We start from the raw sequence: 72,089 nt of genomic DNA, 5'->3' as shown, positions 1-72,089 counted from the left end.
TGACTGTCACTGTGTGGAGGTAGTGGAGGTAGAGCATGCTGACTGTCACTGTGTGGAGGTAGAGCATGCTGACTGTCACTGTGTGGAGGTAGTGGAGGTAGAGCATGCTGACTGTCACTGAGTGGAGGTAGAGCATGCTGACTGTCACTGTGTGGAGGTAGAGCATGCTGACTGTCACTGTGTGGAGGTAGAGCATGCTGACTGTCACTGTGTGTTTGTGCAGAGGGGAGCCCCGGGGTGAGGTGCCTGCTGTGTGGCAACTTGTTTGCCAGCGTGAAGAACATGATGAAACACCAGGAGAAGGCTCATGCCGACGAACTGCAGCACCACAAGAAGAGAGCAAGGCCTGGTGAGCTGTGTCCGTCTGTCTGTCTGTCTAGTCAAGTTTATTTGTATAGCTCTAATTCACAAGCATGTCTCAGAGGGCTTTACAGAGAATAAATGGCCAGTCACACAGGGACGGGTATTCATGTTACAACTCCCATGTTACACCCGGGAGTTGTAATAAAAATAGAATCCGCACACTGGCAGCTGCTCCCAAATATTTATTTGACCACAAAAAAAGTGACGTTTCGGGGAAGTTGGACAATCTGATAAGTTCAGAAAAAAATTATTTTGCGTTATTCCAGCTAACGTTATTATCGGTTATTAGTATTACCGTAAACATTATGCCGACTGTGAAAGGCTAGCACTTGTGCAATCTAACACAGCCTGTTTTACTGCGTTGCTATGAACAGGCTTGCACCCGTTAAAACCGATAACGTTAGCTGGAGTAATAAAACACATTTTCTGAACTTACCACTTCAGTCCCCAACCAACGTTATTTCCTCGCCCACCTTTCTTCAAACCATGTCCTTTTTATTGCAGTCCCATGATCACACATCAAGCAGCGTCTGGTCTATGAGGGGACCAGCAGTGACGGCTTGAGACTGGCTGCCACAGCTGTCAATCACTCCTTTTTATATCCTAAAATAACTACTTAAAAACAAACTGATCAGAAGAATTAGCACTTGGACATACATTAGCATGCCAAGAACTACGAAAAATTATAGAAACCACATTTGGAAAAAAAAGATCTGACGTGTACTTTGATTGTTTAGTTTGGCTCATTTCCCCATCCACTAACATCCATCCTCCTGTGATTGTCTCCTCGGCCCTGGGTCCTGCTGCACCGGCCCAACCAGCTACCCTGGTGGAGCAGACCCACCAGGACCCCTCGCCCCGATCTGCTGGCCCGTCAAGGACTCTCTGCTTCCAGGGGGCTCGTGTTGAGGCTCTACAGCGCATGCTCCCCACCATCATGGCTAAGCACCCCAACCTTCAAAACCTCATTCTTAACATCAGCACCAACGACGTTATGAAACGTGAGTCTGAGGTTTTAAAAAACAAATGTCTTAATCTGTTTGCTTCTTTGCTGGACTCAGGTGTTAAAGCCCCACTCCAGTCAGTTTTCTGCCTGTGTACATCCTGGTGTACAGTGGAAACCCAAAGCGCTACGTCACCAGTCTAATCATTTGCGCCAAAGTTCGTCTATTGGTAAGAAGAAGGCTTATACCTCGTTCCACTACAACATCATGGCTGGAGCACTGTTGTCCAAAAAGGATAAGAGCCTCGCTCCTACCTTCAATACGATCTTTGCCTCCCTGCCAGCCGGTAGACCGGAAACAGTATGGCTGCCTCTATCGCCGCAAAATGCTCGTCCAAAAGGCACAATATTGTTATAAATATCAGCAACCAGCCAAGCCAACAGATATCAAAGCTGGTGGGGTTATATGGAAAAGATATGGAAAGAGCGTAACTCGAACTGGTTAAAAGTGACTATTGCTGCATTTTGAGCTAGAACGAATGGCCAGAACACTTAGTTAGCAAACGTATCGGTCAAGCTAATGGCAGATTGTATTCACTTCACTGTAATATTAAATATTGTATTTGTCTATGACACGTCACTCATTAGACAACATAATGTCTGACGACGTAAACAGCTGTAATAAGTACTTAAATGCAAACTTTTCCATGGATTAGATAAAAAATGCAATAGTTAAATGCAAATTGAAAAAAGCTACAGGAATTGATGAAATCACGAATGAGGTGTTTGTTAAATGTTCTATTGAGCTATTTCACCTTTGTTTTGATAATGGCACCATTCCGGCCCAGTGGCACAAAAGCGTTATTCTCCCCATTCCGAAATCTTCAAAAAATTATCCCAAATTACCTCTTAGCTATAGGGGCACACGTCTTCTTAGTTGTGTGTATAAATTGTACTCCTCATTGTTAACCCATTGATACCTGATGCAGCATTTGTGTGTGTATCCCTTTAAGGGATACACACACAAATGAGGGATATACACGCAAATGCTGCATCAGGTATCAATGGGTTAAATTGTAGACTTACTGAGCATCTTGAAAGGACCTTCCAAAAGATACACTGGATAAATAGGGATCTTCTTCAATATAGGCTGTTAAACGCGGGGGTCAATGGGAAATTCTGCTATGCCATTAAGTCTCTTTATCAAGCACCTGTACTGTAGCTCATGTGTGACTTTGTGTTATTTTAAATGTACCACTCTTGTGATGCTTTATTGTTGTATGTGTCTTGTAAACCCATGGGGGTTGTGAATGACACTTGAATAAATCAATCAAATCAACTCTAAAGATTGCTCAAAGACTTGAATTGTTTTGGTGAAGGCTACAGAGTTGTGCTGGAAAGCTCTGGGACTGTTTTTTGGGCTAACAAACTTCCCTGGTTTAACTCGCATGTGAGTGAGTAGATAATGCCTGGATTTTCATTTTTGGGTGAACTATTCCTTTAATGTGTATATAATTGTATTTCAGCCATACCTCCAGACCTCCAGCAGCTGTTGGTCGGTAAAGAAGAGGTTCCCCCTGAGCAGCAGGAGTGGAGCTCCAGTCTGGACCAAGAGGACCCAGAGCCTCCGCACATTAAAGAGGAACAGGAGGAACTCTGCACCAATCAGGAGGACCCAGAGCCCCCGCACATTAAAGAGGAACAGGAGGTACTCTGCACCAATCAGGAGGACCCAGAGCCGCCGCACATTAAAGAGGAACAGGAGGAACTCTGCACCAATCAGGAGGACCCAGAGCCTCCGCACATTAAAGAGGAACAGGAGGAACTCTGCACCAATCAGGAGGACCCAGAGCCTCCACACATTAAAGAGGAACAGGAGGACCTCTGGATCAGTCAGGAGGGAGAGCAGCTTCAAGGGCCAGAGGAGGCTGATGTCCCTGTGAAGAGTGAAGATGATGAAGAGAAACCTCAGTCCTCACAGCTTCATCAAAGGCAAACTGAGGAGATCAGTGAGGCGAAGCCTTTATTTTTATTAGGTCGTCCTCGGACGAGCCCAAATCGATTATCCATTGTTAGGCTTTACAATGCCAGCAGCTCACCTGAACAGATGCAAACAGAAGCTGATGGAGATGACTGTGGAGTATCAGAACCAGCCAAGAACTTAGATCCAGCTAGTGATTTACAACCAACTAGTGATCATGGCAAGACTTCACACTCTTCTCAACCTAAGACTGAAACCAACTGGTGCGCCACACCCCTTGATGAGAGGGAGATGGAGATGGAGAATGCGATGATTGAAGTCAAGAGTGGAAGATCCGTCAGATCAGTGGCAAGCGACAGGAATATTGACCGGTCAACCCTGCAGAGATACCTAAAACGGAGGTAAATACAGTAGGATCAACTTACCCCTACCCCGGGGCAAGTTGAGCCACAGGAACACTTTTTTAGAAGTCATATTTTCAGGGTCCTTTGTCATAGATGTATTCTGAAAACGTCAATTGATAGGAAACATCCTGAAATAATCGTAGGTGTCTTCATTGTACTTCAGTCTAATTTTTCCTTGCCTTGAGGACAGCATAAGTAAATGTTGGCTCATCTTACCCCACTCTCCCCTACTTAGATCCAGCTAGTGATTTACAACTAAGTAGTGATGTCAAGACTTCAGACTCTTCTGAACCTGAGACTGAAGACAGTGATGATGATTGGATGGAAGCTAGTGAACCTCAAGGTTTAGACTCACAACACTTTAGTTGCTCAGTTTGTGGTAAAACATTTGTTAAAAAAAAGACTGGAAGAAGCTCATGAGAGTCCACACAGATGAGAAACCATTTAATTGCTCAGTCTGTGGTAAAAGTTTTGTGGCTCTATCTTCATTTAATGCCCAGCCACCCACATTGGGTCAAATAGCAAATGTACTTGCGCCCATGGATGTGTTGCTCTTAAAAGGAGGTGTGATCAGGCGGATTGCTGGCACAGTGCCATCTTGAGGCTTTGGAAAGCGTTTGCATTTTGAACAACAACAAACTGGTGTAAACTTTAGTATATTCCTGGTATTTTTAGAGGACACAAATCATAACATGCGCCTACAGAGGCAGGTGCACAACGTACATTCACTCTGCTTGTTACACACACAGTGACAGCGCCCCTTTCGCGACTCTATCGGGTATAATAATTAATCATTACTCCCCTCCGGAGTCCCTTATCCACCCATAGATGTTTGGGAATTTGGCCAGGGCACCGGGGTTACACCCCCCAGGGCACCGGGGTTACACCCCATCTCTTGTGAAGAGTGCCGATCTTTTAATGAACACAGAGAGTCAGGACCTCGGTTTAACGTCTCATCCGAAGGACGGTGCTCACTCACAGGACAGAGTCCCTGTCTCTGCCCTGGGGCATTGGGGAGATTATTCATCAAATCAGATTATTCATCAGACCATGCGGACCAGAGGGGAAGAGCACCTCCTACTGGTCCTCAAACATGACTTCCAGCATCAGTCTCCCATTCAAGGAGGATCCTAGGCCAGACCTGCTTAGCTTCCCAAGGAAAGCCAGTAATGTAATGCAGTAATGCAGATGACTGAGGAAGAACAATCAGTAAAGACAACACGCTGAACTTCAGTATCGTTTCCGTTCGTTTATTGTGTAGTAGAAGTTGTAGTTATTGTCAGGATACAGAACAGGGGTACTGGTACATCACCCAAATCACATTAATGTTGCAGTTACAATGCGTTAGCTCAAATGCTAACCGTTTCATGGAGTATGCTAACGCCATTAGCGCCAAGTTCCAGGATGCATAGTCAAATAAAAACACTGATTTGCGTGCTCTAACCTAGTTTGTTAGTCTATCATTCATGCTTTCTAGTCAAGTACGGCCCATTTGATAGTTTGCCTTCGTCCAAAAACCCACACTTTTTTTGTTTTGCTCCTGGCGGCCCACCTGCAGTACCTCCACGGCCCACAGTTTGGGAATCACTGTATTAGATGTTGAGAAAAAAACCTTATGATTATCGTGATATTGATTTCAACCATATCGCCCAGCCCTAACTTGCTAATATATTTTTGATTTGCAGTGAAACGGAGTCGACTGGACAGAGACTTGAGAGGCAGCGGAGGCAGAGGATCTACCGGCCAGTAACAACATACCTGTCGCTGAGCGAAGACGAGTGCCGCAGCAAACTCCACTTAAACCGGCAGGCTGTCACAGACATCTGTCATCTGGTGGCTCGGGATCTGAAAGCTAATGACCACAGTCCCTACGCTATTCCCCTTGCTTTGAAAGTCACTTCTGTGCTGCAGTTTTTAGCGAGTGGTACGACCCGTTCCATTGGAGGCATGTCACAAAACGCCCTAAGTTCAGCCATACATGCAGTTACATCATGCCTAGTCCAACATGCCAATGATTACATTAAATTCCCCATGACACCTGCCAGCCAAGATAGGGTTAAGCTGGAGTTCATGGCGAAATATGGGTTGTCTGGGGTCTTGGGTGTCATAGATTGCACTCACGTGCCACTACGTTCCCCGCAAATAAAAGTAAACAACGCATTCATGTATATGAACCGTAAGGGAAGCCATTCCATCAACGTCCAGGTCATTTGCGATGCAACGTTCAATGTTACACATGTATTCGCGAATTATCCAGGATCAGTCCATGACTCTGTTATACTAGCCAACTCTACCATTCCTGCACTCTTCCAGAGGGATCCTCCCCCGGAGGGGTGGCTGTTAGGGGACAGTGTCTATCCGTTAAAGACATGGCTGATGACGCCGTATAGCGCGCCAAGGAAAGCGTGTAATATTTTGTTCAATCAGAAACACGCGAGAGCATGCGCTGTAATGGAGAGAACGATTGGAAATCTGAAAATGCGCTTCAGATGTTTGGCTACGTCGGGTGTTTCATTATTACATTACAGCCCTCAGAAGGTGGGAGAGTTCTTTGTGGCGTGCTGTGTCGTGCATAACATTGCCATCCGTCATGGATGTCTCATGGACATTGATGAGGGCACATTACAGGACTTAACAAGGCGTGATGCTGAACTGAAGGTGTTGATGCCAATCGACCTAAATAGCCTAACATCAGCAGCACGGACGAGGAGGGATCGACTGGCAGAAGGGCTAACTCCCTCTGCAGCATGCTGAAGCCGGCCTTGCTGGGTCTCCAGGAGTGAGGCGGGTGGTCCTCTGGATGGACTATGCTGCTGCAGGACCGGCCGGGGCGACTGGCCATCTCTTCTCCCTCCACCACCTGCACAGACTCCTGCCGGCGGGGTCCGGGGTCTTCGTGTTCTGTGGGAGAAATAAGCGGTCACCACATTGATCTCTCAAACATTTGTGTTTTGTTTTTTCCATTTTCGTTACAATCATTACTATGTGCTCAGGGGGCTCCAGAGCGCCACCGTTTTGGAGACAGACACCAATGCGACTTGCAAATATGGGCCGACTCCACCCCCTCCCCCCCGCGCGCACTTTTCCGTTAATTTCATTGTATATTGTGTGAAACAGAGGAGGGAGCGAGTTGCGTATTTCTTCCAACTAACTGACATGTGACACAGCAAATAAACTCATGGCTCCAGCACCCTGTACATGAGGTGTTTAGGTGTAAACTGTAGCGTAGCATCTACCACCGTCCATGGGGCGTCTACCCTTCTGACATCTGTCATTTGTATCTACAGAAGATATACTGTGTTACACTTAACGTTATTGTTTGTTACTGGACATGTAACTCACTTTGCAGTCTGAACCATCTTACATAGCAGTAGTTTCTATTTTTACAACTGACTTTGTTGTGTCCGTCCGTTATGACACAGACAGTCCATCTGCCACTTATAGAAGCAGCGCAAACGGATTAGTAAACAAACGCAATCCATCAACTGAGCATTCAAACGCCCCTGACTGATGATGTCATAACCACTGCCACTGATGATGTCATGCCCCATAATCATTGAGTGGACGGACGGACAGACATGCAAAGTCAGTCAGAACTGGCTTCACCGTTCTGATGATGTTATATTAGTAAACAAACACAATCCATCAACTGACCATGCAAACGCCCCCGACTGATGATGTCATACCGACTGATGATGATGTCATGCCTCACAATCATCGAGTGGAAGGACAGAAGGACGGACACGCAAAGTCAGTTATAGAAGCGGCTTCACAGTTCTGTTGTCATCATTGGTAAACAAACACAATCCAACAACTGAGCATGTAAACGTGTCATGGGCATTGTGACATCATCAGTGATGTCCCTTCAACAATTGTGATGTCATCAGTGATTTATGACGGACACTGATAGGTTGATGATGCCTGCACCACTTCTCACCTGTGTGATTTCTCTATTATTTTTCTAATTTCTATGTTTGAGACAGGTCCTTTATCACAGGATATTATGAAGAGTGCAATCAATGTCTACTTGAAACTGAAAGTGAGGAATATGCTGCATTCTTTTCTTAAAATGTTTTATATTTTTGAACGATTATTTTGTTTCAAATTTCTATTACAAAGCGTTATTTCTCTAAGTTCTCTCTTTATTACCAAAGATTGTATCAGTAATACAAGTTAAGATAGAAAAAATATGAATGTGTTGTGTTGTATGTCGATTTAAGTGGTGCTCCTACTGTACATTTTGTACTGGTGCTAAACAAGGGCATCTTCGGTCCAGGACCACGTGCGTCATGTAAGCAACCAGGCGACCTCATGCAACTCAAGGCTATTAAAAACCACATCTTTCAACAGCCCAAGTTTGGCACTGATGACATCACTGATGACATGATCACGGTTATCCATTCCTGACTGACAGAATGAATGGATGAATGCCTGACTCACCCCAAAACGCCTTCTCTTGACCACGCACTGCACATAAAAAAAGGATGAACTAAAAGAACGACTAACCTATCCAGTGACTGCGCGCACACATGCATGCAATTTCCCTATTCATTTGATAATCAGGCTACTTAATATGCATCATGTGGTAATTGGCATTGACCATTTATGGTTGGATTGTGGTGGATCCACGTGCGGAATGTCCCAGTTAGACTTATCGATAACAGGGTAATTGCTAGCCTGGGTAAACCCAGCCTTCAACGTGACGTCACAGGCTATGCCTGTAGCGTAAGTTTTGTGACTGGGTTTACCCAGGCTAGGTAATTGCCTCCAGCAGGTGTGGGTAGGCTACTTTGCTCCCAAAATGTGCTTAAGTAAGGGTCTGCCCTGAAGGTCTGAATAGCTTTATACAATCTAGCCGCAAAACGCGACTATTTCACTCGAGTACCTCTCCTTGATGGGAGAGGTACTCGAGTGAAATAGTCGCGTTTTGCGGCTATATACAATCTACCATCCACCCCTGCTTTCAGAAGTTTAAAGGCCAGCAAGTCTCTGTTTATCCAGTCAAACGCCTTTTGAAAGTTGACAAAACATGCAAAAGTGGGTTTACCTATAGCGATTCTACTTCTAGAGACTGATCAATACAAGCTCGTTTCCTTCTAAAACAATTCTGTTCGACAAGATGCTGCCCCAGTTCTAGATATTATGAGAGCCTGTTAATTAGAATAGCCTGTTATTTACTACTGTACTAGGCTAATGCCCCTATAATTATAAAGGGCTACTCTGGGGTCATTCTTTGATGACTTTGGGACAGGTTTAATAGCCGAATGGACTTGTAGCCTACCATACTGATGAGATTATGCCTGTTCAAAGCATGTCTTGAAAAGACGAAAGAGGACCTCTAAAAGATTGCAAGATTGCAATATCTTCATTCGGGATGCCTTCTATTCCAGATGCCTTATTCAATTTTGCTTTGACTTTTGCCCTTTTTACTTCTTCTATGGCAATCTGGGAACCCATAGGTTAAACCATTTTTTTGTTTTTTTTTGTTCTCTATTCTCTGGGGGCAGCCCCGTTTCAATGTGGTGCAACAGGAACTCAAGAGGCACGGTCGGCAGCGGAAGAAAATCCCTTTCCGCTCCCTGCAAGCTCTGCCATTGGCTCCAACCGACCGGCTCTGTCCATTAATGGAATTATTTTCCGCTCCCTGCGTGTCGCTCTCAAATCCGTCCTTTGCTATGAAACAACAATAACAACTCTAGCTCGTTGCTAGTAGCAACCTAGTCTCTTAGAACAGACGAGTTGGCTTCCGCAATTTTCAAATGCTTCCGCCATACAGTCTGTAATTCGTGGGGGAGAAGCATGCGCCAACCGGAATGGGAAGCAGAAAGGCGGGTCTTCCGCTCATTAGTCCAATCAGATTTTTTTTAATGCGGGTCTTCCGCTCATTAGTCCAATCAGATTTTTTTTTCGTGGACACACGTGTCGTGATTGGTCGGATTTTGTCGAACTTCCTTCCAGTCTGAAGGTTTTTTTCCCCAACTTCCTTGTGCATGTTCTGGGGGTGCAGGTTCTGTCTGTAACGCAATTGATACCTAATTAATAAAGTATCTAGTTAGGTAGCTAGGTGATAGGAAGCTCACTTGCGTTACAGACAGACCCGCAATGTACAGACTGTTTAGCTGCATTCGCCGGATGTAGATGAGACAGTCTGTTTTAAGAGACTAGTAGCAACCACATTTGTCCATGGTTCAGACGCGGGGGAGCCAAATTCTTCCGGGTCGTGTTAACAGTTCCGGCGGTCATGGCGCCAAATAGAGACAGTCGGCATGTGTGGGAACGCCCACAAAATGTTATACGGCTGGCGCGCGAGCAAGCAAGCGGAGTATCCACTGTTTAGCCAGGTTAGATAACGTTATCGTCGACAATGTCGAGCACGACATGTTCCGTCAAAGGGTGCTACAATAATTTGAGCAAGCGAAAACGGTTTTTAGAGCAAGAATGCGTTGAACATCGCCCGCAGCTGCGGTCTGAGTGCTGTGGAGCCCCATACCACCTGCATCCACCTCCAAAGAGGGAGGAAGCTCTACAGCTCTGGGTGAAGGCTTTAAACAGAAAAAACCCACCTAAACGTCCTTTTGTTTGTTCCTTCCACTTTGTGGATAATAAGCCAACGTCAGAGCACCCCTACCCAGAAAAATGGCTAGGCTACACAGTTCCGAGCCCGGTTAAGAAACCACATCGGGTGCTAGCCAGCGTCTCAGGTAGTATGTAGCTACAATTACCAAGCTCATGGTTGTTTGTGAATTGCACCATCCTTTGCGTTAATTTGATATAAAGTCATTTGAATGACTTCTGAAATGCTTTGCATGTCTAACTATCTGTAGGGCCAAACATAAGATAATCACTACATAATCTGTTAATGATCTACATGATATAATCTGTTTTATTCATAGTTCACCACGATATTTCATATTTTCACCAGATGAAAATGCAAGAGCCAGCATGGAGCATGAGGACCTGCATGTACCACACTTCATGAGCAGGGTTCGTACAAAGTCTACTCTACAGTAACAATTTAGATGTGATGATAAACGCTTTGAGAGTCTGGACATTTTTGGTTTTGGTAGCTTGAAAGTGCTTGAATTTGATTCTTAAAAAGCTGTATGAATCTTGCCAGAGAGATGTCGGGACCCAGTGGGAGGACTGCACACTGAGTGCAGCTTAGTGAACAACTACTAAAACATGGTGTAGCTATGTAGTCTTTGTGCGAGTCCTTTTTTACCTGATGTGCCTTATGAAACTCTTCTTCCACCTGCAACAAAATGATTAACAACATTATTAAGATTAGTATGTTTTTTGACATAGAGAAGATTTGACTCATCTCACTTACCTTGACTCCATATTACTTACCTTCTTCCTCTGCCAACACGAGATTTGACTGCAATATACTTACAGATTCTCCATGATTCTCATTCTTGCAGTTCTGTGATACACAAATAGCATAGCACTCCTATTGACATTGCAAGTTAAGTTGTATTCTTTTTTTCTAATATGATATGAACATGTTTTTGATACTAATGTGGCATCGATTATCACACACAGTTTCAGTTTTGTGATATGCAAATTGAAGTAGCTGCAAACAATATTATGCTCCATCACATGGGCAAATCATCCTCCTGTAATATTATATTAGTTAGACCAGACCAAAACAAAAACAGTCAGCATAGCCAGTTAGCCACACAATTTTTTATTATAGTAAGACAGTAGACTATCAATTGAGCTTTGACTTTCAAATGTGGTAGGATATGATTTAGGGCTGCACGATATTGGAAAAAACAGATATTGCAATATATTTGGTTTCTGCGATATATATTGCGATATGGAAAAATACAGGAATTTTCACCAAATGACTTTATTAACTCATCAAGCCTTGTACCTTTAAGAAGGTAGTGGGTAACCTGTGTGGGTGACGTAGTAGCAAGTGTTTTTAGCTGCAGCCAGAGTGATTGGCAGGATGCTAGTGTGCTAAGTGCTGAGTATATCAAGCAGCAATAAAGTTATAGCCTGACGTGTTTGAGTTAATTTGCCTTGTTCTTTGACATTGCACGTCCTGCGATGTGACTATTGCGCATGCGCACATTGCGATGACGATGCTGAAACGATATATTGTGCAGCTCTAATATGATTGACAACAGGAGATGTAACGCTAACTGATTAGCAGTAGCGTCTCGTGCATTTTTGTCCAGGGAGGGCTATATATAGGCCTGGACGATGGGGTTGAAATCAATATAATCATAAGGATTCTTCTCAATATCAATATCATATGTTTCACGTATGTAAAATCAGTGTTCATCTCATTGAACTGAATGGTGATGTCAAACAAACCTTATATTTTCAAATAATATTCCTGCCATACCTCATTTGATCAGTTTTTAAGTAACATTTGCTTGTCATCATCAATTTAGACAGCAAAAATGTCACTATTAAAATAACTTCATAGCATCACGATGATTCCACTGAAAGACAACAATAATAGGCTATTGAATTATCGTCCACTCCAGCCCTAAATCAAGCAAGTAGTAACGGACATTAGCCTACTAGCTACTAGAAACGTCTGAAAAAGACCCGAGTGTATTTTTCTTTTCTTTCTGGACTGGCTGGGCTGAACATCAGCCTTCAGAAATATCAGGTTGTTTACTTGGTGGAGTAATATGCAGCCCACTTTACCACTGTGAAGGTACAGTGTACTGGTAGGCTTCAGTGCTCTTGGTAGTTCTTCATAGTGGCACCATCTACTCCAAGGGACAGCACAAAATAATTGAAGATATCCCCGTACGTTATTTGTGATGTCATCGTCCCAGTCGCCAATGCTAATAGTTGACAGGTGTGGTACGCTAACTCCATCCGACTGTAGCAGTGTTGAAGACGTATGCGCCCATATATTGACCACGTTATCCATTTTAAAATGTACACAACGTTTACCGTTACTGCTAATACTAGCTACTGCCACTACTACTAGCTACTGCCAGCCGTAAGCTTCTTCTTCTTATTATTGCATTCGCATCCTCACTTCGCCAAGCGGCGCTGCTGAGTTAGATGATATTGGAGCAGCCAGCGTTGTTTTTTTTTGTTTGTTTTTTTGCCGGAAGTCGTGGCACAACCACACAACCGGGTCAAATGGGTGTGGCTACATAAGGTGAATACGCTGAAAATGGTAAATTTTGTCTGTTTTAACTACACACTGTAGTCCACTTCATTTTTGATCGAGTAAAGCGCAGCGTGAGTGCGAGCGCTGTTGCACCCCTTTTGACGGAGCCTGCCGACAGATTTGCGATGTAAGTCGAAAGTCTGTCACTTTTATAGTGATGTCATGGTTCAGGAATGTGTACCCTGTAACCTGGCATAGGTATTCATCATAGCCAGTAGTTGCACATTATGGATGATGTAGGGTAGCTACCATAATGACCCACTAGGCTACTTGCTTTAAAAGTTTTGGTAAGAAAACAGCAGCCACGAGAAAACAACTGTAGGCTTCAGAAATGGCACGGCTTCACTATTATACGAGGGATCAGCCGAGCAGCATTTTGGTAAACAAACCGCGTCACTGGGTGGCAACGGCAATGGAACCCTATGGAGCCCAAGTGGCGAGAGGCTTGTGTTTCTAACTCTAGCCAAGTAACTGTTTACATTTTAAAAACTGCCACAGTTCACACAACTTTAACACGACATGCATATATTATACATCAAACTCTTGAGCTACTTCTGCTCTCACTCAGAATGTCAAAATATAAGCAATGTGATGTATCGTTTTTGAGATATTAATGTTTGTTTGGCACAACTCGTACTATTAACTGCCGCGGGGTTGCGCATTTTCCATTTCTGAAGCCTACACAACCTTACTTGTTTGTTTTTGTTTTGCTCTTAACAGTCATAAGGTGTGGATTACACAGAGAGGGGTAATTTAATTCTTAGTTACATAGTTGTTTAATAGATTTTTTTTTTTGTTAAAATTCTTAATTTCTTGTAGCCTAAGTAAATTTGATCCTGGATCCACACTCCATGCCAGTTGGTGGCGGTAATGCACCAATTCGTTGTTTGCCAACCACCAATAAACCTGGAAGAAGAAGAAGAAATTTGATCCTGTATTGCATACTCCGGTACAGTAGGTGGCGCGATGCACCTTAATAGTTGGATTGCAATCTGCCAAAAATCGCGAAGAAGAAGACTACGGAGCGAGAGAGCCATGTCGAGGTGCATTGTACCTGGCTGTACTCCGTCGCCAAACAGATCACTGCACCACATTCCACAAGAGAAACATCTTTCGGATAAATGGATGGACTTTATTTTCGGGGACATAGTGCCTCGACCTATCCCGTATCCGACGTTTAAGGTTTGTTCGGCACATTTTAAACCTGAGTGCATACTACTGAATCGGGGACTATTCAACGCTGGACTAGTATCTAAATTAATGCTGGAGAAAGGATCCATTCCAACGATCCGGGACCCTTCTCCCCACAGCCTTGAAACGGTGAGTAAAAAACGCACACAAACTTTAGACTAGCTAGCTAGCTAGCTGTGTGCGTATGCATGGCTAGCTAGCCCTTTCTCCTCACATGTTGCACAAAATGCTAAAGTTTAACCAGTTCCTCAAGTTCCTGTTGAGGAACTGGTTAGCATTAGCAACCAGTGAGGAGACAGTGCGGAAAGGGGGCTAGTGCATGGCATGTTCTAACTGTAATGCAGCTCCAAAAGCAAACTTTTGGTGGTGTCGTACGTACTAGTAGTACTAACTTTATAATATTGTTAGTCTCGGGCGACTTGCAGCAGCTGGGCTGTCTGTGGGGGAGAGTAGGTCCATAATGTGCTGTTTTTTGTTTGTTTAATGTTGGGCTGTTTATTTCTGTTCTGGGGCGCGTGACGTAAGCGCGGCTGAGCGTCGTTTGCCAGCGCAATGCATTGTGGTCTATTACGACAAATCGCGGAGGCTAGCAGCCACACCAAACTCCATTCATCTGCCAACTAAATGTGGCCCTGTTTATCGGTAAATTGAGTACTACCAGAACATCATTTACAAACCTTTTTGTTAGATGCCACTCTCCAATTCGGCATACATATTATTTAATACATATTATTTCCCAAGAAGCACTCTGTGAATGTAAACTATATGATGTTTAGAAGTGGTTCGCTCTGCTGCTGTACTCTCGCCCTCCACTGTGTATTTTGCATGGACATAATTTGTAATATGGACTGAGGATTGGTCCCGTTTAGTGAAGGCGCTGCATGTTACTTCCTGCATTTTTTAGACAAACTGGGTGAATTGGGTGGAAACACTTATCTGTGCTCTTTTACTAAAGCTGTACAAACCTTAATAAATGTTAAACTGAACAGTCTTCTGAACTGAATGTCATTCTTTTTTTCCAATATTTTATTTCAATTTTATTTTCAATATACAAACAGGACAGATGGACAGGCTCAGACACAGGAAAATAAAAGAAACAAAAAAAATACATATATTCAAATTACACCATGGTGTTACTAGCCACATAAGCCGTATGGCTTATCACAAATCAGAATCAGGGGGTCCCCGGTATATTTTCTATCTTGTAAGGGGTCCCGTCCGTGTCTGAAAAACATTTGAGAACCTCTGTCATTAGGTGTTTATCTGCTTGTAAGAAATAAAAATAGAGTCCGCACACTGGCAGCTGCTCCCAAATATTTATTCGACCACAAAAAAGTGTGACGTTTCGGGCAAAGCCCTTCCTCAGACATAAATGAAGTGTAGGGACACACCCCTTAAGTACCCTCGCAGGGGTCACCTGACACATCATGTGATACATAAAATTAAACATACAGTGCACTTGTTCATATAATCAAATGGCAACTGGCAATATCAAAACATAATTGTCTCAAAGGACAATAATGGAAGTATTCAGAACAACTTGAATATCACATAAACTGGGGCTATCAGGCATAAACCGTCATAATGAAATGTAATATTTAAGAAGAAAGTGTGATGTAAACTAATACAAGGTGGTCTCTACTACTATAAAATTGTGGTAGTAGTAAAAAAGTATATGAAGATACCACAGCTGTGAAGAAAATGACACAGGACAGAGATACTAGACATGAGCAATATTCACTACAATGTGGACATAATGAGCTTAGCACACACAAAAGCACAAAAGCACACCTACAAGAACACCTGCAAAGGGACTACAAATGACTACAGAAAATGACTACAAAAATGGCCGCAAGTCAAAGTCTTCGTTCAGCCCTCTTGGGGCTCGAGTGTCCAGGGTGAAAATCCAAAAGGCCTCTCTTTTAAGTAGTAGAGAGTTGATGTCACCTCCACGTACAGGATGTTTAACAAGTTCAATGCCTGAGTATCTGAGAGAAGAAACATTGTGAGAAGCTTGTGTGAAGTGGACAGCCACTGGGCTTCTGATGTCATTGTTACGGATGTTGGATCTGTGTTCTGAGATTCTGGTCTTAAGTGGTCTAGTGGTTTTGCCTATGTAGGCGAGGCCACATGGACATTTGACACTTTTTTACTACTACCACAATTTTATAGTAGTAGAGACCACCTTGTATTAGTTTACATCACACTTTCTTCTTAAATATTACATTTCATTATGACGGTTTATGCCTGATAGCCCCAGTTTATGTGATATTCAAGTTGTTCTGAATACTTCCATTATTGTCCTTTGAGACAATTATGTTTTGATATTGCCAGTTGCCATTTGATTATATGAACAAGTGCACTGTATGTTTAATTTTATGTATCACATGATGTGTCAGGTGACCCCTGCGAGGGTACTTAAGGGGTGTGTCCCTACACTTCATTTATGTCTGAGGAAGGGCTTTGCCCGAAACGTCACACTTTTTTGTGGTCGAATAAATATTTGGGAGCAGCTGCCAGTGTGCGGACTCTATTTTTATTACTTATCTGTACTTCAGTCCTGCACCTGACTTTAAATCCCTCACTGGATGTGCGTGCCTTTTTGTACTTTTTATCTGCTTGTAAGAGACATGGGGATCCCACCACGCAAGGGGTCCATGAGAAACCAGACAGGAGAGTCACATGTCGCCCCTAACCTCATCGAGGTAGGCTAGAAACGGATCCCAGACAGCCGAAAACATGCTTTAGATTTTTTTAAATGAATGAAATAGAAAAATAATTTGGGTTATGCGGTTACGCTATTTAATGCAGACGTGCAAATTCCACTGGGTCCGGCTGCGCTCCGGTACGGCTTTCGGAGCCGATACGTTTCCACTCTAAAAATGTGTCAACTTCCACCAACTCTGCTGCGTTGCGTGTCTACTCCGTCCCAGCTCTCCGAAGCAGATTCGGAGAGCCGCAGCAAGTTGGGCGGAGCCAGGCCTGGAGTCAACAGGTCAGAGGTGCTTACAGCATTCAAGATCAAGCCAGAGGACAGACATGGATGAGGAAAAGTTCATCATTGAAGTGGAAAACCACAAAATAATATATGACACGACACATCCTTTTTACAAGGACAACACCAAGCAAGTCCACCCCTCCTCTGCTTCTCCAGTTGGGAACAATGATCTTCTGCCTGTTTGTTGTTGTATTTAGCCCACATACAAATTGTCTCGCGCGAATGCGCGCGATTTCACAGCGTGGACTTGTCGGTCTCGTCACTCCAGCTGTCTGGCGGAGCGGAGCCGTGACGTGCTCTGCACGCAGCCGGTTAGTGTTGGCGCAGCATGGAGCAAAACCGGAGCACAGCTGCAACGCAAATGCAAATGCACTCGGTGGAATCCCGGCGAGAGCCTGCTGAGTGTGAAGGGGGCCATGAGCAAAAACGTAAAAAAATAATTTATCCACTTCATCTTTTGTAAAAATCTGCCTTAACTCATTGAGTGCCAGCCACTTTTGGAGAACGGACGCTCCCAGTGCCAGAGTTTCAGAGCGTTTTCAGTGATTTCTCGAGGCCCACAGAATATTGTGTGATATTACTATGTAAACACCGAACACGCACAAAGAAGGAGGAGACTCTATTGTATCATCAGCAAAAAAAGTTTATTCATACCATTTTCCGTTCTTTAGTTATGAGCCGGAGAAGATAGGTTGTTTTGAGCAAAAACAGGCGTTTCAAATTAGAAGCTGAGATATTCCGCCTTTTGTGAAATGAAGCATTTCAAGCACATTCACTAAGTCTGAAGCTAATATTTTCTGATGTAGTGACGTGGTGTAGTTGTGTGGTGCCCTGCGTGCCCCACCCCCCTCTCCCCCCCTCAGCTGCAAACTCCTCCCCACACTAACACACAGCCTCACGCACCCAGCGTCTATTTTCGGAGTGCTCCGTTTTTCTGTGCCGGCTCCCAGCGCGACACAGAAAAGCCAAACTGGACTGCTGAGAATGGTTTGGCCCTTTGGCGTCGGGTGCTGCTTTTCTGGTGGAGAAACTATACAGCAGAGGCAGAGACAGAGAGGCTCAGTTGTGGGCGCGGATTGACTGCTGTTCGCAGCCAACGTCAGCTCCAGCCAGAGCCATCTACAGTATATGGCTCTGGCTGCAGCATGAGCGGTTTCTCTTTCATCACGCGGCTTTTTCCTGCTGCTTTCCTGACCTTTCTCTAATCTGGAGAGCACTGTCGCCACCTAATGGGTCTGTAAAATAGGTTATACACCTTCAATAGCTACAATATTTGTACAGGAGATGCAGGAGGCTTTGATCCACGTCCCACCGTCAAAAAACGCATTTGACGTCGATCGACGTCATTGGCACTCTACGTCACTATTTACTTTGACGTCGATCGACGTCATTGGCACTCAATGAGTTAATAATCGGCCTTGTGAGCGCAGGTAGCGGCCGATGCCGATTAATAAAAAATGCCAATAATCGGCGCCAATTAATCAGTTTACCTCTATACCAGAGTGTGGGTAAGAGGAGCCACACTCTCCTGTGCTGGTACAGCGCAAAATTGAGGTAATCTGGCAAGCGAGACTACAGCTCTATTGGAAAGCTTTTTGTAATTTCTCTGTTTTGTCTATTCTTGTCTTTGTCCTTTCATTTCCTTTCATTTATTCTTGTCCAGGACTCTCAGCAGCTGGACCTGACAACAACCAAACCAGCTGTGCCTGAACTAAAGCATTCTGACCTCCCCTTGCAAGTTGTCAGCATCCAAGCATCCTCAGGCACCAACACCGTCCCCACAGACTCCTCAGTGGTGATGACAGGAGGAGACACAGGCAAGAACAGACAGATGCTGTCACCAACAGCAGCTGCTGCAGGCAGTCAGGGACAGCAGCAGCCTCAACAGTTTGTAGTAGTCCAGGCTCCATCATGGCAGGGTCAGCAGGTGCTCTCCACCTTATCAGGTGTGAAGCCCAACATTCAGACAGTAGATGGTCAGCAGCTGCAGTTCATCCAGCTGTACCCAACTGTAGGTCCCAACAGCCCGGTGAGCTGGCAGACGGTCCAGCTCCAGAGCCCGGCAGGACCACAGATTGCACTGCTCCCAATGCCGTCTCTTCCCCAGCTGGGCCAGGCTCAGGGAGCTACCACAGCTGGAGGGGTGGCTGTCAACACAGTGCAGATTCCAGGCCTCCAGACCATCAATCTCAACACACTCGGCAGCTCAGGACTGCAGATGCACCCGTTGCAAGGGGTTCCCACCACCATCACCAACCCTGCAGGTCAGTCTTTTGCTTTTTGAAGGGGTTTCTTTAATACAAACGGCAGCATGGCCATCTTGGTGGAGCATACTGTGTTTGTGTAGAGGGGAAGCCCGGGGTGCAGTCAGGGCTAATCGACAGTGAGCATTTCACATACAGGTAATTGTGACTAAAAAATAGATGTGTGCCAAATGTAAAATGTAATTAAAGGGGGACTGACCCCCCCAGATTTCTTGCAAAAAGGTATTCTACTTGATTTGAAAACGCTGCAGGCAAGAGGTATACTCCCTTCTTTACCCTGGCAGAATTCCTAGGCCATAACAAACATAACTTGGGCAATAAGTACGTAAAATACCAAATAAAACAAACGGTAATGTCTTCATTTGATGTAGAATGCAGAGGACATGTAACTGTTTAGTTAAACTCGCATTCCAGGTAGAGCTGTGCATCTTCACTGATCTCACGATTCGATTATACAAGTCTACGATTCGATTCGATTATACGATGCATCTCGATGCATCTTAAATCGATGCATCACTTTTTCCGCAATACATGATTTATTTTTTCTCACTTTCTTTTTTCTCACTGTGTGGCTACTTTTAAAATAAAAGTGCATTTGGAATTGCATTGTATTATGATCCATAATTAAAATAAACAACTGCATGTACTTACATTCTATTTTATTTGATTATAATTTTTTTTATTTTTTTATAAATAATCGATTTTTGATATTTGTTAATCGATTCAGAATCGTCCTATTAAGCATCGCGATGCATCTCTGAATCGATTATTTTCGGCAGCTCTAATTCCAGGAATATTGTATTTACTGCGCTGCTCCAGATAACGTAGTTGGCTCGAGCCTATTTCGTCCTGGAACCTATGCCTGGAACCCACTCGTTTTGCGCCAGAACACAATCGATTTGGGCATGGAACATGCCAGGATTTGCCAACGCCAGTGCCCAGAACTGTCAAATCAAATCATCGACAGAGGCGCTATGGCCCGCCTCCCAGTATTTTCAGTGTATCAGTCAGAGATACAGTAGATAGATAGAGAATGTTAGAAATATAGCCAGCCACGTTATAAACAACAAACTAAAAAGCTGGTGATCCGTATGGAAACAGTGTTACTCAAAATCGTTAAAAGTTATATCAATTTGGTCATTCAGTGGCGTTTTACTGCCATGTAACATAACTAGCTAGCCGCTAACATTAGCCACAGTAGGCGATTACACATGATGCATTGCTCATAAAGGGCTCGCGCCACGTGAACTACAGTAATAATAGAAAAAAAAAACATGAGTGGGGCACGCGCAAATACCACCGTGACGTCACGATGTACCAAATCTCCCATTCATTTGAGGGCACAAAAAAGCAGGGTTGAACCCATAGAAGGAACTTATGCTGTTGAAATGATAGGGGTTTGTAAAATTGTAACAGATTGGTCTCAAATGTGGAGATTTTGACCAGAATCCTTCACATACCGATACCACCCCAAAAGCTATTAAAAAAAATATATATATATATATATACCGTAAATTTCGGACTATAAGCCGTGGCTTTTTCCCCGTTTTTTGGCCCTGCGGCTTATATAACGGTGCGGCTTATCTATGGATTTTTTCAAAAAAAAAAAAAAAAAATCTCTCTTTTTTAGCACTCTTTCTAACTATAAATCCACTTCTGTTTTAATTTCCTCTCTTGCCCTCTTTTCACCACACCGCGGACACTGTGTGCACTGTAAAAAAAAACACAGGTGGTGTTGTGTTATGTTGTTTTGTTGAAATGTTAATAAATGGGAGCTTCCTCAAACAGCCATCTCTTTCCCGACAATCCCCTCTGTGCATGAACCCTTACATATGGTAATTAAACATTAAAACACAATAAAAAAAAAAAAAATTAAAACACCTGCGGCTTATAGTCCGGTGCGGCTTATATATGTAACAAACAGGCAATTTTGCTGCTGCGGCTTATACTCCGGTGCGGCTTATAGTGCGGAATTTACGGTATATATATATATATATATATATATATAGTTCTGTATTGAGTTTTCATTGTGCCCCTAAAATTCTTTGTGTGCTGTTTCAACTTAGGAGCACATATCAAGCCCTGGGTGCAGTGCCTGCTGTGTGGGAACAGGTTTCCTGGTGTGAAGAACATGATGAAACACCAGGAGGAGGATCACGCCGATGAACTGCAGCACCACAACATGAGACCGTGGCCTGGTGAGCTGTAGGACTGTGTGTGTGTGTGTGTGTGTGTGTGTGAGAGAGAGAGAGTGTGTGTGTGTATGTGAGTGTGAGAGAGAGTGTGTGTGTGAATGTGAGTGTGTGTGTGTGTGTGTGAGAGAGAGAGAGTGTGTGTGTGTGTGTGTGAGAGAGAGAGTGTGTGTGTATGTGAGTGACAGTGTTCATGTTTCATGTTGTTTTGCGTTTTGAAAATCTCTGATTCATCGAATCAGATCATATACAAGTAGCACAAAACAAAGCAGCTAGGCTGGTCCTGGGTCTAGCGTAGCCGATAATGCATGTACGTCTCACATGGCTTAGTTTTGAGGAGAGACTATCGGCCAATTTTCATAGTTATTCAAACTCAGACTCCTACGTTTCTTTTCAATGACATAATTCACAGTTCAAATATTCATACACACTCACTCCACTAGAGGGTCAAATGACTTTACCCCGACCTAGAACCAACTATTTGAGACAAGCTGTCATATATAGGGCATGGAACTGTCTTCCAAGTAACATTCTTTCCATCAATGGAAAGGCATGTTTTAAAAGGAAACTCAGAACATAACATACCTACACTCGCATACACGATCCTGATACTTATATCTCTTTCTCCGCTTTTTATGTTTGTTCTGTAGAGTACAAAGAAATGTACTGAATCATATTTCGGTCCATTGAGCGTATGTTTTTTTCTTTTATTCTTTTTCTGATCTTTTTTTTTAGTATACTGTTTTTGCATTTTGTTTTATTCTTGGTCATGTAATGTGTATTGTTGTCTTGGACCCCAGGAAGACTAGCTGTCATCTAGGCGTCAGCTAATGGGGATCCTTTTAAATAAACAAATAACTGCTATATATTGTTCTGGATTGAATTTTCATTCTGCCCCTAAAATTCCTTCTGTGTTCCTAACTTTTTCAACGTAGAAGTACATGTGCTGCCTGGGAAAAGAATATTTCTCAAGAAGATAATGAAACACCCTGACGAACTGCAGCACCAGAAGAAGAGGGCGAGGCCCGGTGAGCTGTGTGTGCGTGTCTGTGTTTGTGTGTGTGTGTGTGTGTGTGTTTGTCAAATAGTGCTGGGTTCCTGGACTTCTGTAATCGGTTCCTCTGCAAGCTGAATCCACTTGATCATTTTGGACGTTTATATAGTTATAGTGGGACCACAGCCATTCTATTTAGCAATCACATTTGAAATCCTTATAATTATTGTTCTAGATATGAACTGGCCAGTTATCTTTATATTATTAGGAACTCAAACGCTTATTCTGTAATTGAGATTCAGGGGCAAGAGATCTTGTCATTCATATTTAGGGGCAGCAATCAGCAGCAAGCTACAGCCGAGTCTTTGGTACCCTCATACTTTTCCCATTAACATTATGATGTTATGGTAACATGAAACACGTTAAGGTAGTTTTCCTCAATGTAAATATGTCTTTATTTCAGATGTCCCTGCAGACCTCCAGCAGCTGTTGGTCATTAAAGAAGAGGTTCCCCCTGAGCAGCAGGAGTGGACCTCCAGTCTGGACCAGGAGGACCCAGAGCCCCCACACATCAAAGAGGAACAGGAGGAACTCTGCACCAGTCAGGAGGACCCAGAGCCCCCACACATCAAAGAGGAACAGGAGGAACTCTGCACCAGTCAGGAGGACCCAGAGCCTCCACACATTAAAGAGGAACAGGAGGAACTCTGGACCAGTCAGGAGGGAGAGCAGCTTCAGGAGGACCCACAGCCTCCGCACATTAAAGAGGAACAGGAGGAACCCTGCACCAGTCAGGAGGACCCAGAGCCCCCACACATTAAAGAGGAAGAGGAGGAACTCTGGATCAGTGAGGAGGGCGAGCAGCTTCAAGCGCTGGAGGAGGCTGATATCACCAAGTTCCCATCCACCTCTGTTCCTGTCAAGAGTAAAGATGATGAAGAGAAACGGCGAATCCGAAGAGCTCCTCTGATTCTGACCGGTATGTTATGTTGCTTTTCAACGTTCTCATAGAGGCGCTGGCTTTTGTTAAATAGTGCCGGTGTGAGTACCGGATCTGCCGGCCCTACCGGATGTGCTCGGCTCGTGGTCCACGACTACGGATGAAGTTAAAATCTCACAACATTTATTTTCAAAAAGTAAGGCTCATGTTTAAGCGAAATGGTCCTGTAACACTTGAATCCTGATCATTAAATGTTTGTATGATTCATATTTTAATGATAACATCAGTAGCTTAGCTTGTTAGCTAATGTAAAGCTGTTGGACATTTTGCCCACGTTAATCCCACATGCCCGACGTACAGCCAATCACAATGCGTGCGCGAGCCGATGTGGTAGGCGAGCTGAAATTGCACCGACACCGGGTTCCTGGACTTCTGTCATCAGTTCCTCTCCAAGCTTAATTTACCCGCTCTTCCTTTTTAGAAGTACGTTGATTGGTTGAAAATATTTAGTTGTCTCTACATCCAACATTTTCTCCGGGTTTGAACCAAAATATACTGTAGGTATAGACCTTATTCGATTGACGTCACTCACGTACTGGCAAGCCCACCGCCGCCATATTGTTGACATAGCGCTGCAGCTGTGAGGTGACAGCCTATGTGGAGCAGCGTTTATAGGAAGCTAGCCGCTGTTGGCGTTGCCTGTATCGTTCCAATTGTGTTCGGATGGTGACCTGCGTTAGGCATGGCTGTAGTAATGACAGCAATAAAGTCCCCGTGGTTTGTTTCTATCTCTACCGTCCACAGACGTGAAGGGAGCGAGACTGGGGATACGTCAGCAGCACAGGAGATGTGTGGATAGTTGGGAGAGAGACAGGTGAAACTTTCTGACAGCTCCTCACAGCAAAGTCTGGTCACCTCGTTCTTTTGTTTATTTATTACAGGCATTAACGGCTGCCGTTGGCAGCATACAAATAACAACTGTGGGGTTTTTATTGCTGTCATCACTATCGCTATTTTGTAATGGAACAGAAACGACAATAAGGCTGTTACTAGTTGTCAGCTGCAGCGCTGTGTGCGTGCAGGACAGTATGTCAACATACATTATGGTGCCGTCCAGGGTTAGCGAATAAGGTCTATAGTGACCCTTTTGGATGTTTATTTCATTATAGTGGGACCACAGCTATTCTATCTACCAATACCATTTTAAATCCTTATATTTAAAGTTCTAGATATGAATGAGCCAGTTATCTTTATATTTTTAAGACCTCAGTGCCACTTCGAGCTGTAACCGGTTACATCAGCGACGCACCTTTAACTAACACTATACATCTGGGGCCGGTTGCACCAACTCGTCTTAACTATGCCTGGTCGTAACTCCTACGTCGGTCTTAGTTAAGACCATGGACTTACGCCTGTTGCACCAACACGGCTTATGTCTGGTCTTAACTATGCTGGTCGTAGCAATGCGCATCCATGTGAATTGCCAGGGAATGCACCCTGATTGGATGATGTTGCAAAAAATGTGCCTCGCGACCTGCTTGGAGCACTGTGCCACTACGCTCTCTCAGCCACTACTGTAAAACACACCCTCCCTCCTCCCACCCTCCCTCGCTCCGGGGGAAAAATGGCGGCGATTGAGCCAGAAAGACAGTCTGAATGAAATTGAATGTAACGTTCCCAATTCTATGTATTACATTCTAAAAAACTAACGGCAACATTTTGGAAGGCTAAGCCACACAACTAGTTAGTTATAATCTAACGTCGTGCTTTCAAAGACGGCGAACTGGCGGTGTTACGACGATGACGGTCAAAAAGGTCTCCTCGGAGATCTCTGTTACAGGCAGGCTCTACGCCTCCTCCTGACCAGGCGTAGGAGTTACGCCTGGTCGTAGTGAAAATAAGGCTTAAGCCGTCTTGGTGCAACCGGCGTAGCTGTTAGGTCGTAAAGTTACGACCAACTTAGCTTAAGACCAGTGTAAGACCAGTTGGTGCAACCGGCCCCTGGTTTGAGATCGCAGAACTAAACGGTGTTAAGTTTGCCATAACTTTTATGACTTCTAGATTTTAAAGTAAAATGCATCAAACTGGTGCACTTTGAGAGCAAAATGAAGAGACTAGATCTGTGAAGAACTACACACCTCTTTACTGTGCTGTGGCTTTACAATGATGAACAACTGTCTCCCTACATATCGTCGCTGTCGGGCGGAGACCTCGTATGTCCATTTTTTGTCATTTATATTTTTTGCCATAAATCAACGCCATTGGTCACCCTTCACATCCGTCATCTGTGAGTTTGACAAATATTTAACCAGTGAAAAGTATTGAAACGATCTGCTGACTTAAGTCTCGTAACTCCCTCGAAGCTCCACCCCTGCCTCCTTGTCTCCCGGGAGGAAGTACCCGCATAGCAGAGACCACAGCACTGACCGGCACAGAGTTTATTTCTGACTTCGTCGGAGGTAAATGGATCAATAAGATGTTTTCAAATTATCCCTAGGCTGCAGACTCATAAACTATGCAGTTGTACCTATCATTATGCCTGATAGTATTAACATTGTGATTATAGATCGAAGTGGTTGCTAATGAGACTAATGTGAGAAGCTAACATTAGTTAGCGAGAGAAATGCTGATTCATATGAGAGAGGCTGAATCATTGTCACAATGCTAACACTAGCTTCTAACATTAGATCAATCATTGGTTTAATCTCTACTTCATCAAAGGTGATGGAACACTCAGTTGAAACTCTGTCCTTTATTGAAACTGTGATGATAAATGAAGTCTAATATAACCGTGAACAAATAGCGTGCTCTCTGAGGAGTCTAGATAGCAAGCTATAAATTAATGTTATCATGTTAGCCTATTGTTCACTTGAGCTGTCGCTATTTAAGATTGGCATCATCAGATGCAGTGCTATGTAACGCATAATTACTAATCCTGTTAGCTAGATAACTTCTTCCTTCAACATGATGCTACTGTAACCTGTTGATGCAAACTAGTCTGATATGACCTGCTTTGTTTGTACGTTTGTTTGTATGTCTCTGTGCCTGGAGGAGATGTATGGCCTGCTCAATCTCAATTATGAGCAGGCAATTAGGGAAAGGTCTAAGGCAGTGGTACACGAGCTCGCCCTACTCAGGAGTTCACAAAAAGACAAAAGAAAAATCTTTGCAAGAGCCACAATCCAAAAAATGTCGCTTTCCTCCCATTTATTTATTTAGATTTTTATCACTGGTCATCCGACAGTGACAACACAGATGAAGAGGAAGTAGCCAGCTCATATCATCCCAGCACAGACTCTGAGGATGATGGGGCAGCAGCAGCAGCGGAGCGAGGAGAGGGAGAGGAGTTTGAAGCGGACACAGGTAATCAGGAATTGATATTACAATGTGTAATGAGTGGAGAGACGCATTTCACAGCAGACACAAATGCCTTTTTTTTTTTACAGCAGCAGTCACAGTGGATAATACACACACACACACACACACACACACACACACACACACACACTAATGGTTGTTCTTGTTGCTTAAGATCCCCACACTGGTGCTGAGGGCGATGCAGTTGGAGGACGAAAGCGGAAGAAACCACATGATTGGGAGAGGGTTGTGCAGAAAAGGAGAAGAATGATGGGACAGCCCTACTTTGGGACGAGCAAGCAGGAAAAGGTGACCAGGGAGCCCCGGGTGATGGGACCGAGGTGCCAGTCAGGTGCACATGCAAAGTCCTCCGTGATGCACTGCAGTGAGGTTGGAGAGGCGGACAGGGAGACCATTTTCAAAGACTTTTGGGAGAACATGAACTGGGAAGAGAAGAGGACGTACGTCCGTGGTTTGGTAGATGTCGTGCCAGTACAGAGGAGGAGGGGCTCTGAAAATTCAAGACGGTCATCTACTAATCGTTGCTTTTTAAAAGTCGACGGGCAGAGAAGGAGGGTGTGTAAGAATTTGTTTTTGGCCACGCTGGCAATAAGGGAATGGTGTGCCCTCAACTGGGTGAAAAACCGAGAAAAACCCCAGAAGACCGCGGCGTCGTGTCACAGATTCTCACGTGAGGCTCATGAGTTCATCAGGGGTTTTCTGAAGGATCTCCCTAGGGTGCCCTCCCACTACTGCAGGTCAAATACGTCAAAGCAGTACCTGGAGCCTGTCTTCCAGTCCGTGTTGGATGTGCATCGAGTGTACCAGCATGTTGCTGAGGCGCAGGGGCTGACAGCATTATCTAGGCAGGTGTTCACAGAAGAATTTAAGCAGCTGAACCTGGGTCTTTACCATCCAAAGAAAGACCAATGTGACACATGCTGCTCCTTTAAGGCTGGCAGCTTGCCAGCTGAGGAGTGGCAGGACCACCTGACTAAAACTGACGAGGCCCGTGCAGCAAAGGCACAAGACAAAACTGACGTGGCTGACAAGACCCTGGTGGTCTGCATGGATCTGCAACCCCTCCTCCTCTGCCCCAGATTGCAAGCGTCCGCTCTGTACTACAAGACCAAACTCGCCGTGCACAACTTCACACTTTACAACATGTCTACACACAACGCCAGGTGCTATGTCTGGCATGAAGGAGAGGGAGCTCTGTCCGCCAGTGAGTTTGCATCCTGTATCACAGATTTCCTCTCCGAGCATAAACGCTATGAGCGGTACATTTTGTGGAGTGATGGCTGTGGGTACCGAAGTCGCAATTCGGTGCTCAGCAACGCTCTTCTCAAGTTCTCCACAGAGATGAAGAAGGTAGTCACCCAGAAGTTCCTGGAGAAGGGCCACACACAGATGGAGTCTGACTCGGTGCACAGTGACATTGACAGGAATCTGAGAAACCAGGAAATCTACGTCCCAGCTGAATACGTTGCCCTGATGAAGAAAGCCCGGTCCAAGCCCAACCCGTATGAAGTCAAATATGTCGACCACACCTTCTTCCAAAACTTCAGCAAACTGAGACTCTGCAAATCCATCCGCCCAGGGAGCAGACGCGGTGACCCCACTGTCCACGATATCCGAGCCATCAGGTAACTATCAAACTAAAACCATGTCTCACCAATCCAGGTCAAAAGTCATGTTGTTGTTAGGGGGTACGGTGGTGCAGTGGTAAGCGCTGTCGCCTCACAGCTCGAAGGTCCTGGGTTCGATTCCCACCTGGGACGCTGTGAACGCTGAAGGAATGCGTGCCCGTCCGCATGTCCTCGAGTGCCCACCGCCCGGGTGGGGTCGTCAAAAGGGCCTTTCTGTGTGGAGTTTGCATGTTCTCCCCGTGCCTCCCGGGGGTTTCCTTCATATAGGAACCCCCTTCACCAAAACATGCAATGTCCTGGTTGCTGATGTGGTGCGTCCTCTGGTCGTGAAGGGCGCCTGTTCGGAGGGAGGGGAACTCGTTGGAATAGCGTGATCCTCCCACGTGCTATGTCCTACCGGTGAAGCTTCCCCTGTCAGGTGAAAAGAAGCGGCTGGCTAACTGACCATGTCTCGGAGGAGGCATGGAGCCAGTTTTCGGCTCTCCCCAGATCGGCAGAGGGTGGAGCAGCAACCAGGATAAATATAAATTAGCACTAATGGCGGATAAAAATGGGATAAAAAATCGGGGGGAATATATATATATAAAAAAAAAAAAATCATGTTGTTGCTTGCTTGTTTCGTCATGTTAATGCTTTCATGATGCTGTGTAAATGGCATTCAAACTCAGTCAACCTTGGTCTTTTTGGATGTTCTTAGGTACAACATCAATGGGACGATGGACTTCAAGACCCGGCACTCGGGAAACTGGACTCCAATGCCGAAACACCAGCTCCGACACGCCACCTCCGACATGCCGACAGTCACAGCACTCTACACAGAGCGCCAGAAGATTGAGGAGATGAAGTACAGACACCTCCAAGACCTCACGGAGCTCATCCCCAAAGACTTCCACTGCTTTTATGACAATCTCAAACACCAGACAGGTATGTACACAAATACACAAAGTGATTAGTCTCGCTGGCCAGCCTCCTCTCCCTTCCGTCCGAGGAATCTGGCTCCACGGAAACAGGCAACAGGGATAAACCCTCCCCTGCTCTACAGCTGCTCTCCCATTGGAGCGACTGTTTCGGTGGCAGCCGGATGTCTGCTCCTGGCTTATTACAAACTCTGTCAGACCAGCATTTGGCTAACGCTGCAGATTCCAAGAATCAACACTGAGTTAGGAAAGACTGCTTTTAGATGTTTTGTGCCCTACACCTGGAATGAATTACAGTGTACCCTGAAACTCGACACGCTGGTTCCAATGGGTCACTTTAGAAATGTAATCAGAACCCTGATTGATTTTAGCTGTAAGTGTTTTTAACTTGTTTTAACTTGACCTATGTATTGTGTTGTTTTATTATTTTATTCTTGTTTGTAGGGGTGTCACAATATATCGTCCCACGAAATTTCGCGATAGTAAAACGTCACGATATGTATCGTTGAGATGAAATCTCATATCGCAAAAAAAAAAAAAAAAAAAAATTTTTTTTTTTTTTTTTTTTAAATAGACTAAGAAACGTCTTTGTTTGTTGAAGTTCAATGTGTGGAAAGTAGTTCAGTTGAACAAGTCTCTGAAGAGACACATGATAAGTTATACAGGAGAGAAACCATTCAATTGAGTTTCTGGCAAAACTGTTTACTTGACAGGAAAAACTGAAGATGCATAAAAAATAGATTAAGAAAAGTCTTGTTGTTTGAGTTTGAAGAAAAACTGAAGATGCATAATGAGAATTTATACTGCTGAGAAACCTTTTAGTTCAAAATAAATCTAAGTGACGGTGTAACTCATTCTATTTCAAGATAAGCCTTATCTCCAATCTCATGTTTTTTCTAGTTGTTATTGTAATAACAATTTCCCACAACAGCATGTTTTGTATTTGTGCATTTCAAATAAAATACTACTTTTCCAGTCATATATTGTCATTATTCAATTTAAAAAAAATATTGTTAAAATCGTATCGTATCGTATCGTTATCGTGAACCCAGTATCGTGATACGTATCGTATCGTGAACTGAGTGTATCGTGACACCCCTACTTGTTTGTTGTTGTTGCTTTTATGATTTTATTGTTTACTGATGGATGCTTTATTGTTTTATTGATTGATGTTTTTAGATACATTTATGTACCGGTACTCGGGTCTCACTTGAAAATGAGATCTTGATCTCAATGTGACTTACCTGATTAAATAAAGGTTATATATATATATATTGGCTTCGACCATGTCAATCAGAGCGGCTTCCGCTCCCTCCTCCCTGTGTGTCGCTGTATATAGTGCCCTGCCGCCTCAGTGAAAACAACAATGCTAACTAGCTAGCAAGCTAACGGCAGAAACCTACACACTAGCTCGTTGCTACACGCTGAAAACGGCAAGTTGGATTGTTGAAAATTATTTTCCAAGGGCACTGCCGCTAAGCGCCGCCCATCGCAATCCCACTATGGAGACCTGCGGCGCCAGACTCCTCGGACAGAAGGGAGGGGAGGCTGGCGAGCGAGACTACAAAGTGATAAGACTTGCTAAGCCCCCAGAATTGTGGCAGACCTGCAAAACAGCTGGAGGAGCTTTAGCTGTAATTGACGGACTGACCCAGACCCTGAGTCTGGGTGATATCATACCTGAAATGCTTCCCTGTGTATAAACTGTCCGTTTGTCATATTGTCTCTTTTCCCTCTGTCCTTCTGTCTGTCTGCCCAGGGCACCTTCGCAGGGAGGAGGTCAACGCTGCTCAGGGAGATGAGTGCTGAGGACGGCACCAGGGCCTACAATTCGGCGTGGGATTGCGGGTATCGGACATATTCCCGCAGATTTGGCATTTAGAATGCGGGACAAGTCCTGCATGCGTTTGCGGGCCGATATCTATATGTTAAGCAGACGGTGCGGCGGAACGGAAAGGTTAAGAGCTTATTTTTGTAATACAAAAATGTGAAATTATTATCGGTCCTCCCCATGTTTTAGGTCCTGTTTCAGCTCCTGAGCCACTCTCCATGCTCTCTCCTCTCCACAAAAGGATGATGCTGCTTGACCTTGACACATTTTTTTCATGCTGTGATGGTTTGTTAGAACCTATTTAACCACAAAAACACACCAAGTTTGATTTATTTCAGTATTTTGATGTTTATTTGCATCACTGTTGGTGTGTAATAGCCTTAACTTTACACTGTTCTACTGTACATTATAGTGATTCAAAATTATTTGTATTTGCTAGTCACTTGAGTTTGCACTGATGCAAATCTCATGACATGTTTGTTCACTAATGGCACACAGTTTTATTGTTGTTTGAATTAAAACCAGTCTACCCTCAGCATCTCTTGCCTTTTCTCTCCAATCAGTGTGTGCTAAAGTCGGTCTGTAAGTTACAAGAATCAACTAACTACAATACCTTTGAGTATTAATAGTATGAGTAACTAGTATTGTTAATAGTGTTGTATGCAGTGTTGTACACCCATCAGTAGGCAGCAGTATCAATCCAGAATCTTTAAGGAAGCCACCAGTTTCCTGTTATACCTTTCAAAATAAAACATTTGACTAGATGCTTTGTTTGCACTCTTCTCCACTCCAATGTGTCTTGCATTGGTTTGCAATGCAATGGTTTTCTTTACTCAAGAAAGACTGAAGGTTAATGTTTTTATCAATTTTGAGTCCTGCGACACAGTGGAGAGGAGTGCAGACAAACAAGCTAGTCAGCCAATCCAGAAACTTGAAGGAAGCCACCAGTTTCCTCTTATAGACGGTTTTCACCAGCTGCAACCCCACAGCACTTCCTTTTCCTCAGCTTCTTCTTCTGTGTTTTATGGCGGTTGGCATCCTTAAATGTTGCATTACTGCCACCTGAATTGTATCAGCTTCACAGTGCTAACTAACTCAGCTATTCAGGGGAAAACACTGACATAACCTACTTCTATTTCTATTTTTTTTTGCTATGTAAACGTTTAAATGTAAAGATAGGCCTATGCGTGCAATAACGTACTGATAGTCAGCTTACTCTGTAACATGTAGCTTTTATTAGCCTCTCAGGCTAGCTCCGGGACGCAATCTTTTTTTTCCCATGATGGCGAAGGCATGACCCACCCCTCTCTGCCTCTAATTGGCTGACTGCACTCGGCTGCTCTTGCCTGCTTCCCAGGCGAGCCAGAGGTCATCTCAAGCCCCACCCCACTCCTCTCCTCCCCCTCTCCCCTCCTCTTCTCCCCCTCTCTCCTCTCCTCTCCTCCTCTTCTTCTCCCCCTCTCTCCTCTCCTCTTCTCCCCCTCTCTCCTCTCCCCCTCCTCTCCTCTTCTCCCCCCCTCTCCTCTCCTCTCCCCCTCTCTCCTCTCCTCTTCTCCCCCTCTCTCCTCTCTTCTCCCCCTCTCTCCTCCCCTCTCCTCTGGTTCCCCCCGCCCCTCTTCTCCTCCCCCTCTCTCCTCTCCCTCTCCCCTCCTCCTCTTCTCCCCCTCTCTCCTCCCCTCTCCTCTGGTTCCCCCCGCCCCTCTCCCCTCCTCCTCTTCTCCCCCTCTCTCCTCCCCTCTCCTCTGGTTCCCCCCGCCCCTCCTCCCCCTCTCTCCTCTCCCCTCCTCCTCTTCTCCCCCTCTCTCCTCCCCTCTCCCCTCCTCTTCTCCTCCCCCTCTCTCCTCTCCCTCTCCCCTCCTCCTCTTATCCCCCTCTCTCCTCCCCTCTCCTCTGGTTCCCCCCGCCCCTCTCCCTCTCCCCTCCTCTTCTTCTCCCCCTCTCCCCTCCCCTTGTTCTCCCCCTCTCTCCTCTCCCTCTCTCCTCCTCCTCTTCTCCCCCTCTCTCCTCCCCTCTCCTCTGGTTCCCCCTGCCCCTCTCCCCTCCTCCTCTTCTCCCCCTCTCTCCTCTCTCCTCTCCTCTCCTCTGGTTCCCCCCGCCCCTCTCCCCTCCTCTTCTTCTCCCCCTCTCTCCTCTCCCTCTCCCCTCCTCCTCTTCTCCCCCTCTCTCCTCCCCTCTCCTCTGGTTCCCCCCGCCCCTCCTCTTCTTCTCCCCCTCTCTCCTCTGGTTCCCCCCACCCACCCCGGTCAGCGGTTGCCTTTTATACACGTCCGAAACAGCGCAGGACAACGCGATTGGCTGGCTCAGATTTGAACAGATCTGAGCCAGCCGATTGGCTGTTATCCTGTGATGACGTAATGTCCTGTGCCCCAAGACCGGATGGACCATATATGGACTTCCTCCCCCCGAGGCTAACGGCTAACATTCGCTAGTTAGCCAACCAACCAGCAGCTAACATTAGCTAGCTAGCTAGCTTACCGGAAGCAATATTTTTTTTCGGATGATGGCGAAGGCATAACCCGCCCCTGGCCCTCTCTGCCTGTGATTAGTGGCAGCGTTATAAACCATATATATGACTATTAAAAACATAAACACACTGGCGTCTTTCATGCAGGCTAGCAAGCGTAACTGCTGTCTGTCTGAGTCTGACCCACTGAGTCTGACGGTCAGACAGGACCACAGACTGTAACAGAGATGTAATGCAGGATAGCCAAGCGAATGTGTTTGGATGGAAGTTTGACGCTAGGCCAATCAGAGGCAGAGAGGGGCGGGTTATGCCTTCGCCATCATCCAAAAAAAAATATCGCCTCCGGGACAACAACGCTTATCAAAATCCTTATGATTATTATCATATTGACAAGAATGCGCCAGCCGCCACTGCAGACCTACCGGTTATATCAAAAGATGATTTGGGTCACGCGACGGTGCATTGACGTATATACACCTGTATGAGGCAGAAATGCAACCCGTGCCTATCTGCCGGAAACCAGAAGAAGAAGAAAACTGGATCCACACTCCATTTCAGAAGGTGGCGGTAATGCACCATAGTTGTTTGCCAACCGCCATAAAACACTAGAAGAAGAAGACGTCGCGCGTCAAGATGGCGACTCCTGTGTGTACAAGCGTTCTTGTGCGGAGCTTATCGATTCTCGCCTTCCAAAAGCCTAGTTTACAACTTTAACTGACCCAAAGAAGACTCAGATTAATTGTTTAGCCTAACGTCAACTGTGAAGCTGTTGGATGGATATTTAAGCTGCTTGAACAGCTGGAAGAGCGATAACGAGGAGGAAACCTCGTTCAAAACAGGAGTTCCACTGGCTGAAAGCTGCTGGACGCTGTTTTAAATCCTGAAGCGCGCTTACACCGAGTAGGTTTGTGACATTTTTAAATGTTATTTTCCACATTACACACTTTATATTTCTGTTGTGGGCAACTGCAACTAGGGACATACAACAAAGTGCAAACGTTTAAGTTAGGCTAGCGAATGTTTGTCTTGGGGTCAAACTTCTTTGTGCAGGTACATTGTTGTGCCCAGATAGCACACACACATCGATCAGATGTCAGTTTGACATCGTACATTGGCCATGGAATTGATAACATCGCACAAATATCGGATCATGGGCAGATTTCTAAACAAACTCTTGCCATTTACCCCCGCCCTCGTATATGGCAGTGTGTCAGGCATAAAGGCGCATCCAGGCGCGCTCCCAAGGAGAAGGGTCCCGAGCTCCGCCAGGGCCAGTACAGAGCTTGCCCTCCCGTAAAGAGCACGCCCCCAAAAGTAGTACAGAATAGCCGCTGAATAGTTGCTGATCCATAGCCTACTTATTCCATAACGTGGCACCAACTAGCAAACACTAATGTATCCAGCTGCAATAAAGAATTCAGCCCAACTTGCTAGCTCTCATAGGAACAAGCAATACATATCCATTCTTTTCATTATTTTAATACAAATAAGGATGTGAAAGGAATGTGTGCTGTACATCGTATTAATATAACAACTTAACACACATTTTTTTTACATTCTAGTAGCAAGACAATACTATTGCTAGATCATTTTGTGGCTCAGAAATAAACATGATTCTGCACAGTCACATTTTGTTCTCATTTGAATTTATTTTCATTGTTCCATGGAATCATTCCTTGTATGATAAACAAAATAATTACACAGTTCATTTAGCCTATATTTCACTTTTCTTTTCTTTTTTTGCATCCTGAGATTTACAGTGCAAATGTGAAAAAACCCTTTTCCTTCACTCTCATCAATCATCCTTGGATATGAATGCACAATATTGGATTGTTTTGGTGCTGCTATCTCATACTGTGAATATTTTCCACCGCTAATTTCAGAGAACATTGTGTCTCCTGTCGTGGAATGAACACAGTATGCCTACTCTTACTGGCAGACTGCAATGCTTTTCAAAATGTACACATTCAATGTGCAAAATAAGAAAACTACTTCAACTTAGCTTATGCAAAAGATGCCATATTTTCACATTATGCCTACTCTCATCATGATTGCCCACTGGCAGATGCAGATATAAATAAAATGCTTGTCAAAATGTATTGTACACATTCACCTAACCCACATTTACTGGGCAAAGTAAGAAAACTACTTCAATTTAGCTTAAAACCTAAAGGATTGAGCTGCAATTTGCTGGAACGCTGGAACTCTTTAAGTAGGGGGTGCTGCAAGGAAAGGACTCTCCACGGGCGCCGTCAGATTTTTTTTTAAAGTTTTTTTTTAATGATGTTTAGCCATATTTAGAGGAATATCTAATTTTAAATTAACATTAGGATTATACTGTTGTGATGTCATTATTCAGTATTTTCTCCTTTTCTCACCCACTTTCATGCCACCACCTGCTCTCCCTTTAGGTCGTTATACACTTCAACAGACAGCAACACAGGCAGAAACACTGAACTTATTATTATTGATAATAATAATAATCCAAACCTCAAAAATAACATCTCAACCCTCTTTGCTTTCCTCATAGTCTTCAACTAAACCCTAAATATCGCAGTATAAAACACATTTTAATCATTTCTCTATTGACATTGCAATTCCAATACAAAACAGCAGAGTGCACTGCAGCACCCTAAGCACCCCCACTTACAGCTCCCCTCGAAAGACAATCTTTTTTTTTGTCCACACCTGTCTATGTGAAAAGCTTTTTGTAATTTCTCACTTTTCCCCCATTCTTGACTTTATCCCCCTTTCTTTCATTTATTCTTGTCCCAGGACTCTCAGCAGCAGTCACCCCGGCAGAGAATGACTCACCTGCCGACCAACAACGACCAAACCAGCTGGAGCTGAACCAAGGCGTTAGGACCTCCACAGCTGCCACGGCTGGCAAGTTGTCAGCATCCAAGCATCCTCAGGCACCAGCACCGTCCCCACAGACTCCTCAGCGGTGAGGACAGGAGGAGACACAGGCAAGAACAGACAGATGCTGTCACCAACAGCTGCTGCTGCAGGCAGTCAGGGACAGCAGCAGCCTCAACAGTTTGTAGTAGCCCAGGCTCCATCATGGCAGGGTCAGCAGGTGCTCTCCACCTTATCAGGTGTGAAGTCCAACATTCAGACAGTGGATGGTCAGCAGCTGCAGTTCACCCAGCTGTACCCAACTGTAGGCCCCAACGGCCAGGTGAGCTGGCGGACCGTTCAGGTCCAAAGCCTGGCAGGAGCGCAGACCATACTGGCCCCAATGCAGTCTCTTCCCCAGCTGGGCCAGGCTCAGGGAGCTACCACAGCTGGAGGGGTGGATGTCAACACAGTGCAGATTCCAGGCCTCCCGACCATCAATCTCAACACACTCAGCAGCTCAGGACTGCAGATGCACCAGCTGCAAGGGGTTCCCACCACCATCACCAACCCAGCAGGTCAGTCTTTTTTTCTTACTTTTTTTGGGGAGTGGTGGGGGGGGTTAAACAAACTGTAGCATTAGCTGGATACTGAATAGGGATGGGCATTTTAAGTAATGTAAATACTCGAGTACTTTCCTTCTATTATGAACGAGTAATCGGGTAGTCGCTCGGGTGGGGGTGAGGGGTGTCGGGGGGGCGCGGGTTCACAACCGATTTCTGCTCAGGGTCCCCGCGGGGTCTTAAAAGTATTAAAAAAGTATTACATTTGAAATTCTCAAAATAAGACCTTAAAAGTATTGAATTTCATTTCCAAAGTATTACATTTAGTTTACAAAGTTTTTAATTTAAATTGAATTGACTCTTGAATGCGGACTGCCATGTCCTCTTTGAGACCTCTTCGTTGTTTGTTTAGTTCCAGAATTAGCTAGCTCATGGGATCGTGCATCTGCGGAGTCCTGGGCAATATCAAGCTGATTATCAGACTCCTTTACCGCCATGCTTATTGCTTGCTGTCTTACCAGCCAGCGCCCGCGTTGCAGGTGGATCACCAACGGTGGCCCCGGCTTTTCTTCCTGGTGGCTTTTGCCTTTGGTACCTGTCTTTTCCTACACCATACTCCGCTCCATGTTATAGTTGTTAGTTGCTTGTTCATTGTTCATTGTGAAGCTTGGTAAGCAACAGAGTAAATTAGATAAAGTTTCTTGAAGAAATAGTCGGGAGACGCTCTTGCGTGTGGCGTTCCACCCTACGTCACCAACCAGAAGTGTTCCATCTGTACCCAACTGTAGGCCCCAACGGCCAGGTGAACTGGCAGGTCGTCCAGCTCCAGAGCCTGGCAGGAGTGCAGACCATACTGGTCCCAATGCAGTCTCTTCCCCAGCTGGGCCAGGCTCAGGGAGCTACCACAGCTGGAGGGGTGGCTGTCAACACAGTGCAGATTCCAGGCCTCCAGACCATCAATCTCAACACACTCAGCGGCTCAGGACTGCAGATGCACCAGCTGCAAGGGGTTCCCACCACCATCGCCAACCCTGCAGGTCAGTCTTCTGCTTTTAGGGGTGGGGGGGGGGTTGTAGCATTAGCTGGATACTGAATAGGGATGGGCATTTTAAGTACCTAGGCATCTCGCGCACTGTGCGCGCTTGATTCCTAGGCTCGCTAGCTCGGGCGCTGCACGGCCTCGACCACCCTACAGCTCGCATACGCACCTCGGCCTTGCACGCCCTGCAGCTCGACTGCTGTGTGGGCTCACTTGCTCGTATGACATCACTGTTGATGTCACAACTTTGCATCACTGATGACATCACAATTGCTCTTATGACATCACTGATGATGTCACAACGCCTATGCCATAATCAGTGATGTCACAATGCGCAATTGCTCAAGTGACATCACTGATGACATCACTTCCAGTTGAGTGACATCACTTCCGTGACAGAATTGAAACCGAGAACAGACAGATTTCCCACTTGCCGTTTGCCCACTAGATGTAAATACTTGAGTACACTCCTTCTATTATGAACGACTAATCGGGTAGTTGCTCGGGTGTGGGGGGGGGGTTCACAACCGATTTCTGCTCCCTCCTCCTCCTGCTTCTCTGAACTGGGCGTAGGTTGTGCACGTATAGCACGTTTAGCATGTCCGTCACGGTTGAGTGGAGTTGGCCTTTTCTTTTTTCTTTTTTTTTGGGGGGGGGGGGTCATTCTGAATTGCAATGAATTGTTGTAACGTATCAGAGATGAATCGAATTATATCGGATAACTGCTATATATCGTTCTGTTTTGAATTTTCATTGTGCCCCTAAAATTCTGTATGTGCTCCTATGTGCTCCCCTTTCAACTTAGGAGCACATGTGCTGCAGCGTGGGAAAAAAGCACACGTCAAGCCCTGGGTGCAGTGCCCGCAGTGTGGCAACAGGTTTGACACCGTGAGGAACATGATGAAACACCGGGCGAAGGATCACGCTGATGAGCTGCTGCTGCACCGCAAGAACAGAGCAAAGCCTGGTGAGCTGTGTGTGTGTGAACTGTGTGTGTGTGTGTGTGAGCTGTGTGTGAGCTGTGTCCGTGTAACTTTTCATGTTTCATGTTCTTTTCCGTTTTGAAAATGTCTGATTAATTGAATCATATCGAATAACCGCTATATATCGTTGTGTATTGAATTTTCATTGTGCCCGCACAATTCTGTATGTGCTCCTAACTTTTTCAACGTAGGAGCACATGTGCTGCCTGTGAAAACAGTCCACGGGCCCTGGGTGCAGTGCCCTGTGCTGCCTGTGAAAACAGTCCACGGGCCCTGGGTGCAGTGCCCTGTGCTGCCTGTGAAAACAGTCCACGGGCCCTGGGTGCAGTGCCCTGTGCTGCCTGTGAAAACAGTCCGCGGGCCCTGGGTGCAGTGCCCGCTGTGTGGCAACAGGTATGGCAGCGTGAAGAACATGATGAAACACCGGGAGGAGGCTCACGCTGACGAACTGCTGCTGCACCACAAGAACAGAGCAAGGCCTGGTGAGCCGCGTGTGTGTGTGTGTGTGTGTGTGTGTGTGTGTGTGTGTGTGTGTGTGTGTGTGTGTGTGTGTGTGTGTGTGTGTGTGCGTGTGTGTGCGCACGTGCGTGTGTCTGTGTGTCAGTGTTCATTGACAGCGAAATGAGGCACAAACTGTGTGTTTTCTAAAAAACGTGTTAAAAATAAACGCATAAAGTTATTCACGTTTTTTATATATATATATATATATATATATATAGTGCTTGAAAAAGTCCTTGAAATCCCTCGCATTTCATTTTGTGATGTCTGGATGAATGTTATTAAAGTTGGAATTGTTGGTTGCATTAACTTCCCCATTTGCTCCTATATTCATTGTTTCCTCTGGTCTATATTATGATATCCTATTTAAATTGACTGCAACATCGCAATTTCCCACTTTGGATCATTAAGTTTCATCTGATGGAACTTTGGCTTGTTTGATTCTGTCTGTCTCAGACGAGGACCAGGCTGAAGCTGACACGGTTGAACATGAGGAGGAAATAGTTGAGCTGGAGGAAGGTGCTGTGACACTGCTACAGGAAGAGGAGTGCATGGAGCTGGACCAGGGCCCCTGCACCGTGCCGGAACCTGGCCCCGAAGAGCCGCCACCGGTCAAAAGGAAACGAGGGCAACTCCCGAAGAACGCCCCCAAACCTCCCCGCACCAAGTCTGGCAGGGTGGCTCCCGCCAAACCCTCCACTATTCGGGGTTCGTACAAAGTCTCAAACGTTTTCAAAATGCTTAATTTTAACAGTCGTGTTTTCATGGTTAGGAAAATGCTTGAAGTTGAATAATGCTCCTTGAAACGTGCTTGATTTTCAACATAATCTGGTGTTTCATTCATCTACACGGTCACTCATGTAAACCAATTTTAATACCTGAAATGAATCCCAGCATCATTGTATTGTCTCCTGGCGTCTCACACAAGACGCAGAGTAGACAGCGGAGTGGACCGGAGCTAGATTCACTGACATGGGCTCTGAAATGAAATGAAAAGGGGCATTTTTCTGTTCAGCTCCCCTCTGTATCTTTGTATTCATTATTTATTTCATTTACCAGGAAAGTCAAACGCTGGCATCAAACATAAAGGAAGTATTGAAGTTCCAAACCTCTCAGATGAGAATAACATGGAGGATCTGGACGTAAGTTTCAACATGTAACGTAATGTACAATAACGTGATTATGATCGATGGCAGGACGTTGTTGTGACGTCCGTCCTCTGCTCTTCGTCCAGATTAATATTTCGTTGGACAAAGACGAGCCACAGACGCCGCTGGCGGCCCTGATGAAGACAAAGGGAGTGCGTGAAGCCCTGAGAATCTATGTAGACTTCTTAAAGACAGGTGAGATGTCTTTTATTTTCACTGCATGTTTACAACAAAATCTAACAAGTCTTAACAGTTTAACAAAGTCTTTCACTTAAATAAGGAGCCAAATTTAGGATTTAAGGTTTAAGATGAACTACCGGTATTTATGATCAAATGTATGATGATTTATTTGTATGCAGTATTTATCATAAGCAGGTGAGTAGGAACTTCCTTACAGGCGACACATATATTGTATGTATGTACAAGATAAATACCAGGTAAAATTCAATAGCAATATAATATAAATAAGTTGACATGTAAATTGTGACATAGCCTAGCCTTATTTCCTTCTCTGGATATGAAGATATTTATTTACAAATGAGAAAACAGCCCTTATATTAGGGTTGGGTGATAAATCAATAGCAATGTATATCGGCGATAGACAATTCATCAACAAACAAAATGCTGACTTCCGTTTAAAACTTTCAAAATAATGTAATTCAAACAAGTAAATAGCCTTACTGATGCACATTGGAGGAGAAAAAGGTGTTTCAACAAACGAAGCCGCAAACGTATCAAAATACAGTACTCGTTGTGATGTTAAGATTACATTTGGAGTGAAACTATGTCTGTACTCAAAATGTTAACGTTACGAGGGTTTTATTTTGAAATAGCGAAAGCCGACTTACTTACATTCTGGCTGACTTGACGCAGTCTATGCACCTGGGCTGTGTGGGGTGCACTTGTGCATGAGACTTGACACTAGTGATGCGCGGGTCAGGGTTTTTTAAGGCCCGCCCCAACCCAACCCGTCATTGGAGCCAGCCCGCCCCGCCCAGCCCGTTAAGATATCTGAAAATTCCCTACCCAGCCCAACCCAGCAGTCCGCAACGGCCAATTTAATGTAATATGTCTCCGGACGCAGGAGGAGCACAGCAGAGCTTCCAAGGTGTGCAAAGTAGCTAATAGCTCTGTCTCTCTCCCCCCTCTCTCTCACACACACACACACACACACACTCACATGCTGCCGTGCGCGACAACAGTTGTAGCCTACTGATCTGGATGAGTTGCGCGGCTGCTTTCATGTCCGTCTTTCTTCAATTAATCAATGGTCTTCAAATGGAGGTAGCAGGTAGAGGCAGGCTACAGAAACAGTTCTTATTCTTCTCCATTTCTTTTAATTACCTCATGCGCTCTCAATTGGTCACGTTGCAGTAGTACTAAACGTAGTGCAGCAGGTGCAGACGGCTTGCAGATATGGCTTCAGACTCGCTGTCTGATTTCTTTTAATTACCTCATGCGCTCTTAATTGGTCACGTAGGCTACTCACGTTGCAGTAAATTTGACAAATAGATCACAGTCGAGTCCACAACAGAAAATCTGCGGTGGCATTAGTTTTATGGACACTTCAAATAATAATTACAGCGAATAATCCTTCCAAAATGTTTGTTTTGAGAGCACATAGGCTACCTCATTGAAGCGTTTCTTTACTCCATGTAGGCTATAGAGCCTAGTTCCTCATTGCGCGGCTCGCGAGACGCTGGCGGCTCTCGAAGCTTTAGTTGGCGGCTCTAAGAAATTGCAAAAAAAAAAAAAAAATGTGTTAAGATTTTTTTTCCCCCCTGCTCTCCCCAAAATTTCAATAAAGCTGTATGGCATATTATTACAATACAACAATACTGGTGTTGACAGTAATAGAAGGTGCCAAATCATTCAAAACAATAAGCATTTTGCTTTTAGGAGTAGTGTGCCAGCTTGCAGCGCTGTTCCAAAACGTGTCAACGTGTGTCGTTGCCTGGGAAACGCACATCCCATAATACAACTGTTCGCATCGCATCCCATAATAGTTTGATGATACTTGGGATGCCATTGCGAATATAGATGTGAACAGGTTAGCTAAAACTTTAGCGTCACAGGCGATGGCCCCCACCGCTGCGGTCGGGGTACGTTTCGAAATCCCTCCAGGCCTGAAAGATTTTCTAGGGGAAACTGGTGTGTTTGTGTGTGTGTGTGTGTGTGTGTGTGTGTGTGTGTGTGTGTGTGGAAAACAATAAAACACAAAAAAATGGTAGGCAGATGTGCTTGGTTGGGGTAGCTTTTGGTGTTTTGCGGTAAAAGTGGCTCTCCTATTGACTTTGTCCTGCCAGTGCGGCTCTCATCGAAGAAATAGTGAGGATCACTGCTATAGAGAGTGCAGCAGGAGTCTGTCTGATGGCCTACGTGTGAGAGAGAATCCACGTCTAATTACTCTGCGTGTTTCACTGCTCTAAATGATTTAATAATGTTGCTTTGTCACGTTCTGAGCCTGCCCCACCCGCACCCGCGATATTTTCATAATTTGCCAACCCAGCCCGCCTGCGGGGCGGGCCAGCCCGCCTGCGGGACCCGGCGGGTTCTGGCTGACCCGTGCATCACTATTAGACACTTTTTTCTCTCTGCATTTTCCGTCAATGTAAAGTAATTAACTGTTATTAACAGTTACTTTACATTGACGGAATATACTTTCCTAACTTAAGAAAGTCAGATTTCAGCCTGTGGGAATCACTGACTCGCGCTGGAAAGGGGGGAGGCAAATCAAGAGGAGGATAAGCAGGGTCAGAAAATAACGCTTTGGAGCACCTCCAACATTTATATCGCCGTGGCGTGCAGAGCCGTGGCGTAAAAACCCACCTCACTTGCAGGGTCGCTCTATTTGTCTGTTTGCATGTTTGTGTGCTGTCATGGATGGCTGCTTGCTGCTCTATTATTATATGGACTGACTTTAAACTTCAATATGTAATTTTAATGACTGATTGACTCACCATTGTCCATCATCAGTAACGAGTACCAACCCCACCGTTCAACTCCTGCCTGCCTTCCGGGACAACCACAACTATGCCAAGTCCCCCCTCATGCAGGTAGGAAGGAACGAAGCCTCCCCATACACCAGATCGGCAATAGAGAGCCACAGGAATGAGTCCGGAAAACATCGATGCTAACACTCCCGGTTCTTCACTGTTTTCCGCCTATGGGATTTTTGAATGGGTTTTTGGCGCGATGCTTCAAATGCGAACCAGTGTTCAGCAGGATCATCTTCACACATGAGGACCACTTTTATGAGTTTTTAAGCTTTTACGTGCCGTTAAAAGGGCGGCTAGCTAGCAAACGTCTAAATGAGACTACACTGTTGACTCGACGGGGATATTATACATCAATAACGTCATCACTTCAAAGGACGAACACGGAAATTCTCTTTCCCTCACCTGGTTCAGCCTCAGCCCGGGGTAATCGGTGCACAGCAGCGCACCTTATATTTACAGTCTATGCAGCGCACACATTAACAACACTCCAGGTTGAGTGGTGACGTGACGTGGAAGCCTATGCGACACTGTGTGTAGTTCTGGATTAGCTTAGCACAAGCTTTTTACTTCTAGGGCTCGCATTTACGCTTCAAAAGTTATGAAAGTGGTCCTCAGGTGTGAAGATTATCCCGCTGAACACTGGTTCGCGTTTGATTAAGCTTGCATTGCCCAGAGACCTTATTTGAAGCATCGTGCCAAAAACCCATTAAAAAATCTCATAGGCAGAAACGGTGAAGAACCATGAAGTCCGGGAGTTCTGCGTTCCGACTACAAAAATACGTCATCCCTGCGGCTCTCTATACGTCATTTTGTAGGCGGCTGCTGGCGGCACATGTTCCCGCCCCCTTTTAGGGGGGAAACACAAGCCTCTCCCCGTTGACCTCAATGTAAAATAGCACTACCAAAAGAAAATATAGAAAAATAACAGAATCAATCTCGTTTATTAATGACCACAAAACATCATGACATGACAATATATTACAACTCGGTCGGCCACACAATGCGCAAGATACATCAGAAATATGACTTTGACTCATCTAAAATCATGTATACAGTATTGTATACAGTACTGATGTATACAGTTATTACTTTGTTTGGACATTGATTTACACAATTACATACCTCTGCTAGTAGAGAGGGGTGATGCAAACTATCTAAGTACAAATGAACTTGAACTTGAACAAACTATATACTGTAAACCATCGACATATACAGTCATCTACACTATAATGCTAGCAGTGTCTGTCTGTCTCGGTCTGTTCTTTGCGTATCTCGAGAACTGTTGGTCGGATTGATTTCAAAGTTGGGGAGTGTGCTAAGGTGGACCTGACGGAGTGCACTCCCCTGTTTTGTGCAATTTGGCATAGCGCCACCTACTGGCAACAAAAATGTGGTTTATCTCGAGAACCGCTCGTCCGATTGACTTCAAATTTGAGGAGTGCGCGGATGGGGACCCGACACAGTGCAGTGCCGTATTTTGTGCATTTCGGACACACACATAGTCATAGCGCCACCTACTGGCAACACAAGAAGCAGTTTATCTTGAGAACCATTCGTCCGATTGACTTCAAACTTGAGGAGTTGGGGTTCCCAACTAAAAGTTCATCATGCACACCCGCACTAGATCTATTTAATGGGTGAATAACTACCTACTACCTGATTGCTTATTGAAACCTCTGTGATTGACAGGAAGATGAGGAACTTGATGGAGTTGGCCACTCCAGGATTTCGGGGCCTCCTATTAAGGTCCTGAGGAAAATTGCCATGAAAACACCCCTTTCTGTGCGCACAGAGGTCTACACCAGGTGCATCTCCATCACAGCTGCATCGCAGCCTTCCCCCACACCCAGCAACAACAACACTGACCCTTCCCCCACACCCAGCAACAACAACACTGACCCTTCCCCCACACCCAGCAACAACAACACTGACCCTTCCCCCACACCCAGCAACAACAACACTGACCCTTCCCCCACACCCAGCAACAACAACACTGACGCTTCCCCCACACCCAGTAACAAGAACACTGACCCAGCCTCTGAGGTCGGCAGCACCTTCAACTCCCCACTGCACTCACCAGCACACTTCCAGGCTGCCACGCGGCCGTCCAGCCCGGTTGCATTGCATCTCTCTCACGTGCTCTCCGGAGAAGATGCTGAAGAGATGCTGAGGCAAGACTCCAGAGACAACCGTGATGTACAAGAACCAGGACCCTCTTTCAGCTTAGCCTTTCTACACCTGCAGGAGGACTACACCGGGGGCAGCTCCATCACAGCTGCGTCGCAGCCTTCCCCCACACCCAGCAACAAGAACACTGACCCTTCCCCCACACCCAGCAACAACAACACTGACCCAGCCTCTGAGGTCGGCAGCACCTTCAACTCCCCACTGCACTCACCAGCACACTTCCAGGCTGCCACGTGGCCGTCCAGCCCGGTCGCATTGCATCTCTCTCACGTGCTCTCCGGAGAAGATGCTGAAGAGATGTTGAGGCAAGACTCCAGAGACAACCGTGATGTACAAGAACCAGGACCCTCTTTCAGCTTAGCCTTTCTACACCTGCAGGAGGACGGGGCTATCTACCCTCTCCCACCATCTGGTGAGTCTTTCTACACCTGCAGGAGGACGGGGCTATCTACCCTCTCCCACCATCTGGTGAGTCTTTCTACACCTGCAGGAGGACGGGGCTATCTACCCTCTCCCACCATCTGGTGAGTCTTTCTACACCTGCAGGAGGACGGGGCTATCTACCCTCTCCCACCATCTGGTGAGTCTTTCTACACCTGCAGGAGGACGGGGCTATCTACCCTCTCCCACCATCTGGTGAGGCACTAATGAGGGAGGTGGAAAAGCCAGATATTGCTGTTTCACTTCAGACTACTTCAAATACATAAAAAGGTCTGCTGAAAGCATTTACTTGTTTTTGACTCTGACTCAAAATATTTCAGCTATTCTATCATCTCCTTTTGTAATAACTAAAGTCATATTTATTCATAGAAAAGTAGCTGGGCAGTGGGCCCTACTACAAAAACCAAAGACACTCAGTCTCCAAGCAGTACATCTGCCTATCAGGGGTAGGTTAGTAGGGCCCACTGCCCAGCTACTTTTCTATTTTTCATGGACAAGAACCCCACCTCCGAATGAGCACCTCTCCACTTTGATCACACATTTTTAAGCCAAGCAGCGTTCTTCTTTTTTCTACTTTTCGTAATATTTATTCACTTCCATTCACTGAGCCTCCCCTGAAACTGTTTGGAGCCCCCCCTGGGGAGGCCCACCTCCCACTTTGAAAACCTCTGGTGTAGAGATAATCTAGCCTTGCTCGGCTTCTGGAGCAAGACCTCCCATAGTGAGAATCTTCTCACCTTTTTATAAAACCCGGGTTATATTCATAACCTTTAGATTTTTATTTTTGGGTGAACTATTCCTTTAATGTGTGTATATCTGTATTTCAGCCATACCTCCAGACCAGCAGCATTTGGTCATTAAAGAGGTTCCTCCTGAGCAGCAGGAGTGGAGCTCCAGTCTGGAGCAGCAGGACCCAGAGCCCCCGCACATTAAAGAAGAACAGGAGGACCTCTGCAGCACCACTCAGGGGGGAGAACAGCTTCAAGTGCTGGAGGAGGCTGATATCACTGAGTTCCCATCCACCTCTGTCCCTGTGAAGAGTGAAGATGATGAAGAGAAACCACTAATCCCAAGAGCTCCTCTGATCCTGACCGGTATGTTATGTTGCTTTTCAACGTTCTTATAGAGGGGCTGGCTTTTGTCAAATAAGAGGCGGGTTCCTGGACTTCCGTAATCAGTTCCTCAGCTGGGAACTAACTTTAAACTGATGTAAGAATAGGCTATTGTTGTTAGTTACCTGTAGCCTTCATCTGAGAGCTGAAAACACTTGCCAGTGATGTGAGCACCGTTTCTTTTCTTTCTTTTTGATGACTCGTTTTTCTCATTTGTCGTCTCAGACAACCCCCTGCAAATTCCACTGTGTGCTCCATTTAACATAACAAGCTCCTCTGTGGAATTTGCGGGCTCTTGCCTGAGACTCAGCACGCAAGGCAGCGTGAAGCGTCAACGCTGTGCGCCTTGGAGAGACACGCATTTCTCAACCACTGGTCATAGAAGCATGATTGGCACAGGAAATGTATGGCAATCTCTGGGCAATTTTTTTAAGCTCAATAAACGCAGATCTAATATTTGTCTGGAATTTATCTTTTTCATTTAATTTATTTCGGAAAGAAAATTTCTAGCGGAAACGCTGGGTGAGAGATCTTGCCATTAATATTTAGGGGCAGCAATCAGCAGCAAGCTACAGTCGAGTCTTTGGTACCCCTCAATACTTTTTCCCATTAACATGATGAAGTTATGAAGTAATGGTAACACCTTATGCTAGTTTTCCTTAATGTGACTGTCTTTAATTCAGATGTCCCTCCAGACCTCCAGCAGCTGTTGGTCAGTAAAGAAGAGGTTCCCCCTGAGCAGCAGGAGTGGAGCTCCAGTCGGGACCCGGAGGACCCAGAGTCCCCGCACATTAAAGAGGAGCTGGAGCAGGAGGAACTCTGGATCAGTCAGGAGGGAGAGCAGCTTCAAGGCCTGGAAGAGGCTGATATCACAACGTTCCCATCCACCTCTGTCCCTGTGAAGAGTGAAGATGACGACGAGAAACCTCCGTCCTCACAGCTTCATGAAAGCCAAACTGAGGAGAACAGAGAGGCAGACCCTCTATCATCATCAGGTCCTCCTCAGACGAGCCCAACTGGAGTATCAGAACCAGCCAGGTACTTAGATCCAGCTAGTGATTTACAACCTACTAGTGATGCCAAGACTTCACACTCTGCTGAACCTGAGACTGAAGACAGTGATGATGATTGGATGGAAACTAATGAATCTCAGGTTTAGATTCACAGACAAACAGTGAAATTCTTGGGAAGAAACACTTGAGTTTTGCTCAGTTTGTGGGATTAGCTAATCACAACACACACACACACACACACACACACACACACACACAACCAAAAACATGAACAAGTAACCCTGAACAGCAGCGCTTTACAATCAGGCTTCCATTGAAGACCACACTCCAAACTCTCTCTCTCTCTCCAACCACCAACACACAACAAACAGCGCTGTCCGTGGTTCTGAAGTAACAGCGGTGCTACCCACCAAAACATAAACATGAATTTGATTATTTAATGTGATTTTGCATACTAACATGAACCATATCATGATGTATATTGATTGAGAAAAATCACTGTTATTATGTATTGACTTCAACCGTATCCAGGGTTCGTACGGTCATGACAAACCTGGAAAAGTCATGGAAATTAAAAATACAATTTCCAGGCCCTGGAAAAGTTATGTTTTTTTTTTTTTTTAAGTTCTGTAAAAGTCATGGAAATTTAGCTAAAGCCGCAATCCGAGCATAAAACTAGTATAGCGTAAATTCATTGGCACGTAACGTTAGCTGTCGCTGTGTTTCTGTGGTGTGTGAGAAGTGAATTCACTGAGTCTGGCTGAGTCCATTTACACTCCAGGCACGCCCACCAGCCTACATCTGCCTACTGGCTGCAGCTGAGGTAACGTTAGCAGTTAGCAAACGTACTATGCCGCCGGACACATGCTAGGGAAGTGCAGCTTCAACAATATGTGGCTTTTCAAAGTTAAGTACCAATTATGGCTCGCGAAAGACGGACACAAGACGAGCTAAAAAATACAGAGATATGATTTGTGGTCCATGTCGCACAGCCCTGCTCAAAATCGTGTTGTTGGCGGTAACACGTTAGAGTAATTGACCATGTTAGTTTTTCAATTGTTGTAATGTGTTAGTAGTTACATTACATAGAATGTCGTTACTCACTGACCTTTTCATGTGTACACGAGAATTTATAAAATCTTTGGTCATGGAAACTTGGTTTAAAGTCATGGAAAGCCATTGGTCAAAATGTGTATGAACCCTGCATATCGCCCAGCATTAATCTCCTAATATGTTCTTGATTTGCAGTCAAATGGAGATATCGATGGGACTGGTTGGACCAATTGTGGGGAGGGGAACATACCTGTTCCTCAGCGACGATGAGTGCCACACCAAACTCAACTTATCCCACCAGGCTGTAACAGACATCTGTCATCTCGTGGCTCGGGATCTGCAAACCAGTGGGTTTGGTCCCTCCACTCTGCACAATATACCTATTGCTGTGATTGCTGCGCTGCAGTTCTTTGCGAGTGGTACGACCCGTTCCATCGGAAACATTTCATGTTCTAGCATATATCCGGCCATAGATGCAGTTACATCAGTCTTAGTCCGATATGCCCGTGATTACATTAAATTCCCCATGACCCCTGCCAGCCAAGATAGGGTTAAGCTGGAGTTCATGGAGGAATTTGGGTTCCCAGGGGTCTTGGGTGTCATAAATTGCACTCACGTGCCACTACGTGCACCGGACCTACATTCCCCATTAGAAGATGCATACTTCTATGTGAACCGTGAGGGAAGCCATTCCATCAACGTCCAGGTCATTTGTGATGCAGCGTGCAATGTTACACATGTATTTGCGAATTATCCAGGATCAATCCATAAGTCTGTTATACTAGCAAACTCTACCATTCCTGCACTCTTCCAGAGGGATCCTCCCCCGGACGGGTGGCTGTTAGGGGACAGTGACTATCCTTTAAACACATGGCTGATGACGCCGTATAGCGCGCCAACAACAGAGCACGATATTTTGTTCAATCAGAAACACGCGAGAGCACGCGCTGTAATGGAGAGAACGATTGGAAATCTGAAAATGCGCTTCAGATGTTTGGATACGTCGGGTACTACAGCTCTACATTACAGCCCTCAGAAGGTGGGAGAGTTCTTTGTGGCATGCTGTGTCCTGCATAACATTGCCATGCGTCATGGATGTCTCTTGGACATTGAGGAGGACACATTACAGGACTTAACAAGGCATGATGCTAAACGGCATGTGCTGATGCCAAGGATCCTACAAACCTCAGTGCCGATGCGAATGAAGCACAGCTCCTCAGCAGCAGCACGGGAGCAGAGAGATCAGCTAGCAGAAGACCTGCATCATCTGTAGCCTGGTAATCAAACTGACTGTCATGTGCTGAGGTTATTCATGTCATTTACATATTTTAACTCACACTGACCCAGATTTGTCAATGGAGCGCAAACGGTAGCGCAGATCCGGGGATCCTAGCTATCCGTGACACCCAGTCACAGAAGCAGAGCTCTGTCCCTGTCGGAGATGCTCCTAACTGGGAAGCCCGCTGGATGCAATCTACTGTGACTAGGCCACTAACTATCGATAAGTACCTCATACAACGCCATGTCAAAAAAATACAAACTATCCCTTTAATGATGATGGATTCCAGCCGCCAAATTTATCAATGAACGCTCCTTCTTCCACTGTGATTGGTGAGATATGAATGCTTGATAAATGCCACCTGAACCCCATCCTAAGATAATCCTAAGACGCTTCTGTGCTACATCGTTAAATGAGTTAAAGTGCGGCTAAAATTTAAAACTAGCCACTTGCAAATATGGGCCTGATTTTTCTACTCTGTTTAAAATCTCTGTTTGAGACAGGCAAAGGACCTGTCAGACTGATCTCACAGGATATGGTGATGCTACTGTCTACTTGAAAGGGAAAGTGTTCTAGTGTGGACATATTTTATTGTAAAATGATCCTCTAGTCTCTTAAAATGTTCTATATTTTTGAAAGATTATTTTGTTTTATTATAACAGAACATTGTTATTTTTGTAAGTTCTCTTTATTACCAAATTTATCAGTAATACAGTTAAGATGGAAAAAAATATAAATGTGTTACGTTTCATGATGATTTAAAGTCCCTGGAAGCCAACATAAATGTGTTTTGAGTTTGTCACACCACAGAAACACACACGTACCTATATCCATCCATATCCATGGAAGCCGATACAGATAATTTATCAGTAATACAGTTAAGATATCACTGAAAATAGGAATGTGTTGCGTTTCACATTGATTTAAAGTCCCTGGAAGGGGGTGTATCACGCAGCAAGCTGCACGACCATCACTGATCACATCATGGAGTGCTCGAGTGACATCACTCAGCGCACAATTGCTCAAATTCGCATGTCATAGACATTGTGACATCATCAGTGATATTTGTCCTTTCTGTGTGGAGTTTGCATGTTCTCACCATGTTCGTGTGGGTTTCCTCCCACCATCAAAGACGTACTGTATGTTAAGGTTAACAATACTTCAGTCAGTGTGTGTGTAAGGCACTGGCAATTTCCAGAGTTCAGGGAAGAACTTTTGTTTGAAATGTTTTTAATGTTTATTTAGAATTCAGATGTTGGGAATAGATGTAGCATGTTGTTGGCTACCTGCACATGTGGGATTAAAGGGCAATGAAGCTGCAGACAGAATGGAGGGAATCACTGAATATGAGAGACACACTATATGTCATTTGGAAAGGTGGAAGTTAAAGCACCAATCAAAATCAAAATATCACAACTTTGGCAGAAAAGGTGGGATGTGGATAGTAGGGCTGTGAATCTTCACTGGCCTCATGATTCGATTACGATTCAGAGGGCTACGATTCGATTCGACTACGATTATCGATGCATCTTAAATCGATGCAGCACTTTTTTCCGCAATACATGATTTATTTTTTCTCACTTTCTTTTTTCTCACTGTGTGGCTACTTTTAATATAAAAGTGCATTTGGAATTGCATTGTATTATGATCCATAATTAAAATAAACAACTGCATGTACTTACATTCCATTTTATTTGATTATTAAAAAATAATAATCGATTTTTGATATTTGTGAATCGATGCAGAATCATGCACGTCCGCATCGCGATGCATCTTATAATCGATTATTTTTGACACCCCTAGTGGATAGAAGGGCAGAATATAATATAGATTACAGAAGACAGCACAGGGTGTTAAAGGGAGAAATGGAAGAGGAGGTAGTTCTGTCCAGGTTACTTCAGGTTGATTTGACCACACAGCTTCAAAGAAGACTATTTTTTATTGGGAAAAGTAAATTCACAAGGTTGTGCACATTGTAATATCACTGAAAATGCTGGACACTGATTATGCACTGTGTAATGAAGAAAGGGTAAGTTTGCAACAAAGGGTGAGAGGTTGGGGGAGCATGGGATTTGGAAGGGGTACTTGGAACAAAAGGAGATAAGGCATGGATTGCTACACAGAGAGGGGTAATAGATTTCTTAAATAATACAATAATCTTTAATAGACTGTGCTGTTTAATCGAATAATATGCGTATTATTTTTTATAGTCTAGGAAATAAAAAATACATAACATTTAGATTGGTCACGAATGTAATTTGTATCCTGTTCTACATACTCCGGTACAGTAGGTGGCGGTATGCACCTTAAAAGTTGGTATTGTAATCTGCCCAAAAACGCTAAAAAGGAAGAAGAATATCCGGAAGGATCAGCTTATCAGAGACAGTTTATCCAACACTGCGCGTACATTTAAAATAGTCATGAACTTGTTTTGCGGAGGCTTTATCAATATAACCACGTTTTCGTGCTTTGAGAAACCTACTTTGAACTATGTGTGTTTTCAGTAACATTTTGGTTGCTTAAATGTCTTGTTCAGCTTTCGCATGTCGTAAAAGACCCTCTAATACGGACTCGACTACTAGGTTTTTCAGGTGAGTAACTTTATGTTTTCCACTAGCCAATCACGGTTAACGTGAATTACGGATGCATGGTAGGAGCTAATGTAACGTTAGCGCTAATGTGCGTTGGCCCTTTTAAAAATAAATAAACGTAAACCATTTGTATTTTCATTGCAGAAGTAGCCTAGCCTACATTGTCAATGTGGTGTCTTAGTGCACCATCATCATACTGGAGTCAGAATGCATTCTCTCTCTCTCTCTCTCTCTCTCAATTCAATTCAAAGGGGCTTCATTGGCATCATGAGAAACATATACATTGCCAAAGCAAGTGTAAAATAAAATAAAATCTGTACAGTTAAAGATATAGGAGAAGAAGGTGTGTGACATATGATAAGGGTAGCTAAAGTTAGTTTAAGAGCGTGCTTAGTTACAATTAAAGATATAAGGAAGTGTGTAAACAGCTATGTAATATTGCTCATCTCTCTCTCACACACACACACACACAACAAGATTCCCATTAGCCAATGAACACAGGCTGAAGCAGTGGTTGTACAACGTGAGGAGAAGGGCCTGGACCCCCACCGAAAACTCACGTCTGTGCTGTGGACACTTCGAGGAGGATCAGTTCTTCACAGACGACAAGGTCGACTATAGGCTACATCTTTATGCACTCACTAGCATTGATTATTACACAGCAACTTTTCAAAATCTACAAATAGCCTACTTAGTGGTGAAAGTGGCTGAAATATAAATCTAACATGGCGTAACATAAGCTACTTTTTTTTTTTTTTTTTACCAACTAGAAATCTCACACGCTATGCGCGCTCGATTTCTAGGGTGGAGACTCTGGAGAGTGCCCGTGACATCACAGTTGAGCAATTGTGTGCCACCGGCCTTTCAATCACAGTTGCTCGAGTGACATCACTCATGACATCGGAACAGTGACATCACAGTTGGGCAATTCACAGTTGGGCAAATGTGTCTCCATGCAACTGTGTGCCCTCGGCTTGGCTCATACTACATCACAGTTGCTCGAGTGACATCACTGATGACATCACAACTGCCTGAGTGACATCACCACCGCAACACACCAACTTTTGCCCAGGAGGTGATGATGTCACTTCCGTCACACAAAACGTGACCTACACCACTACCCACCTCACTGATGATGTCACTTTCGTGACTGACAGACACCACCCACTTATCCACCGCTACCCACCTCACTGATGATGTCACTTCCGTCACTTTCACCCACTTATACACCATCTGCTACTCACTGCGCCAACATTTCTGGAGATTTGCCTATTTGCCATATTCCCGAGAGTCAAATGAGAAGAACATAGATACCCTTCTCGTCCTTGTGGTGCATTAGAAACTAGTCCCGGACCTCTCCTGCTAACTAAAATGGTAGTGCCACGGCCCAGGTACACCAGCCTAACCCCCGTTACGTCACCAAAAATGCACATTCCAACAGCTCCAAAACACTCATATGTACGTACATCTTGTGACTCGTGTACTTACCACGCGATGAAATACTAATCCAAAATGACGAGAAATGGTCATTTGCCAAGTAAATACATAGCCGGAAGTACTGATGACTGCACACTGCATGCGCCTCAGTCAATGCACAAGTGACGTTAGTTCCGCTACGTATTTGCTTTGAAAATGACCGTTTCTCGTAATTTTCAATTATTATCTTTCATCACGTGCTGAGTACACGAGTCACAACATGTACATGTGAGCGTTTTGGTGCTGTTTGAATGTGTATTTTTGGTGACTGGATGGGGGGGCTAGGCTGCTGTACCGTTCACTACCATTTGGGGCGCGGGGCTACTTTCCAATGCACACACAGTGAGCAGAAGAGTATCTACATTATCTTCTCGTTTTACGATGGGGAATATCGCAAATATAATCTCCCAAAATGTTGGCATGTTCCTTTAACGTGAGGTGAAATACGCTTTTTTGTATGACTAATTTAACATCTAGACCTACACTGGTCTTCTCCAATCCTCAGCAGATAGTTGGAGAATTTCACCTCATTTGTATCGGCCCTCATGTTTTGGTCCAACTTGTACGTCTCCAAGTAAGGATTTATGACATCACTAATGACATCAACTGCCCGAGTCGCAGTGGAGCAATCACTCACTGATGATGTCACAATGTAAGTTGAGCAATTGTGCAGCATGGGCCCTCCAGTAGAGAAATTATAGTAGTGAAAGAGTTATGACATAAATGGTTCCAAAATTTGTCGGTTTATCTTTTGCTGGTATCATTTGTTTATATTGTAAAGTCTAGAATGTTTGAGTGTTAGGATAACGACCCTTAAAAAGTCTGTACTTGAAACACAAAATTCATAATAGATTATAAATGGAAAATTATAGGGATGCAAACTAGTCACCACTGATGACAGTCACCTTTTTTGATCCCAAAATATGGCACGCCACTTAGGTGAATGATTTTGTGTCTGCCCTGATATCTGTCACCTTTTCACTCTCCATGAGTTTGCATCCCTGCAGGGAAAATATCCTATGTATCACAATCTACCTAGTACCGATGTGTTCTGGATTTTCCATTAGGGCCAGAGGAAGCTGAAGACAGATGCTGTACCTACCATCTTCAACTTTCCAGAACATTTGTTGAAAAAGAAAGCAACTACCAGGGTCCAACGGCTCAAGTCGGTAAGTACAGGGTTCATACAAGGTGATGTGACACTATGGTGAGCAGCACACCTGCAGCTGTGTGGAATTTGTCATAACCTTTGGCTATAATAACTTCACACAAAGCCCAAACAACAACAATCACTAAATGTGATGTCTGCAGTATTAATAAATAATAAATGAAGGATCCTAGATCGACCACATCAAACTTTATCAGGTCAGTCATGGTAATGGTATTGTGAAAGATAACGTTAGCTAAGTTTGTATGGACGCTTAGCAAACATGTTAGCCGGAAGCATTGTAGTTTCTGGTTGTCTGTATGTCCCTCCGATGTTCGTTAACGCGATATCTCAGCAATGCCTTGACAGAATTTTGTCAAATTTGGCTCAAACGTCCACTTGGACGCAAGGATGAACTGATTACATTTTGGCGGTCAAACATCAAGGTCACTGTAACCTCACGAACGCCATTTTCAAACCTGGTTACACGATATCTCAGTAACGCCTTGACAAAATTTATTCAGATTTGGCTCAAACATCAAAGTCTGGACAGACATGGATGTCGACTGCTCACTTATTGATGGAGGCATATAACTGCAGTGCGGTCGTTCTAGATGATATTGGCCATAGTTTTGACCTGGATGTGAGAACAGAGCAGGGCCGGTTCCAGAACAAGATGACTAGGGGTGCATGCTAGATAGGAAGGGGTGCAGATGCCCAGCCTAAGGCCGGGCCCACTCGGGTGGCCGGCCAAAGGCCGGCCGCCCGAAAAATTTGACATGTTATTTTACTAAAAATAATGCATTTGACCATCATTTCAACTAGAATGATACCACCCAAGCAAGAATATTTCAAGTGTTTCAAGTGCTTTACTGAAATATTTGGACCATATAATGATATGTGTGTACTGAATATGGTATTAACTATGATGTCAAATACAATGCCAAAAAGAGTGTAATCATGACCTGTAGAACAAGGAATGATAAGGATCTCTGCTTCCCTTCATTTTACTTTGCAGGACAAGAAATGTCTGTGTGTGGTAAATATAAGTACCTGGGTCACTTCATTACAGAGCAAATGAATGATGATGATGACATGCTAAGGCAGCGTCGCACATTATATGCCCAAGCCAACATGTTGAGAAAGAAATTCCTTTGTTGCTCCAATGATGTAAAGATTAATCTCTTTAGGACATATTGCACTCCCCTCTACACTGCCCCCTTGTGGGTGAGGTTCAAGAAGGCAACCATGTATAAACTGCAGGTTGCCTACAATGACTGCATGAGAATATTGCTTAGGGTACCTAGGTGGTGCAGTGCTAGTGATTTGTTCTGTAGATCTCGGGTAAGCACTTTTCAGGCCCTATTAAGAAACATTATGTACAAATTTATATGTCGCTTGAATGTTTCCAAGAACTCTGTGGTGATGCTACTGGTGGACCCCAAGTCCAGTGACACACGATACCAGTCAGCCTTATGGAAACACTGGTATGCCGGCCTCTTGTAATGTGTGTTCCTTGTATGTATTGTGTGGTCTTATTGTTGTATGTGTTTTTAATGGACCCTGTGTCTACGAAATAAAGATTGATTGATTGATTGATAATACAATTATCTCAACCTTAAAAGGTTACATATAGGTGCCAAAAAGCCATAAAATCACATCAAAGAACAAAGAAAAACAACAACTATAATTCAAGTTTAAACAGTAAGTGTGCAGCTGTAGCATTTATTTAATTTTTTTTTTTTTTTTTTTTTTTTTTTTTACTTTTCAACTGAGCATGCAGACAATTAAAATAAGGGTGCAATGCATGCTTTTGCACCCCCGTAGAACAGGGCCTGGAACAGAGGCCTAGTGACATCGGACAAATATTTTTCTCGTCCGGTTCACAGGATTGATAGTAGAATTGACTTGTTTAAGGCACACTCCGTAATTCAAATGTGATGCCCTCTTCGGGGCAAATTTATATTTGAAAATGTCCTTGAATTTAATCTTGAAATAGCTATGAACAAGGGATGTACTCTTTGAGTAAAATGTCCTCTATTTATGTTGACTTTTACGAGTAGGACAATTATGAGAAACTTGAGTTGTGTTTAAAAAAAATTACCTTCCTCACTTAAAATTTAATTTGTCAGGCATGGGAGCACACACAAAAAGAAAAAGACACGCACACCCAGAAACAATTGGGTTGGGTGCTGATCAGAAACTATTGGGTTGGGTGCTGGATGAGAAATACTTTAGACAAGAAAAAAGAAGTAAGGTCCGCACACCATTGGAGCTCCCATTTGGGATCTTTTTTTTTTATTGCAGCGTGACGTGTCGAGTCACACAGGCTCTTCCTCAGATGCTTTCTGACAGGCATGGAGTCACACAGGCTCTTCCTCAGATGCTCTCTGACAGGCATGGAGTCACACAGGCTCTTCCTCAGATGCTTTCTGACAGGCATGGAGTCACACAGGCTCTTCCTCAAATGCTTTCTGACAGGCATGGAGTCACACAGGCTCTTCCTCAGATGCTTTCTGACAGGCATGGAGTCACACAGGCTCTTCCTCAGATGCTTTCTGACAGGCATGGAGTCACACAGGCTCTTCCTCAGATGCTTTCTGACAGGCATGGAGTCACACAGGCTCTTCCTCAGATGCTTTCTGACAGGCATGGAGTCACACAGGCTCTTCCTCAAATGCTTTCTGACAGGCATGGAGTCACACAGGCTCTTCCTCAGATGCTTTCTGACAGGCATGGAGTCACACAGGCTCTTCCTCAGATGCTTTCTGACAGGCATGGAGTCACACAGGCTCTTCCTCAGATGCTTTCTGACAGGCATGGAGTCACACAGGCCCTTCCTCAGATGCTTTCTGACAGGCATGGAGTCACACAGGCTCTTCCTCAGATGCTTTCTGACAGGCATGGAGTCACACAGGCTCTTCCTCAGATGCTTTCTGACAGGCATGGAGTCACACAGGCTCTTCCTCAGGTGCTTTCTGACAGGCATGGAGTCACACAAGCTCTTCCTCAGGTGCTTTCTGACAGGCATGGAGTCACACAGGCTCTTCCTCAGATGCTTTCTGACAGGCATGGAGTCACACAGGCTCTTCCTCAGATGCTTTCTGACAGGCATGGAGTCACACAGGCTCTTCCTCAGATGCTTTCTGACAGGCATGGAGTCACACAGGCCCTTCCTCAGATGCTTTCTGACAGGCATGGAGTCACACAGGCTCTTCCTCAGATGCTTTCTGACAGGCATGGAGTCACACAGGCTCTTCCTCAGATGCTTTCTGACAGGCATGGAGTCACACAGGCTCTTCCTCAGGTGCTTTCTGACAGGCATGGAGTCACACAAGCTCTTCCTCAGGTGCTTTCTGACAGGCATGGAGTCACACAGGCTCTTCCTCAGATGCTTTCTGACAGGCATGGAGTCACACAGGCTCTTCCTCAGATGCTTTCTGACAGGCATGGAGTCACACAAGCTCTTCCTCAGGTGCTTTCTGACAGGCATGGAGTCACACAGGCTCTTCCTCAGATGCTTTCTGACAGGCATGGAGTCACACAGGCTCTTCCTCAGATGCTTTCTGACAGGCATGGAGTCACACAGGCTCTTCCTCAGATGCTTTCTGACAGGCATGGAGTCACACAGGCTCTTCCTCAGGTGCTTTCTGACAGGCATGGAGTCACACAGGCTCTTCCTCAGATGCTTTCTGACAGGCATGGAGTCACACAGGCTCTTCCTCAGATGCTTTCTGACAGGCATGGAGTCACACAGGCTCTTCCTCAGATGCTTTCTGACAGGCATGGAGTCACACAAGCTCTTCCTCAGGTGCTTTCTGACAGGCATGGGAACAAAGACACAACCTTTTGTTTAGGAAGTGATGTATTGATCTGTATTGTCTGAGCAGTATGCTGACATGGGCCTTTTGTTATTTTAAATGTAGCTTGTTGTGATGTTTTATTGTTTTGTTTTTTAATGTGTCTTGTAAACCCATGGGGGTTGGGCACTGGGGACTGAGTGTATAACACTTGAATCAATCAATCAATAAATATACTTTTTTTAACTGTTGGGTTCCCAGATTGCCAATAACCTGACCCGTCGAATAAGTTGATGATCTATACATGTAAACACTGTCATTGATTCTAGCTCTCCACCCTGTTCATTAGTGACTGCATATTGCAGGTTTCCTGTCCTGGTTCAGGAACGGTCTGCTGGCGACGGGAATCCGAGTCATCGCCTTCGTCCAGAGTGATGTGGGATGAGAAGCAGGATTTGGTACGGGCTCTCGCAAAGTACAGGGGGACTGCAAGCCAGCGCATTGCCAGCTTAGGTTATGGTACCATAGAGCTACATAATGTAGGGTTGTGATTCAGGGTTTTCTGTGTGGATTTGAGGGGGAAAATAACGGGGGTCCTTGAAAAGATTGAAATACACCCCCCAAATACACCACCCAAAAGCAGCAACATAGCTTAGCTCTCTGGACTACTCTGTCCTGAGCACTGCTTTTAAAATTTATTTTACCATGATTTTACAAGATCATGAGTTAAAAATTTGGCCTCTATGAAATTTGACCAATGTCTTGTCTCACTCAAAAACATGACAATTGTTAGTCCTTGAAACTAGAAAGTCCTTGAAAAATTCTATACTGTACTATATTAAATAAAATCAAGAGGTTGGCATTAGTTGTCAGAGAAACATATTCCTAGCAGCACTGCCACCATGCTTCACCTTAATTACGGGCCCACCCGTAGAGACTAGTGGTTAAACCTTTAACTATTGGCTCAAATATATAAAAAAAAAAAAATCCCTTTGTTAAATTTAAAACATTCCATTTGATCATTTATTTCACACAAACCATTAAAAGAAAGTGTGGCCCTGACCGGAATAAGATATTGTCAAACTATTTGCAGTGAGTTGTGGCGTTGGGGTGCAGAACAGAAAGCAGCGAGCCTCAGATTTCATCAACTTTAATTAACTGGTGATAAAATAATAAATAAATAGATAAATACAGAGAAAAAAAAAAAAAGTAAGAAGCTTATTTGTGCATACTTTCATGAGATCGGTTTCCCCAAAACAACTTCTGAAGAACTTTATTACCTTTATTACTCTATATATGTATTTCTTATTTATTTAGTATTTCATTCATGGCCTAAAATAATGTAGTCTATAGCAAAATATATTTTCCAAAGGCCAATCTGCTCTCTCAACAGCTTTGTGATGCTATTGGTTGGGCTGTTGCACTACACGCCCCCACGTGGGATTCTACAAATCACATAAAAATGTCCCGAGACGGCGCCACAAATGTAAAAGCATGAAAATCAGGCAGGGGGCAGCGGCTCTCCACATAAACACACTGCCACACTATTGTATGGGTCAGAACAAATGATGGTTTTGTATAAGTCTATATAATGTTTTTTAATTAAATAAAAATTAACAGTGGTTCTCAAATGCCATGCTCTCTTTACAAGGTATAGAAAGCCTTGTCAAGAGAGCATGTTGACACCCGCTGATGTCTTTTAAGTCCACATCTGTTTTAAATGCAAAGCTTTTTGTAATTTCTCCCTTTCCACCCATTATTGTCTTTGTCCCTTTCATTTATTCTTGTCCCAGGACTCTGAGCAGCTGTCTCCTCTTGCCTTGACAGCTACATGCAGTCCAATCAACACCCCAGCAGAGAATGACTCACCTGCCGACCAACAACAACCAAACCAACTGGAGCTGAACCAAGGCGTTTTGACCTCCACTGCCAACGGCTTGCAAGTTGTCAGCATCCAAGCATCCTCAGGCACCAACACCGTCCCCACAGACTCCTCAGTGGTGATGACAGGAGGAGACACAGGCAAGAACAGACAGATGCTGTCACCAACAGCAGCTGCTGCAGGCAGTCAGGGACGGCAGCAGCCTCAACAGTTTGTAGTAGTCCAGGCTCCATCATGGCAGGGTCAGCAGGTGCTCTCCACCTTATCAGGTGTGAAGCCCAACATTCAGACAGTGGCTGGTCAGCAGCTGCAGTTCATCCAGCTGTACCCAACTGTAGGTCCCAACGGCCAGGTGAGCTGGCAGACGGTCCAGCTCCAGAGCCCAGCAGGAGTGCAGACCATACTGGCCCCAATGCAGTCTCTTCCCCAGCTGGGCCAGGCTCAGGGAGCTACCACAGCTGGAGGGGTGGCTGTCAACACAGTGCAGATTCCAGGCCTCCAGACCATCAATCTCAACACACTCTGCAGCTCAGGACTGCAGATGCACCAGCTGCAAGGGGTTCCCACCACCATCACCAACCCTGCAGGTCAGTCTTTATTATAAAATGGGTACCTCAAATCAAGCAATCTGATTGGTTCACAGCCATTGTATAATTCCAGTAACCGAGTTCAATAACCCATGGCCATGGGTTATTGGTTGCCATGGCAACTCTCTTACTAAATGGCAGCGCTGCGCTCGAGCCAAACAGCTTTCTCCTGATCTGCTGTATGGAGGGTCACTAGTCCTTCAAGTCTTTGTACAATGAGTCATTATGGACGCATGATGGCGCAACTCTCTTACTAAAAGTACGTTACTTGGTGTCGGCATACGGCTCTGGGGCCGGTTGCACCAACTGGTCTTACACTGGTCTTAACTGCCTGTAACAGAGATCTCCGCGGAGACCTTTTTGACCGTCATCGTCGTAACTGCGGTCAACTGAGCCGTGTTCGTCGTAACACCGCCAGTTCGCTGTCTTTGAAAGCACGACGTTAGATTATAACTAACTAGTTGTGTGGCTTAGCCTTCCAAAATGTTGCCGTTAGTTTTTTAGAAGTTAATACATAGAATTGGGAACGTTACATTCAATTTCATTCAGACTGTCTTTCTGGCTCAATCGCCGCCATTGGTGCAACCGGCCCCTGGTCGGGCTTTGCAAAAAGCTCTCAGCAAGCGCCAGGATTGGCCAATGTCGACTTCAGTCTCCAGAACGATCCAATCAAATCACCCGCACGTCTATCTTCTTGCTAGAGGTCCCGCCTTACAGTAGTGTTTCAACTGACTCTTAAAGAAAAACCATGCCAGTCGGACTTATAGTATTATTATTATTATATTATTATACTTGGAAACCGTTTTATAAAAGCAATATAGCACTCGAGCAGCGTGTGTTGTGAAATATATCCCGCTGATAAGCTGTTATCCCACGAGGCCGATAACAGCTTATCAGCGGGATATATTCATCACAACACACTTGCTCTCATGCTATATTGCTTAATTATATACTAGCAATCTCGCGCGATAAGCCCATTCGATTTCTAGGGTGGAGACGATGCGCCATGGGCGCCGCATGTTGTGGGATTTATGACATCACGCAAAAGTGTCAAAATCGAGCTGTGCGCGTCGCCAAGCGTTGCGCTGCCGCCTAGTTAAGCAGCAACGCTCTCCCCATAGGAAAACAACAGGACAGCCGTGCGCAGAGCTGTTTTACCACAGATCACGTGTAGGGGGCTTAACATTTCCACCTGAACTAGTCTTTTGGAGCACTGTGACAGGAAGGTACACAAACTTCCCTAGTTTCAACTTCCATGCGAGTGAGTAGATAGTGACAGGACTTTCATTTTTCTGTGAACTATTCCTTTAATGTGTGTATATCTGTATTTCAGCCATACCTGCAGACCTCCAGCAGCTGTTGGTCAGTAAAGAAGAGGTTCCTCCTGAGCAGCAGGAGTGGAGCTCCAGTCTGGACCAGGAGGACCCAGAGCCCCCACACATTAAAGAAGAACCGGAGGAACTCCGGATCCGTCAGGAGGGAGAGCATCTTCAAGGGCCAGAGGAGGCTGATATCACTGAGTTCCCATTCACGTCTGTCCCTGTGAAGAGTGAAGATGATGAAGAGAAACCTCAGTCCTCACAGCTTCATCAAAGCCAAACTGAGGAGAAGAGAGAGGAAACGCCTCTATCATTATTATCATCTTTAGTATCATCATTAGGTCCTCCTCAGAGGAGCCCAACTGGAGTATCAAAACCAGAGCCGGTCCGCCCTATACGCTCACTACGCAGCTTGCGGCCCCACACAAATAAAACTATCCCTTTAAATGATGGATTCCAGCCGCCAAATTGATCAATGAACGCTCCTTCCTCCACTGTGATTGGTGAGAGATGAATGCTTGATAAATGCCACCTGAACCCCATCCTAATACGCTTCTGTGCTACATCGTTAAATGAGGTAAAGTGCGGCTAAAATTTAAAACTAGCCACTTGCAAATATGGGCCTGATTTTTCTACTCTGTTTAAAATGTCTGTTTGAGACAGGCAAAGGACCTGTCAGACTGATCTCACAGGATATGGTGATGCTACTGTCTACTTGAAACAAAGTATTCTAGTACGGAAATATTTCATTGTAGAACGATGCTGTAGTAATCTGTACTTAAAATGTTTAATATTTTTGAAAGATTATTTTGTTTCAAATTGTTTTATTATAACAGAACATTGTTATTTTTGTAAGTTCTCTTTATTACCAAAGTTATCAGTAATACAGTTAAGATGGAGAAAATATGAATGTGTTGCGTTTCATGACGATTTAAAGTCCCTGGAAGCCGACATAAATGTGTTTTGAGTTTGTCACACCACAGAAACACACACACACACACACACGTACCTATATCCATCCATATCCATGAAAGCTGATGCAGTCCCTGGGCTGGCAAATGCTGAATGACAGCGCATGCACAAGCATGGTTTCAGGCTGGGGAGGTGTCGTTTGAGCATTTTAAAATCTCAGGTTTGAGCTTTGACAGACAACTGAGCTATGAGCTTGACTAATTTTCATGACGTGATACAATCAACATAATGAGCCCTAAGCACCGCCCACTCCAACTCCAGAAAACAGTAAAAACAGCAAAATGGCAATATTTAGGATTTGGATTTGAAAGTAGTAAACTACAATAATGCCTAGAACGTTTACATGTTTACAATGATGCACATAAGACCCTACATGGACGGCTCAGTGGTTCGCACTGCTGCCACAGAGCAAGAAGGTCCCGGGTTCAAAGCCCGGTCCATCCCAGGTCCTTTCTGTGTGGAGTTTGCATGTTCTCACCGTGTTTGTGTGGGTTTCCTCCCACCATCAAAGACATATGTTAAGGTTGACAATACTCCGGTCAGTGTGTGTAAGGCACTGGCAATTCTAACTGGAGTTCCAAGGGACAGCAGTTGAAAATTAGCCATCACGCTAACACCTGCACATTTACAGTAATGTTCATTAATGTGCATTGTCCCTCAAAAATAATTAAATAAAAATACATCGTTTTTTGGGGTGATTTTGGTTGCCAGGGTCTTTAAGTGGTGCTCATAAATGTTGTGCGGGTGCTCCAAAAAATGTTCAGTAAAGGAACAAGTTAGTGTGGTTATATCTTCTGGTGTCTGCGGCTGTTTCCTCTCATAGAGCAAAGCTTCACTGGGAAAGGTTCAGAAACATCTGACCAGACTTCCAGCCTGTGCTGTAAAACAGGCCAGATACAGATATGTTCAAATATACTGGGTGTATATATCTGCCTGATAACATCACTCTCCTGTATTCATAGTTGTTCAATAAACAGCAGACACAGGTTAAAGTGATTTATCGTTTTCATTATTCCAAGGTGTTTATTATTTTTTATAGTCTAGGAAATAAAAATAACATATTTCATTTACATTAGTCACTAATATAAATTTGATCCTGTTCTACATACTCCGGTACAGTAGGTGGCGGTATGCACCTTAAAAGTTGGTATTGTAATCTGCCCAAAAAGGAAGAAGAATATCCGGAAGAATCAGCTTATCAGAGACAGTTTATCCAACACTGCGCGTACATTTAAAATAGTCATGAACTTGTTTTGCGGAGGCTTTATCAATATAACCACGTTTTCGTGCTTTGAGGGACCTCCTTTGAGCTATGTGTGTTTCAGTAACATTTTGGTTGCGTAAAAATGTCTTGTTCAGCTTTCGCATGTCGTAAAAGACCCTCCAAGGACTCGACTACTAGGTTTTTCAGGTGAGTAACTTTGTTTTCCACTAGCCAATCACGGTTAACGTGAATTAAGGATGCATGTTAGCTAATGTTGTAACGTTAGCGCTAATGTGCGTTGGCCCTTCTTAATAAATAAATGAACAAACTATTCGTATTTTCATTGCAGAAATAGCTACATTGTCAATGTGGTGTCTTGTCAGTGCACTATCATCATTCTGGAGTCAGAGTAGTCCCCCCCCCCCCCCCCCCCTCTCTCTCTCTCTCTCTCTCTCTCTCTCTCAATTCAATTCAAAGGGGCTTTATTGGCATCATGAGAAACATAGTATACATTGCCAAAGCAAGTGTAAAATGAAAACAAAAATGTGTACAGTTAAATATAGAAGAAAGAATGCTGTAACATTGCACTCAAATATAATATACTATTATCTCTTAAGCTAAAGTTAGCTTAAGAGTGTACTTACAATTAAAAGAAGTGTGTAAACAGCTATGTACCATCTCTCTCTCTCTCTCACACACACACACACACACACACACACACACACACACACACACACACACACAAGATACCCATCCAATGAACACAGGCTGAAGCAATGGTTGTGGAACGTGAGGAGAAAGGACTGGACCCCCACACAATATTCCCGTCTGTGCTGTGGACACTTCGATGACGATCAATTCATCACAGACGAAAAGGTTGATTATACATCTTTTATATGCACTCACTAACGTTGATTACACTGCAACTTTTTGAAATCTACAAATACTTAGTGGTGAAAGTGGATGAAATAAACCTAACATGGAGTAACTTCATTCACAATTCAGAATCTGAATGTGTGGCAACATTGAATGAAATCATCAGTCACCCTTTATGAAGTGTGTGATCAAAATGCTACCCTTTTCTTTTACTTCTTTTACCAACTAGAAATCGAGCGCGCTATGCACGAGTTATAAAAGAGAGTAGAGCGCGCACATCCAGTCAAAATTGCAGGTGCAGGACAAGGGGTCAAACAATGTAGAAAAAGAGTATAGTCCGCACACTGCTGAACAAGATGTCTCCCAGACGGATAGATTTATTTCTTGACGTTTCGGTCTCACACGACCTTCTTCAGAATGCACGAGTTATGACATCACTGATAATATACGTAAATGGTGACAAGATTTGTCGTTTTATCTTTTTCTGGTATAATTTGTTTATATTCAAAAGTCTAGAATGTTTGAGTGTTAGGATAACGAACGACCCTTAAAAAAAGTCTGTACTTGAAACACAAAATTCATAATAGATTGTAAATGGAAAATTATAGGGATGCAAACTAGTCACCAGATGACAGTCACCTTTTTTGATCCCAAAATATGGCACGCCACTTAGGTGAATGATTTTGTGTCTGCCCTGATATCTGTCACCTTTTCACTCTCCATGAGTTTGCATCCCTGCAGGCGGGAAATCCTATGTATCACAATCTACCTACCGATGTGTTCTGGATTTTCCATTAGGGCCAGAGGAACCTGAAGAGAGATGCTGTACCTACCATCTTCAACTTTCCAGAACATTTGTTGAAAAAGAAAGCAACTACCAGGGTCCAACGGCGCAAGTCGGTAAGTACAGCGTGCATACAAGGTCCTTGAAGTGCTTGGATTTTGAGGGAAAACAATTAAGTAAGAGAAGTAAGGTGGCGCAGTCACCTCACAGCTAGAAGGACCTGAGTTCAATTCTCGCCTGGGACGCTGTGTTCCACCCCATATCTTCAGTGCCTACTGCCCAGGTGGGTTATCTCGTCGAAAGGGCCTTTCTGTGTGGAGTTTGCATGTTCTCCACGTGCTCCCCAGGGGGTTCCTCCGTACATAACCCCCCCACTAAAAACATGCAGAAGATCGTCATCGTCATCCGACCAGTGACGACAACATCCGAAGTTGGTCCCCAAGCGCTGGGCAGAAAAAGCCCCGGAGCCCCGGAAGAAAGGACAAGCCTGGATGGGTTAAATGCAGAGGACAAATTTCACTGGCCACCGTCAGCATGAGTGTGTGTTTGTGGCCGCATGCATGTGTTGTAGTGTGTTCGTGTGACAATAAAAGACGGGCTTGTCCGTCTACTAACTGTTTAACTGTTTAAAGTACTGGAATACCTTGAAATAAGCTCATTTTGCTTGAAAGGTCCTTGAAATTCAAATGAACCACATAACAGTCTTATATTTTGACCCAAGTTTTGTTCAAGTGATTATAACTCGTGAAATTCCTGGAAAAGTTATGGAATTTGAAAAACTCTTTTCCAGGCCTGGACAAGGTTTGGAATTAATAGTATGTTTTGGAAAAGTTTTGGAATTTACACTGTTTTGGCTATTGTTAAAAATATGTTTATAAAAATACTAAACTATAAATAAAAATTAGTTTTTTGTGTTACTCGTTTAAAAACTTCACTAGTATCACTAGCTTGACTAGTATCACATGATGATATTCTTAGTATTCTCATGTTTGGGAGTTCACTGCATGTCTGAAAAGGGCTTTGGGGTGAAGGGCATGGTGCTACAATGTAAATTTGATGTACTTAAAGGTCGCACATTTATATTCTGGGTCCTTGAAAAGTCATGGAAAAGTTTTAGAGTTGGTTCTGTGAAAAAGTGTGGGAACCCTGCCCCTTTGTGAGCGAGCATGCGCAGTAGCAATCTGTGTGGAAATCCCTCTCCGATTACAGGTGTGTGATATGTTACTATGATGTGTTTCAGTGTAAAGAATCCAGTGAAACCATGGATGTAACTGTGGCTGGTCAGGGAGAACCTCCACAAACTGCATCAGGACTGTGTGTGTCTGCTGCACCGTCATTCTCAAGACCAACCCCATCACTACAGGCGGCCATAGAGGAAGAGAATGAAACCGAGGAAACATTTGGTTGCTCGGCCGGTGTTGACGCAGAAAAAGAAAATTTGGCACACGGAGCTCAGGTGAGGATGCCCAACTTCGACAAAATGTGGTTACCGGTAATTAACATTTCATTTCAGTCCATATGTCCGTCCAATTCTCGTTAACGCAATATCTCAGGAAAGCCTTGACGGAATTTCTTCCAATGTGGAGCAAACGTCAACTTGGACTCAAGGATGAACCGATTAGGTTTTTGGTTGTCAAAGTTCAAAGTCACTGACCATTGCCATTTTCATGCTCGTTAATGCAATATCTCAGGAACGCCTTGAGGGAATTTCTTTAAATTAGGCTCAAACATCCACTTGGACTCAAGGATGAACTGATTACCGTAAATTCCGCACTATAAGGCGCACCGGAGTATAAGCCGCAGCAGCAAAATTGCCTGTTTGTTACATATATAAGCCGCACCGGACTATAAGCCGCAGGTGTTTTAATTTTTTTTTTTTTTTAATTGTGTTTTAATGTTTACCGTAAATTCCGGACTATAAGCCGCACCTTTTTTCCCGTTTTTTGGGCTTTTTTGGCCCCTGCGGCTTATATAACGGTGCGGCTTATCTATGGATTTTTTCAAAAAAAAAAAAAATCTCTCTTTTTTAGCACTCTTTCTAACTATAAATCCACTTCTGTTTTAATTTCCTCTCTTGCCCTCTTTTCACCACACTGTATGACACTGTATGACACTGTATGACACTGTGTGCACTGTAAATAACAACACAGGTGGTGTTGTGTTATGTTGTTTTGTTGAAATGTTAATAAATGGGAGCATTACATATGGTAATTAAACATTAAAACACAATAAAAAAAATAAAAAAAATACCATTAAAACACCCGCGGCTTATAGTCCGGTGCGGCTTATATAAGAAAAAAATAGTCAACTTTGCAGGTGCGGCTTATACACCGGTGCGCCTTATAGTCCGGAATTTACGGTAATTACCATATGTAAGGGTTCATGCACAGAGGGGATTGTCGGGAAAGAGATGGCTGTTTGAGGAAGCTCCCATTTATTAACATTTCAACAAAACAACATAACACAACACCACCTGTGTTTTTTTTTACAGTGCACACAGTGTCCGTGGTGTGGTGAAAAGAGGGCAAGAGAGGAAATTAAAACAGAAGTGGATTTATAGTTAGAAAGAGTGCTAAAAAAAGAGAGAATTTTTTTTTTTTTTTTTTTTTTTTTTTTGAAAAAATCCATAGATAAGCCGCAGGGCCAAAAAACAGGGAAAAGCCGCGGCTTATAGTCCGGAATTTACGGTAGATCAGCGATCCTCTAAGTCCAGACTCCAGTCCGTATCCGGACCCAGACGCCGTCCTATCCGGGCCGAGCCCTATAACCTACAAATCATTGAGAATTGTTACATTTTCACTGAGCTTTTCTATTTTAACCGGCACATGCTTTTCTAGCCTTTATCTGCCAGGAAGCTCACAGACCAATGCATGCGCTGTAAATCATCACACATGATGCTACTCAGCCAATCAAATATCCTAATCGATTCTGCCTGTTGCTCCCAGTGCTGCAGGCGAGAGAGTGCAGACACACGGACGGAGGAGAGGCGAGAGACTGAGAAATGCGAGAGATAGAAGTAATTTCACATGGCGTGCTCAAAAGAAACGAGTAGACCGCAAAAACAAAGATTTAGTTTTAATCCAGAGTAGGCAGCCCTTTCTACTAAAGCGCCACACGAGCAAACGCACTCAAATACAGACTGAGGGCACACACACATCACTGCCCAACGGCATGTGAAGTTTGCATTCCGAACGATCGATAGACAGACAGATAGATAGAGACAGACATATAGATAGAGACAGACAGACAGATAGATAGAGACAGACATATAGATAGAGACAGACATATAGATAGATAGAGACAGACAGATAGATAGATAGAGACAGACATATAGATAGAGACAGACATATAGATAGGGAGCTCACTTCTCTCAACAGAAAAAGGTGGAGGGTTGGTGGCTGAGACTGTTAAAATGTGAAATGAAGTTAACAAAAGGAAGAAAAGGGGAAACTTATTTTTCTAAAATTAAAGCACTTTTAAATTGCACAATTTTCAAAAGCACTCTGTTGTATGTTATTTTTTAAATGCAGCCATTATTTTACTTGAAATTAGAAAATAACATGTATTTATTATTAGTGTAGGCTAGTTATTTATAATTAATCCAGTTAAATATGAAAACTGTAAAACATTGTTGAAGTTTATTTTGATTTAACAGTCAGTCGTTGACTACAAACAGACATTGTACCATTAGGCTGCTGCAATTATTGAAGTAGCCTAAGTTCAATGGCACTGAATCATAACGCAAGCTACGTTACGATGTTCCAGACCTTTGCTTCAGGACATTTTCTCTAACTGGACCTCTATGAATTTTAATTAAGTACCCCTGGATTAGATTTTGATGGTCAAAGTTCAAGGTCACTGTGACCTCACGACCGCCCGTTTCATGCTTGTTAACGTGGTCTCTGAGGGAATTTCTTCAAATTTGGCTCAAACATCCACTTGGACTCAAGGATGAACTGGTTAGATTTTGGTGGACAAAGGTCAAAGTTCAAGGCCACTGTGGCCGCCTGTACATCTCTTCCATCAAGGAAGGGGGTGGGGCTAGGTAAAAGGGGCCATAGCTAAGGATAGGAATGTTGAAGACAGGCGGGATCCAGGAAGTAAGCACTGTCGAGTTGCAGCAAAATACACAGTTTGTGTTGTACTCTGAAAGGGTCTCCCCCCCTTGAATCAAATTGTACATTATCAGCTTTATTTTAGCATGCAAAAGTAGCGCGAGACCCATTCCTGGCTGTTCATTGGCTAATGAGTCTCGCATTTTGGTCCTCCGCTGACGCCACTCTCTCTCTACAGGACACTAGGCAGGTCATAGCGAGTCTGGGTTCGAGGGATGGGCTTATTTCTTGTCTTGTTATATTTGTCTGTTTGCATGTTTGTGGGCTGTCATGGATGGTTGCCTGCTGTTCTTGTTCCATAACTAAAGGGACTGATTTTAAACTTCAATATGTAATTTTAATGACTGATTGACTCATCATTGTCCATCATCAGTCACTAGTAACAAACCCTCTTTCAGCTCCTGCCTGCCTTCCTGGACAACCACAACTACGCCATGTCCCCCCTCATGCAGGTAGGAAGGAACCAAGCCTCCCCATATAGTTCATACTTCAGCACAGCCAACATCAAATCTAATAAAGGCACGAGATTTACAGCACAAAACATTCA

The 72,089-nt window shown here is 44.3% G+C and overlaps 3 protein-coding genes and 1 long non-coding RNA gene across 4 annotated transcripts in view; all 4 read left to right on the top strand.

The window, feature by feature from the left end:
• Nucleotides 1-1,510, top strand: part of LOC310787909 (uncharacterized protein) — a gene marked incomplete at both ends in the record, with an annotated part of 2,033 nt that extends 523 nt beyond the window's left edge. The window contains 3 exons of the mRNA XM_083649363.1: nucleotides 224-349; nucleotides 1,185-1,364; nucleotides 1,479-1,510. Coding sequence (XP_083505489.1) covers nucleotides 224-349; nucleotides 1,185-1,364; nucleotides 1,479-1,510 — 338 coding nt within the window. The remainder of the gene's footprint in view (nucleotides 1-223; nucleotides 350-1,184; nucleotides 1,365-1,478) is intronic.
• A 26,333-nt stretch (nucleotides 1,511-27,843) lies between these two features.
• On the top strand, nucleotides 27,844-31,519 carry LOC310787908 (uncharacterized protein; the record flags this gene model as incomplete). The annotated part of the gene is made up of 3 exons (XM_083649362.1): nucleotides 27,844-28,421; nucleotides 29,122-29,348; nucleotides 31,101-31,519. The coding sequence occupies 3 exons, from the start codon at nucleotides 27,844-27,846 to the stop codon at nucleotides 31,148-31,150; spliced, it is 855 nt and encodes a 284-aa protein (XP_083505488.1). The 3' UTR covers nucleotides 31,151-31,519.
• A 3,134-nt stretch (nucleotides 31,520-34,653) lies between these two features.
• Nucleotides 34,654-51,313, top strand: LOC310787907 (uncharacterized protein; the record flags this gene model as incomplete). The annotated part of the gene is made up of 15 exons (XM_083649361.1): nucleotides 34,654-34,686; nucleotides 34,843-34,910; nucleotides 36,511-37,052; nucleotides 37,799-38,074; nucleotides 38,882-39,043; nucleotides 39,251-39,541; nucleotides 40,014-40,265; nucleotides 40,617-40,699; nucleotides 40,792-40,900; nucleotides 43,682-43,761; nucleotides 45,394-46,303; nucleotides 47,268-47,426; nucleotides 48,128-48,482; nucleotides 49,706-50,099; nucleotides 51,293-51,313. 15 exons carry the CDS (start codon nucleotides 34,654-34,656, stop codon nucleotides 51,311-51,313), a joined length of 3,735 nt encoding a protein of 1,244 aa, XP_083505487.1.
• A 2,663-nt stretch (nucleotides 51,314-53,976) lies between these two features.
• LOC310788114 lies at nucleotides 53,977-60,284 on the top strand. The gene is made up of 3 exons (XR_014553289.1): nucleotides 53,977-53,990; nucleotides 55,924-56,025; nucleotides 60,153-60,284. It is a non-coding gene; the product is annotated as an uncharacterized lncRNA (long non-coding RNA).
• The last annotated feature ends 11,805 nt before the right edge of the window (nucleotides 60,285-72,089 follow it).

Source organism: Poromitra crassiceps (genome assembly GCF_964638095.1).
Source record: "Poromitra crassiceps genome assembly, chromosome: 13".
NCBI classification, from domain to species: domain Eukaryota; kingdom Metazoa; phylum Chordata; class Actinopteri; order Beryciformes; family Melamphaidae; genus Poromitra; species Poromitra crassiceps.
The sequence above is the reverse complement of the archived record's forward strand: the minus strand, read 5'-3'. Positions and strand labels throughout refer to the sequence as shown.